Source organism: Triticum urartu, chromosome 3A, assembly GCF_056163025.1.
Source record: "Triticum urartu cultivar PI428250 chromosome 3A, HENAU_Tu73, whole genome shotgun sequence".
Taxonomy (NCBI): domain Eukaryota; kingdom Viridiplantae; phylum Streptophyta; class Magnoliopsida; order Poales; family Poaceae; genus Triticum; species Triticum urartu.
In genome coordinates this window covers 69,207,152-69,279,240 of record NC_141875.1, presented here as the reverse complement: position 1 = coordinate 69,279,240, position 72,089 = coordinate 69,207,152, and the positions used below count along the sequence as shown (strand labels likewise).

General features: G+C 46.3%; 1 protein-coding gene and 1 pseudogene across 2 annotated transcripts; both read left to right on the top strand.

The window, feature by feature from the left end:
* Positions 1 to 17,316: 17,316 nt before the first annotated feature.
* LOC147978615 (uncharacterized) lies at positions 17,317 to 18,455 on the top strand (annotated as a pseudogene). Its single transcript, XR_015599603.1, has 2 exons — positions 17,317 to 17,339; positions 17,777 to 18,455. The product of XR_015599603.1 is annotated as an uncharacterized LOC147978615 (transcript).
* A 594-nt stretch (positions 18,456 to 19,049) lies between these two features.
* LOC147978614 (uncharacterized) lies at positions 19,050 to 40,339 on the top strand. The gene is made up of 4 exons (XM_087514821.1): positions 19,050 to 19,268; positions 19,345 to 19,555; positions 30,710 to 30,724; positions 40,254 to 40,339. The coding sequence occupies exons 1-4, from the start codon at positions 19,050 to 19,052 to the stop codon at positions 40,337 to 40,339; spliced, it is 531 nt and encodes a 176-aa protein (XP_087370947.1).
* The last annotated feature ends 31,750 nt before the right edge of the window (positions 40,340 to 72,089 follow it).

Genomic DNA, 72,089 nt, shown 5'->3' with positions numbered 1-72,089 from the left:
CTGTTTAAAGAATCCTTCATCTATTTCCCTTCTTTCATTCATAGACATGTCATTTTCATGGTATAGAAAATATTGTTCTAAAGGATGACTAGGAGGCACGGCAATAGAAGCAAGACCAATAATTTCATATTTACTAGGCAATTCCTATTCACGGTGTTGTCTACGAAATTTAGAGAAATTAAATTCATGAGACGTATCACGTAAACCAATAGTAACAACATCCTTTTCGCAATCTATCCTAGCATTAATTGTGTTCAAGAAGGGTCTACCAAATATAATGGGAAAAAAGCTATGTTGTGGGGAACCAAGAACAAGAAAATCAGCAGGATATTTAGTTTTCCCACACAAGACTTCAACATCTCTAACAATTCCAGTTGGTGAAATAGTATCTTTATTGGCAAGTTTAATTGTGACATCAATATCTTCTATCTCAACAGGTGCAATATCATGCATAATTTCTTTGTATAAGTCACGAGGTATAGCACTAGCACTGGCAGCCATATCACATAAGCCATGATAACAATGATCTCCTATTTTAACAAAAATAACAGGCATGCCTACCATGGGTCTACGTTTATCTTTAGCACAAGGTTTAGCAATTCTAGCAGTCTCATCACAGAAATGAATAACATGCCCATCAATATTATCAGACAAGAGATCTTTAACAATAGCAATATTAGGTTCCACTTTAACTTTCTCAGGAGGTGTATAAGTTCTAATATTGCTTTTATGAACCACAGTTGAAGCTTTAGCATGATCTTTTATCCTAACAGGAAAAGGTGGTTTGTCAACATAAGCAGTAGGAACAATAGGATCATTATAAGTGACAGTCTTTTCTTCGACTTTAATAGGTGCAACTACTTTTAATTCTATGGGAGGATGATATTTAAACCACTTCTCCCTAGGGAGATCAACAGGAGTAGTAAAAGATTCACAGAAAGAAGCTACTATTTCAGAGTCAAGTCCATATTTAGTGCTAAATTTACGGAAAACATCGGTATCCATAAAAGATTTAACACAATCAAACTTAGGTGTCATACCTGACTTCTTACCCTCGTCGAGGTCCCAACCTTCAGAGTTGCGTTTAATTCTTTCCAATAAATCCCACTTGAATTCAATAGTCTTCATCATAAAAGAGCCAACACAAGAAGTATCGAGCATGGTGCGATTGTTATCAGAAAGCCGAGCATATAAATTTTGAATAATTATTTCTCTTGGAAGCTCATGATTGGGGCATGAATATAACATTGATTTAAGCCTCCCCCAAGCTTGAGCGATGCTTTCTCCTTCGCGAGGCCAAAAATTATATATATAATTGCGATCACGATGAACAAGATGCATAGGATAAAACTTCTGATGAAATTCCAATTTCAATCGTTTGTAGTTCCATGATCCCATATCATCACATAGCCTATACCATGTCAATGCATCTCCCTTAAAAGATAAAGGGAAGACCTTCTTCTTAATAACATCATCGGGCACACCTGCAAGCTTAAATAATCCACAAACTTCCTCCACATATATTAGGTGCTCATCAGGATGCATTATTCCGTCTCCTGTAAAAGGATTAGCTAGCAGTTTTTCTATCATACCCGATGGAATCTCAAAGTAGACATTTTCATTTTTAGTAGGTTCAATAGGTTGAGGAGCAACTCTTTGCTCTACTGGTCGAGGTGAAGATACCCCAAACAAGCCCCTCAGAGGATTACTTTCCATAGTAACAAGTGACAGTAAATTTTCAGCACACTATATAAATTTTTCCTTACCAAATTCCACCTACCAAAGGCGCTTCAGTCCCCGGCAACGGCGCCAGAAAAGAGTCTTGATGACCCACAAGTATAGGGGATCTATCGTAGTCCTTTCGATAAGTAAGAGTGTCGAACCCAATGAGGAGCAGAAGGAAATGATAAGCGGTTTTCAGCAAGGTATTCTCTGCAAGCACTGAAATTATAGGTAAGAGATAGTTTTCTGATAAGATAATTTGTAACGAGTAACAAGTAACACAAGTAAATAAAGTGCAGCAAGGTGGCCCATTCCTTTTTGTAGCAATGGACAATCCTGGACAAATTCTTATATAGAGAAAAGCGCTCCCGAGGACACATGGGAATTATCGTCAAGCTAGTTTTCATCACGTTCATATGATTCGCGTTCGGTACTTTGATAATTTGGTATGTGGTGGACCGGTGCTTGGGTACTGTCCTTACTTGGACAAGCATCTCACTTATGAGTAACCTCTATTGCAAGCATCCGCAACTACAACAAAAGTATTAAGGTAAACCTAACCATAGCATGAAACATAGGGATCCAAATCAGCCCCTTATGAAGCAATGCACAAACTAGGGTTTAAGCTTCTGTCACTCTAGCAACCCATCATCTACTTATTACTTCCCAATGCCTTCCTCTAGGCCCAAATAATGGTGAAGTGTCATGTAGTCGACGTTCACATAACACTACTAGAGGAGAGACAACATACATCTCATCAAAATATCGAAGGAATACCAAATTCACATGACTACTAATAGCAAGACTGCTCCCATGTCCTCAGAAACAAACGTAACTACTCACAAAGCATATTCATGTTCATAATGAGAGGGGTATTAATATGCAGATAGGATCTGAACATATGATCTTCCACCAAATAAACCAACTAGCATCAACTACAAGGAGTAATTAACACTACTAGCAAACCACAGGTACCTATCCCAGACTTAGAGACAAGAATTGGATACAAGAGATGAACTAGGGTTTGAGAGGAGATGGTGTTGGCGAAGATGTTGATGGAGATTGACCCCCTCCCGATGAGAGGATCATTGGTGATGACAATGGCGATGATTTCCCCCTCCCATAGGGAAGTTTCCCCGGCATAACAGCTCCGCCAGAGCCCTAGATTGGTTCCGCCAAGGTTCCGCCTCGTGGCGGTGGAGTCTCATCCCGAAATCTTGCTTATGATTTTTTTCTCATCGAAAGACTCCATATAGCAGAAGATGGGCATCGGAGGGCCACCAAGTGGCCCATGAGGCAGGGGGCGCGCCCAGGGGGGTAGGGCTGCCCCCACCCTCGTGGGCAGGGTGTGGCCCCCCTCCGGAACTTCTTGCGCTCAGTATTTTTTATATATTCTGAAAATGACTTTCATGAAGTTTCAGGACTTTTGAAGCTCTGCAGAATAGGTCTCTAATATTTGCTCCTTTTCCAGCCCAGAATCCCAGCTGCCGGCATTCTCCCTCTTTATGTAAACCTTGTAAAATAAGAGAGAATTGGCATAAGTATTGTGACATAATGTGTAATAACAGCCCATAATGCAACAAATATCGATATAAAAGCATGATGCAAAATGGACGTATCATGCAACTACTTTTACTTCAATGGGAGGATTATATTTAAACCACTTCTCCTTAGGGACATAAACATGAGTAGCAAAGGATTCACAGAAAGAAGCTACTATCTCAGAGTCAAGTCCATATTTAGTGCTAAATTCACTGTAAGCATCGGTATCCATAAAAGATATAACACAATCAAACTTAGGTGTTATACCTGACTCCTTACCTTCGTTGAGGTCCCAATCTTCAGAGTTGCGCTTAATTCTTTCCAATAAATCCCATTTGAATTCAATAGTCTTCATCATAAAAGATCCAGTACAAGAAGTATCGAGCATGGAGCGATTACTGAGAGAAAGTCAAGCATAAAATTTTTGAATCATCATTTCTTTTGAGAGCTCATGATTGGGGCATGAATATAACATTGACTTAAGCTTCCCCCAAGCTTGAGCGATGCTTTCTCCTTCGCGAGGCCAAAAAAAAAAATATAATTACGATCACGATGAATAAGACGCATAGGATAAAACTTCTGATGAAATTCCAATTTCAATCGTTGGTACTTCCATGATCCAATATCATCACATAGCCTCAACCATGTCAATGCATCTCCCTTCAAAGATAAAGGGAAGACCTTCTTCTTGATAACATCCTCGGGCATACCTTCAAGCATAAATAATCCACAAACTTCATCCACATAGATTAGGTGCAAATAGGGATGTAATGTTCCATCACCTGCGAAAGGATAAGCTAGCAGTTTCTCTATCATACCCGAAGGAATTTAAAAGTAAACATTTTTAGTAGGTTCAGTAGGTTGAGGAGCAACTCTTTTCTCTACTGGTCGGGGTGAAGATACCCCGAACAAGCCCCTCAAAGGATTATGTTCCATAGTAACAAGTGACAGTAAATTTCAGCACACTATATAAATTTTTCCTTACCAAATTCCACCTACCAAAGGCGCTTCACTCCCCGGCAACGGCGCCAGAAAAGAGTCTTGATGACCCACAAGTGTAGGGGACCTTTCGTAGCCTTTTCAATACGTAAGAGTGTCGAACCCAACAAGGAGCAGAAGGAAATGATAAGTAGTTTTCAGTAAGGTATTCTCTGTAAGCACTGAAATTATCGGTAACAGATAGTTTTGTGATAAGGTAATTCGTAACGAGTAACAAGTAATGCAAGTAAATAAGGTGCAGCAAGATGGCCCAATCCTTTTTGTAGCAAAGGACAAGCCTGGACAAACTCTTATATAAAGGAAAACGCTCCCACGGACACATGGGAATTATCGTCAAGCTAGTTTTCATCACGTTCACATGATTCGCGTTCGGTACTTTGATAATTTGATATCTGGGTGGACCGGTGCTTGGGTACTGCCATTATTTGGACAAGCATCCCACTTATGATTAAACCCTATTGCAAGCATCCGCAACTACAACAGAAGTATTAAGGTAAACCTAACCATAGCATGAAACATATGTATCCAAATTAGCACCTTCCGAAGCAACACACAAACTAGGGTTTAAGCTTCTGTCACTCTAGCAGCCCATCATCTACTTATTACTTCCCAATGCCTCCCTCTAGTCCCAAATAATGGTGAAGTGTCATGTAGTCGACGTTCACATGACACCACTAGAGGGATGACAACATACATCTCATCAAAATATCGAACGAATACCAAATTCACATGACTACTTATAGCAAGACTTCTCACATGTCCCCAGGAACAAATGTAACTACGCACAAAGCATATTTATGTTCATAATCAGAGGGGTATTAATATGCATAATGGATCTGAACATATGATATTCCACTAAGTAAACCAACTAGCATCAACTACAAGGAGTAATCAATAGTACTAGCAACCCACTGATACCAATATGAGGTTTGGATACAAAGATTGGATACAAGAGATGAACTAGGGTTTGAGATGAGATGGTGCTGGTGAAGGTGTTGATGGAGATTGACCTCCTCCCGATGAGAGGATCGTTGGTGATGATGATGGTGATGATTTCCCCCTCCCGGAGGGAAGTTTCCCCGACAGAACAGCTCCGCCGGAGCCCTAGATTGGTTCCGCCAAGGTTCCGCCTCGTGGCGGCGGAGTTTTGTCTCGTAAGCTTGCTTATGTTTTTTTCCTCGATGAAAGACTCCATATAGCCAAAGATGGGCATCGGAGGGCCACCAGGGGGCCCACGAGGCAGGGGGCGCACCCAGGGGGTAGGGCGCGCCCCCACCCTCGTGGACGGTGGGTGGCCCCCCTCTGGTACTTCTTTCGCCCAATATTTTTTATATATTTTGAAAATAATTCCCGTGGAGTTTCAGGACTTTTGGAGATGTGCAGAATAGGTCTCTAATATTTGCTCCTTTTCCAGCCCAGAATTCCAGCTGCCGCATTCCCCATCTTCATGTAAACCATGTAAAATAAGAGATAATACACATAGTATTGTGTCATGATGTGTAATAACAGCCCATAATGCAATAAATATCGATATAAAAGCATGATGCAGAATGGACGTATCAGGTTCATCTTGGTGTACTTTCTCGTTCTCTTCATCTTGGTGTGTCCCACTTGTGGATGCTTCCATGTCAACTCTTGGTTCACCTTGTCGTGAGGTAGAAGTTTCCACTTGGACGGACGAGGTACTCTCCTTCACCTCCGTTGGACGAATCTTGCCAATCGACAAGTCTTGGATTGCTTTCGAAGGGTCTTTGTCTCCTACATCAATTGGCAATTGCTCTACTTGCGAGCCGTTTGATTCATCAAACTTCACATATACCGTCTCTTCAACCTTTCAGGTGAAATTGTTGTAGACACGGTAAGTGTGAGAGTTTGAGCCATAACCAAGTAGGAAACCCTCATGAGATTTAGGAGAAAATTTAGAATGATGATGCTTATCAAGAATATAGCACTTTGAGCCGAATACTCGAAAGTATCCAACTTGGGGTTTGTTACCGGTGAGAAGCTCGTATGCCGTCTTGCCGAGTAGCTTGTGAAGATACAAGCGATTTGTTGCATGACAAGCTGTCTCAACCGCTTTCGCCCAAAATTGTTTTGGCATCTTGTACTCATCGAGCATCATTCTCGCCATCTCGATAAGAGTCTAGTTCTTCCTCTCAACAACTCCATTTTATTGAGGCGTGTACGTAGCCGACAACTCATGTGAAATCCCTTCTTCATCAAGAAAGGTATCTACATTTGCGTTCTTGAACTCCATTTCGTTGTCGCTGCGATCCTTCTTGATCTTCACTTAAAATTGATTTTGGGCCTTCCTAGCGAAGTTCTTGAGGATCTTTTGGACCTACGATTTATCATCAAGAAAGAACACCCATGTAAATCTTGAAAAATCATCGACTATGACTAGACCAAATGAGTTTCCACCGAGACTTTTGTAGGCATTGGGGCCAAAGAGATCCATATGAAGCAGCTCGAGCGGTCTTTTTGTGGTCCTGATGTTCTTCACGGGGTGACTTCCTCCAACTTGTTTTCCTGCTTGACAAGCACTGCACAATCTATCCTTGTCAAATATAACATCTTTCACTCCAAGGATATGATCACCTTTAATAAGCTTATCAAGATTTCGCATGCCCACATGACCTAACCTTCTATGCCACAACCAACATTTAGAAGATTTAGCAATTAAGCAAGTTCTAGGTTGAGCCTTTTTAGTGAAATCAACAATGTATAGATCACCACTACGTATACCGGTAAAGACCATTTTATGATTATCTCTACAAAACACTTGGCAATCTACTTTAGTAAATAGGACATTGAAACCAAAGTCAGCAAGTCTAGATGCGGAAAGTAAATTATAGCCAACAGATTCAACGAGCATAACATTTTGTATAGAGCTATCATGTGAGATGGCCACCTTACCAAGGCCAATCACCTTACCCTTTGAGTTGTCACCAAAAGTAACATACTTTCGAGGGTTGTTGTTTTCAGCAAGCTCATGAAACATGTCCTTGTCTCCGGTGATGTGATCGGTACATCCACTATCAAGAACCCATTCCTTTCCTCCAGCCATGTAGCCGCGAATATTATCCATAAGACCAAAGTGTCTCATAGACTCATTGATATCAAAGTCACTATCATCATCCTCATCATAGTATCCATGTTCAACATCGTCTTGTGATTGATCAATTCCTAGAGAGAGTGATTCATTAGATAAGTGATCATCACAATTTTCATCTTTATGAATTCTAATGGCTTCAGAGATGATATTGCTAATGATTCCAACATATCCTTTGGCACGCATGAGGTTGGTAAGCTCAAATAAACAATCACCAAACTTAGGATCATTGGAATTCATCTTACTCAAAGCAATAGACTTGTGAAGAATCTCATCTAAGTTTTGCAAGGAATAATTTGGAAATCGTTCCTCAAGAAATCTCCAGATGGTGTAAGCACAATCAAGAGTAGGCAAGCTAGCAATCAAGTTTCTAGGTAATCCTCTAGTGATTAAATTGACAGTTCTAAGATTACGGATCATGTCAATAGACTCATCAAGGGTAGGATGCAAGGGGTCAACAAGGCACGCACAAGGAGTACTAATGTACTTGTTCAAGTGATATTCATTGAAAATCTCAAGCATCTCAATTTTTCCACTCACGAAAGAACTCTCCATCAAGTATAGGTACTCTACGTCTAAGACTCCCCAATGTAGACTCATCCATCTTTTTCGAATGGTGATTAAACCAAAGAAATGGAGACCAATGCTCTGATACCAATTGTGGGATCGAGAAGAGGTGTCTAGAGGGGGGTGATTAGACCCTCAACAAGGAAAAGTAGAAGTTTTAAATTTCTTTAAGTTAAGGTGGAGTTTTAGCACAAGCTTAGACATTCAAAATACATTTCAAGCAAGCATGGCAAGAGTATATGAGCAGTGGAAAGTAAAGCATGCAAGTTGCAAGAGAGTAAAGGTATGGGATTGGAGTGTGCAAACGCAATTGGAGACACGGAGATTTTTGGCGTGGTTCCGATAGGTGGTGTTATCATACATCCACGTTGATGGAGACTTCAACCCACGAAGGGTAATGGTTGCGCGAGTCCACGGAGGGCTCCACCCACGAAGGGTCCACGAAGAAGAAACCTTGTCAATCCCACCATGGTCGACGCCCATGAAGGACTTGCCTCACCTGGGTAGATCTTCACGAAATAGGCGATCTCCTTGCCCTTACAAACTCCTTGGTTCAACTCCACAATCTTGACGGAGGCTCCCAAGTGACACCTAACCAATCTAGGAGACACCACTCTCCAAAAGGTAATAGATGGTGTGTTGATGATGAACTCCTTGCTCTTGTGCTTCAAATGATAGTCTCCCCAACACTCAACTCTCTCTCACGGGATTTGGATTTGGTGGAAAGAATATTTGAGTGGAAAGCTCGTATTGACCACGTATCTGACCGACCGGGCCCACTCAAATCATCTTTCCACCAAATCCAAATCTGTGAGAGAGAGAGTTGAGTATTGGGGAGACTATCACTTTGAGCAAGCAAGCCATTAAGCAACACCTCATCCTCTTTTAATAGTATTGGCTTTTCCTATGGACTCAATGTGATCTTGGATCACTAAAATGAAAATGTAGTCTTGAACTTGAGCCAATCTTTGTCCTTAGCATCTTGAAGGGGTTCCACATCCTCTTGTCCAAGCCACTCCACTGTTGAACTCATCTGAAATATACTAGATGAAAATATTAGTCCAACAAGAGATATGTTGACATTAATTACCAAAATTACCGAGGGAGCACTTGTGCTTTCACATGGGCTCTATTAACTCATTTATTTTCAGAAATTCCCCATCATGTAGCTCTTGATCCACAAGCTGATTTTCTTCACGCATAGCCCAATGGCCCCAACCAGGGAGGTCTCCATCCTTCACGTCATTGTCTGCTTCCAGCATTGCATTGTCATCGAGAGCCAACTGAAGGTTCATGTTGTTCTGAGGGTGTTGATCTAGGTTCTCTTGTTCATGATGTTGAAGAGGACCTAAAAAGTGATTCTGCTGATTCTGATGGAAATTAGCTTGAGCGGGTATCGAGTGTGGATTACCAAACAAAAGGATTGGATCTTCATCTAGTGCTTCCCTGCCAAGCATTGTATCTTGCAGTATCACTATAGGAACCGTTAAAGTGACAGTTTTATCTCCCTCCCCAATGACGATACTGGTAGGAATGTCCCTTAGCTCTTCAACCTTAACCTTAACCATCAAGTTAGCACGAGTACTCTTATTCCTGTCCCACATGACAACTTTCCCATACTTACTCACAGCATAATTAATCTCATGAATGCTTCTCCTGTCAAATAGAAAGCCACAAACAAGGATCCATACTTCTCTACTAGCTCTAGTCTTCTCCAATTCATACCTTGGTTATGTTTTTCAAATATCACATGAACATCTGTGAACTTATGAGGGCTATTCCTTACTAGTTCATCTCTGTCAAATACACTGTTGAGCTTGACAAAATCTTGACCGAACGGATAGGGCGAGATCTCAAAGAAACCCAACTGCTTGACATCAGTGAGAAAATAAGATAGTAGCTCTCAGATTGTATTGAATTGGACATGAAGATTGGGCATGGGCATAATCGTTGCGATTGCCCATTCCTCATGCGATGTAGGTACTGCTCCTGCCAAGATGCAGACCCTAGCAAGCCTGACCACCACATCGATATGCTGGTGACCATGCGGGATGAAAGGCGTGGGGTCGAATGGGAAGGATGCCATTGTCGATTCTCTTGAAGGAGGTGGAATCTGTATGGAGAAGCGGGTGGAGAGGGATTGTGCGCTGGATTGAGGGACATAGGCAACAAGTCTCTGTGCTATGGAAGTGGAGGGGGCGGCGTAATGGCGTATACCAACTACAGGGGGTGAAATTGAGGAGTTCCCTCTGTTTCCATGAGTGGCAGTAGGAATGACCGACTAATTAGTCGTAATCGCAGCAATAGTGGGATTTTGTCTAGAGCTTGTTGGGTTTTGGGCTTGAGTAGTGGCAGGCCGGTTGGGAACATCAGCGACACCCCGACCCAGATGAATAGCAGTCACGAGCAATGTGCCCCCATCTCTTGCAGTTACGACATTTGATGCGATGCATGGAACTAGGCCTGAGGTGGCCTGTGAGGAGGCAGCGTACGCAGAACAACCCATTAACTGAATTCTGAACCGGCGGGGATCCCGTGCCATTCGCAGTAACTGCGTATGAACCAGATGGTGATCACGGCCTGCTTATTGGGCTCGCGAGTTATTAGCATGATCCTTCTAAGTGTTGCCTGAAGGCTGATCATGATTTCGGAACGTGGTAGGATATCTAAGAGCTTGAAGGTAAGATTTTCTGGGATGATTACGGAAAACATGCGTCCATTCATCTTCCTTTTATTGGAGGTACTGATCTAATTCCCCGCATGAATTTGGACCTCCCGAACCCCAAAGAAGGAAATTGATGTTGAGCTCAGGAAGTGAAATGCTACCTCCTTTTATGATCGAGAAACCCACTTCTTTGGAGGAGACAGAGAACCCGAAGGACCAGTTTTGGAGCAGCTAAACTTTGGACAAGGAAGCACGACCCCCAAAGCATGCTAGGAGAATTGTGGCCATCGATTCCATAGTGAGCCGAATCCTAGAACGAGTGAAATCCGCCACCAGGATGAATTCCTGGAGATATATGCCGTCCTCAAAATTGATGGGCACTCCCCACTTTCTCCATACCTCTGACGCAAAGTATTGACCTTTGTCGGAATTTATATCTGCAAGAGCCATCTTGATCTGGTGGAGGGTGTCCGCCATGCCCGGGTTGGAACACGACGCCGATTAGTGGTGGGAAGCCACAACCAAGAGGTCGGCGGCAGGGCCGGTGGCGGAGGGGCTTACATGCGGGATGTGCATGAGTTGAAGCCAACAAGAGGGCGGGTCTTCTTGGTGTACAATCTTTAGTATGTAGCGTTGTAGTCTTTGAGCTAAATTTTTGTTATGACTTTCATAAAGCAGTTCAGCAGAGATATTGGGTGAAAGTCATTAACCAGCTCTAGAGTGAGCTTCTTCGGGAGGAATGTAGTTAGGGAGGAGTTCAAGCATTTCAAATCAAATTTCCTTGCCCAAAAATCATCACATAATCTATAGAAATCTTCCTTAATGATGTGGAGTTCAAGCATTTCAAATCAATTTTCCTTGCCCAAAAATCATCACATAATCTAACACACTTTTAGGAATTGTCCATTAAATCCCCACCGTACAGGGTTAAGTACCATCTACTAAATAACTATAGCACACGCATACTCAATTTTCCACGATTGTGGAGTGGTAGGCCAAAAGGCTAGTGCCAGGTGCAGCGCCCAAAATGGCTTGTGAGCGGTGTAAGGTGTCTCATTGACGATAGTGTTACAAGTGCACCCTCAATGTATACTCGTAGTTAGTGTTTAAGGGCATCTTCAATGGCAACCTGTAAATTTTCTCCCGCATCCGTCCGCGAACAGGGGAATCAAGTCCGCAGACTCGGACGCGGGAGGACGCCATCCAACGCTAGCCGCATACATTTCAAACTGTTTTCCAACAAATTAAATAGATGAAATTCATGCAAAATGGATGAAATTCATACAAATATGACAAATTTCATACAAACACGACAGATTTCATTACATTTCGAACATCTAGAACAAAAAAGGACCCGGCCATAGATTTATCCTACAGGGCGGCGTCCGATGTCCAAGCCCGTGTTGTCCTCCATTCGCCATCTCCATGGGACACCGGGCCCTGCCGCCTTCCGTGGCCTACTCATCCTCGGAGGAGTCCACGACCTGTCGGTCACCATTGAACGTGAGGTCCATGATGGAAATGGTGGCGTCGGCGTTGTCCCCGTCCTATCGGGCCGGTTGATGGTTCGTCGGTGGCGCAAGTGGCGTTATTCTCCTCCGTGATTGCCTGCAACTGCGCCTTCGCGGCAGTCGCTTATTTGCGAGCAACGGCTTGAGCGCGAACAACATTGTAGATGGCACGCTGCTCCAGGACGAAGTTGGAGTTCACCGTGGCCATGGCCACCACAGCCTCCTCGCTCGCCCGCTCGCTATAGATCTGGCCCTCTGCCAACCGGTGCTGCTCCAGGAGGAACATGTTGTACCGTTGTTCCTCCTGCACCTGCCGAAACAACGATAAAGGTGTCGGTGCAAGATGCACCTCTGCCATGGCGGCGTTGTAGTGCGCCTGCGCTGGTTCCATCATGAAGTCGGCGTGTACAGGAGGCGCGGGAGCTGGGACGGTGTCATCGGAGCCTGTCTCCATCGTGGTCTTGTCCTCGCCTTCGGAGCCCTAGGGCGAGCTGGCCGGCATGCCAGCCTCGATCCACTAGGCATAGCGGCTCTGCCAGACGACGGCAAGGGTGACCACGACATGCTTCATCTCCGTGGAAAGGCTCTCCCACAGAGTTTCGCCGCCTGCGGTCATGGCGAATGCAGTGCAAGGGAGGAGGATGGGGATGGCCTTGTGTTGTGGTGCGGAGTTAGCCGGGTGTAGCCGCCTGTTTATAGTGGATTCCGCTATGGCGAGGCGTCCGGGTGCGTCAATGCGTGGGCCGGAGTGGGTTTATCAGCTGTCGAGCATGGTTAATATTGGCATACGAAAGACAGCGGCATTGACGGGTGTGGTAGATATCCGTTCCGTCTCCTCCAGTCATGCGTCTCTGACATTGAACAGACGCGGACACCGGAGATGTGTGGCGGGCGGCTCCCTCGGCTGGCGCGCCACTTCAAAAGCAGAATCAGTGAGAGGACACGTCCGCCCAGAGCCGTCTTCAATGTTGAGCGGCGCGATGTACAACGGCATGAATGCGAGCAGCTGGTGCTGGGCAGGAACGCGCGTGGGAGAGGGAGGAGGGATTCTGGTGGGCTAGGGCGGTCAGAAGCGGGCGTGGGATCGGCCCGGACTCCTGCAAAGCCCCCACGTTTGTCTTCGGTTTGTGGGAGAAATCGCTTCCGAACTGTCTCGCGGACCGATACATGACCACGTTGAAAGACTTCCACGGTTCGGACAGCGCGATCTGGACAGTTACGGGAAGTTTGCGAGTCCGCCTTAAAGATGCCCTAACTACCATGTTTTTGAGGGTTATATAAATCTATTAGCACCTTAGTAACCCTCAAATTGCAGATACACTTTAATTTTTCTCGGGCCTAAGTGGGTGCATCCAACTTTCACATGCTTTTATTCACGAGGCAAACCAAGAGGGCTGACATGGCTTCACACGGCCCGGCAACATGCCCCATTCCTACCCATCGAGAAAATATCTGGCGCACTGAAGCTTGTGGTGCTACCGATGCATCAAACTTATGTTGTGCTTTTAAAATGTTTAAATATTTTTTTAAAAATTAAGCACACTTAAGCAACATCATTGTAGGTTATCACAAAATTTCAAGTCAATATTCGTAACATAACTAAAGAAAAATAAAAATGACAAATTCAACAGCTAGGTAGGTTTGGGTCCTAGATTTGGCTCATTATCATATTGATATCAAATTTGTCATTTTTGTATCTAAAAAAATATTTTAATTTTTTATACGAAATTTTATGACACCATACATGGATGTTGTGTTAACATGTTAGAATTTTTTCAGATTTAAAAAATATTCTATGGTATCCGGTGCACCGGTAGCATACAAGTGCGGGTGCACCGGATACATCCCCTCCTTCCCACCCCACCCCCAAGGTCCATCTTGTGGTGCAGCCCCTTTTTCCTAAGACCAAAAACACTGAAAACATCAAAACTGAAGCTTTTATTCAGTACAAAGGTGGTCTCAGCCTACTAATTTGCAGCACTGATCGCCACAAAAACTGTGAGTTTTCTTGAATGACACAAATATTTCTCATCCAGCAACTACAATCGCAGCTAATCAAACAATCTGCGGATATGATGTCTCTTCATATGAGTAAGCTATAAAACAATTCTGTATAAGCTGAAAGGAGAATAATAATTTTCCCATGCAAGCAACTGGGAGACTGTGGTGGCTCGATCAGATTGCTTATCGACATACAGTGCTAGGTCCATCTATCCAAAAGTCTATGTCACTCTGGATGCCCAAATTCGAGGTCCTCCAACCTCATATTGAGATTGATGTTGCAATAGAGTCTTGCAAAAAGAATCCCCATGGCAGGCACGCCGACACCAAGCATGCTCCACAGATCGGAAACGAACAACTGTACCAGGGCGACGAAGATTCCGCATATCAGGATATCGATGAGGACGTCGAAGCATCTGAGCATGCGCCTGCTACACTCGTCGGGCTCCGCCACCCCGAGGTCGTCGTCAAGCAGCAGCTGGTTGGGGTCAGGTGGGTTCTCCAAGTCGGCCATCTCGGTCGGTTCTAGCTAGCTATGTGGTGTTGGAGAAGAGATCGATAGCCAGCCGGGAATTTTTGCGGCGGCCGAGGGAAGGTAGTGTGACCGTAGCTATAGCTATGCGGGTATATAGTCAATCTGCTTGCACAATTGCAGGATCAATCGTTAGCTTTTTTTTTTTTTGAGAATTAGGATCAATCGTTAGCTACAGTTTGTTGCAAGTACTACCTAATTTGTAGGAGTGGTTGTTGACGCCGGCCCGGCCTGGTTGTCACGTTACAGGGATCACTTTTTTTTCCGAGTACAGGGATCAAAATGTAATGAAGATTTTTTTTTTTTTAACATCAGTACAGACGCAAGCGCTCATACATATGCGCACATAATCACCCGTATGAACGCGCACACACCCTATCCCTATGAGCACCTTCAAGAGACCGAGCCGACATATAATTTTAAGATTTACGAAGTCACCGTAGGCGTCTCGTCGATCAGTATCACAATGAAGATGATTTGCTAGGTAAGCTAGCATAACTACTCGAGCAATGGTTGTTTACGCTTTGCCCATCCGTTCGATTTAGCAGTATTTCATCGCTTAAAGGTTTGTTTTTTTGAGCAATAATCCAACTTTATTGATAAACAGGGATGTTCATAGGGATTACAAAAGGTTCATAGGGTGACCCCAGCCACATGTGACGACCCGTATCTAATGAAGATGAAAATTTAGCTAAACTATGAGCTTCAACATTGTTGGCTCTTCCTTCAAACACGAACTTGCAACTAGCTAGTGAATTCTCTAGCTCTAGCATTGATCTCCTTAATGATCATGCCATACGTCCCATCAGACCCCTTATCTATGTCATCAACCACTGGTTTTACAATCGCATGTGATAACTACTTGATCCAAAGATAGATCAAGATCTAGTGATAGAGCCTCCGGGCAAGAAAGGGCTTCTAGCGTAGCGGGGGTCCGTGATGCCAACAAATACCATAGCCGACGATCCAAGGTAAATACCAGTGTGTTCCCGGCAGATCAAAGCCGCCGTACCCTATCTTCCATTCCTGGATAGCCCGCCATCAACATGGAATTTTGCCACCACTACATCGCTTAAAGGTGAGACCTCCTAATCGGTACCTATAGCTGAAGAACCGGCCGGTCCACTAATCTTTCCCGATCGCTCCCTTCATTAGGCTCCCTCGCCTGCTCGTTCACTCGCCCGTGCACTCACTCGCTGATATTTTTTGCTCGTATTTACTATGGTTGGTCTGATGTAGAAAACCACCCGGTTTAAACTTCGTTTGCAAAATATTTGAAATTTTTTCAAACATTTTTATGAGAATTTTAAAAATATTCCCTAATTTGGAAGAAAAAAGTTCATGAAATAATAAATTCTTTCAAAAGTCAAATGGATATCGCGTACTAAAAAAAATTGTTCCTACATACAAATATGGTTCGGAATATTAAAAAGTATGTGTATTCGTAAAATTGTTCATGAATTCCAATGCAAAAAATATTTGTGCATTCAGAACATTATTAGTGTATTAAAAAATTCTTAGCAGATACAAAGTATTGTTCATCAATTAAAAAATTGTTGCTAATACAGGATATGTTGGCAAATTTTATTAATTGTTCATGAATTTTAAAATGTTCACAAATAATAGTTTGCAGTTTAAAGTATGTACAGGAAATTAATACAATTTCTTGAATTTAAAAAAATGTTCACAGGCTTGAAAAAGTTCGCTAATTTAAAAAATCACACAAAATTGAAAACAGTTCTCACATGAAACATATCTTGGATTTGAAAAAAAATCGTGAAATTGGGGCCGAAGGGAGCTGTGGTGGGCCGACCCGTCAAACAGCATTGACTCCTCGCTACGAAGCATGCTATAACGGACGGGTTAACCATCAAATAGGTATATGCCATAAAAAATAGGAAAAGTATAAAAATAAACTGACTGATTTATCACGTGCTTAAGCCGCGCGCTGCGCTTGACACGTGCCCCTGGGCCCATCCACCGCTTTCCCCTCCAACGACCTTATCTCTTCGCGTTCTTCTGAGTTAATTGCAAGGCACTACCACACTTCAGCACGTTGTGACGAATCAATACCACTAGTCATTTTTTTGCCATGTAGTGCCAACTCTAAGCCTAAGTGTTGCAAAATGATCTGACGGTCGTATAAGCTCGTATTGACCACGTATCTGACCGACCGGGCCCACTTGTCAGGTGCCACGGTGGCCTACCCGCGCGCACCCGCTCGGTAACTCTCGCACCCCTCTCGGTCACTCCATGTAGCCGGGTCCGGTCGAACCCAACCGGAGCCAGCCGCACTCTGTCCCTCTTCTCGCCCTCGTCTCTCCAGCCGCCGCCGCCGCTCGCCGCGCAGACCGCCGCGTCCGCCACTGCCGCCGCGCCATGGTCTTCGAGGATGAGAGCAGCGACGACATGTCCGGCCTGCAGATCTCCTCCTCCTCCTCCGATGGGATGCATTATCAGGTCAGTGGTAGAGCTAGGGTTAGGGTTAGGTGATTTGGGGATTTGCTCTGGTTTTCTGATTTGAGGATTTGCTCTCTGTAGATTCCTGCTAGCACTGAAGACCAAGACTACAATGGCTTGGAGAATGCACCAGAGGGGCTTTGCGTGGAGCATCGGCTGCCAACTGAGCGTCGTGTAGCTTTTGAATCATTTGAGACGGGCAAGAGGTTTCTAGTTTGTGCTCAGCCTGTAAGATTCATGCTTTCTTTATGTTCATTGTAATATAGTTACTAGTACTGATGATGAAGCACCTAGTTACCACTTAGTAGTTTTGATGCTTCTAGTACTGATGCTCACTGCAATAGCTTAGTTGGCTATGTTCACTGTAATATATTTATGGTTTAGTTATTTATTAGTAGTTTTGATGATTATGGTTTTGATGCTTATGTTCACTGTAATATGTATAGTTTGACGCAATGTAGTTATGAAGCAAATTGTTAGTTGATTGAGGCAGTGTAGTTGCTAAATTTTAATTGAGGCAGTATAGGTTGCAGTTGAAGTAGCTTTGTTTAGTTGGCCACATGTATAGTTTGTAGTTCTGCAGTTGTTAGTTCATTTTTTAAAAGTGCCCTTTCATAATGGTAATTCTTCAGAGATTAACAATATAAGTGTTTGCTATATTGCAGGAAGCTGTCAATTGTGGTTTCCTTGCTTGGGTTGACCCAGAGTGGCCTCCCACAATGCAAAATGCATTGTTGAAGCTTTGGGAAATGTTTGAAGACAGCAGGACTGCTAGGAGGAAGGATAACCTGGAAAGTTCACTTACTATCCACCACCTTAAAGAAGAGAAAAGGAATCTGGATGCCAACTATGACAAACTAGTTGAAGATGTCCATCAACTTCTCTGTGCCCAGGAGGACAGGGCATTGGATTTCAGCTCTCTGCAAGCTAAGGAGAAGAGAGATGAGAGAGCCAGTGCATCAGTTGTGGCTGCCATGAAGAATGAGATGGAGAAGAAAGAGGCAGAGAACTTCAAGATGAAAGAGAAGTACAAAGTGCTGATGAACCTAGTAGAAGCTCAAGGCACTGTCATTAGGAACATGAAGATGAATCATTTGAAAGAGAAGGAAAAGCTAGCTGAAGGCAACAACAATTTAAAGATCCAGGTTGATGAGCTCACCAAGTCTTTGGAAAAAGTCAAAGAAGAGAATGTGCAGTTGAACTTTCACATATCTGATCTCAAGAGGGGACATGAGAATCTGATAACGCAGGGATGAGGTAAAGCTCCAGCTTGCTGTTCAGTTGAAGTCACTGGAGAAGAGCAAAGAGAAGTTGAAGTTGATCCATGACATCTTGAAGGAATGAGGTAGATGAAGATGATCTGGGTAGATGGAGCAGAGGATACCTATCATGATATAAGTTGCTTTGATAGAAGGCTTTGCTAATATTTTGTGAAGGGTGGTTTAGTTAAGTGTAATGTATGGATGTAGTAGTTGTGAACAATGTTGAACTCCACTATGCTATGGTCTTTAGCTAATGTTGTAAGAATCTAGTAATTATGGCTGTAAGAATCTATGGTTATTTAGCTAATGTTGTAAGAATCAATGTTGAACTCCAGTATGTATGCTATATTATTTAGCTAATGCTACTCCTCAAATTATATCTCCTCTTGAACCTCTGGCCAAATGCTCAAGTTAGATGGCTCAAGTTAGATGGCCAAATGCTCAAAAAAAGCGCACATTATAGCAACACAAATGCTGACGTGGCCACTGTCAACAGGGATTGCACTGAGTGGTGGCCCTGGTTATTAAAGCAATGCACGGGGCGAACAGGAAACAGTTGAGTGAAACAATTTGTGCATTTAGGGGGAAAACTAGGGTTACGCGAGGGCAGAGGCGATTCCTGAGCGGGCCCGTGGCGGAGGTGATCTCGCAGGCGGCGGCAGCGGAGTCAATGTCGATGTCGTGGTCTTCGGGTCGTTCTCAGGCTCCCAACTTCCGTCGAGCCTCTGGAAGGAGAGGGGACGAATCGAGGTCGTCGGTGCCCTACCGTGAGTGCCCGATGGCGTATGAGCCAGAGAAGCTCTGCTGGTGCAGGCCGCTTAGGAAGGCGCCCAGATGGAGCTCATGGAGCCGCCAGAACCCAGGAAGGCGGTACTACGCCTGCGTGGATGCCATGGTAAGTTTCATTTTAGTTATACTTTTCTGTTCATTACATCTTCTCCCCTCTCAAACCCTGATTTCTGTTGGTACAACTTGGTGGTTGTGGCTTCGTTGAATGGCATGATGATCCTCTGCCTAAGTTTTTGAGTGATTTGATTGGAAATTTGCGAGATGACGTGCGTAGGCTGAGAGGTGAATCAAGTGTTGGTGTGTTTGAAGATGACAGTGCAGTTGTGGCTCTGCCTGAAGCTCAAAGAGGAAGAGAGGTGGTGGCTTTGGAAGATCAGCTCAAGGAGAAAAATTGTAACGCCCTCGATGCGGCTATATCTCCCACATGTCGAAGCACGACTTAGAGGCATAACCACATTGAAAGCAATGTCGCAAGTGAGGTAATCTTCGCAAACAACCCATGTAATACAATAAGGGAAAAGATACATAGTTGGCTTATAATCGCCACTTCACACAAATACATGAATAAATCATTTCATCAACCAGATACAATCAAGGCCCGACTACGGAGCCAAAATAAAAGAAGACTACCCCAAATGCTACACAGATCCCCGATTGACCCCAACTGGGCTCCACTACTGATCAACTAGAACGAAACAACACAAAGGGCAAGATCTTCATCGAGCTCCTCCTTGAGCTTGGTTGCCTCATCTGCACGGTTCAACGGCACCTGCAAGCTGGTTTTGGAAGTATCTGTAAGTCACGGGGACTCAGCAATCTCACACCCTCGCGATCAAGACTATTTAAGCTTATAGGAAGGGTAAAAGGTATAAGGTGGAGCTGCAGCAAGCGACTAGCATTTATGGTGGCTAACATACGCAAATGAGAGCGAGAAAAGAAGGCAAAAGCACGGCCGAACAACTATGATCAAGAAGTGATCCTAGAACAACCTACGCCAAGCATAACTCCAACACCGTGTTCACTTCCCGGACTCCGCCGGAAAGAGACCATCACGGTTACACACGCGGTTGATGTATTTTAATTAAGGTAAACTTCAGGTTTTCTACAACCGAACATTAACAAATTCCCATCTGCCCATAACCGCGGGCACGGCTTTCGAAAGTTCAAATCCCTGCAGGGGTGTCCCAACTTAGCCCATCACAAGCTCTCACGGTCAACGAAGGATATTCCTTCTAGCGGGAAGACCCGATCAGGCTCGAAATCCCGGTTACAAGACATTTCGACAGGTAAAACAAGAGCAGCAAGACCGCCCGATGCGCCGACATCCTGATAGGAGCTGCACATATCTCGTTCTCAGGGCAACACCGGATGAGCTCTCTGTACAACTTAAACCAGCCCTCAAGTTTCCCCGAGGTGGCGCTGCAAAGGACTCTAGTTCGGACCAACACTTAGACAAGCACTGGCCCGGGGGGGTTAAAATAAAGATGACCCTCGGGATGTGCGACTCCCAAGGGAAAAAGTCTAGGTAGCGAATGGTAAAACCAAGGTTGGGCTTTGCTGGAGAAGTTTTATTCAAGGCGAACTGTCAAGGGGTTCCCATTATAACCCAACCGCGTAAGGAACGCAAAATCTGGGAACATAACATCGATATGACGGAAACTAGGGGGCAAGAGTGGAACAAAACACCAGGCATAAGGCCGAGCCTTCCACCCTTTACCAAGTATATAGGTGCATTAATTAAATAAGAGATATTGTGATATCCCAACAAAATATCCATGTTCCAAACATGAAACAAGCTCCAATCTTCACCTGCAACTAAGAACGCTATAAGAGGGGCTGGGCAAAGCGGTAACATAGCCAAACAACGGTTTGCTAGGACAAGGTGGGTTAGAGGCTTGGCTTAACAATATGGGAGGCATGATAAGCAAGTGGTAGGTATCGTAGCATAGGCATAGCAAAAGAGCGAGGAACTAGCAAGCAAAGATAGAAGTGATTTCGCGGGTATGGTCATCTTGCCTGAAATCCCGCAAGGAAGAAAAACGAGTCCATGAAGAAGACAAGCGGACGTAGACGAACGGGTCCTCACAAATGCGACGTAATCGGAACCAACCCGAAGAAGCAACACCGGAAAGAATCACACAACATAGTAAACAATCATCACATGGACATAGCATGACGCACAACCAAGTATGATGCATGTCCGGTTTAATGATACATGGCATGGCAAGATGCACAAACAATCCTACAAATTAAATGGAGCTCAATATGCAACTCCGTTGCATATCAACGAAACACTACATTCAAGTTATTTAGTTCGATCTCGTTTATGTATCCAACAATATTAAATGTTGTTAAACATGGCAAGAGGGTGAAGCAAATGAAAACTACCTATCTAGGCAAGTTTAAATGAGGCCGGAAACAACAAACAACAATTCCGGAAAATCCTCATGTGCATTTATTAGGTTTGGTACTGTTCTGCCCTAAACACAATTTTAGAGTTTTTAAACTTGCAAAGAGATGCCACCATGATAAACTAGGCATTTTTCTACCCCATTTACATATAAAGATTATTTAATTCCGAGTTACGGTTAAATAGTTATGAATTAAAACATTTTAGCAAGTTATTTAAGCAAAGTTAAACAAACAGCATTTTAAACATTTTAAACATGGATGAAAAAGACATATTATGAAACTAGATGAAAAACTAAGCAAGTTTCATATACAAAGTTCTTACATGTGATGCTTAGTTTGTGAGATATTAAATGCATGAAGGCTAGGGGTTTTTCTGAAAATCTGCAATATCACGAATAAATGATAAAATCGCAAAAACGGAAAAAAAAGGCGCAGGCTTAATCTGGTGGGCACTGGGGGCTCACCATGGGCCTAGCCCAGTTCGGAAGCAGAGGAGGCTGGCTTAGGCAGCGGTTGGGCCAGCCTGCGTGCTCCCACACGGGCGCTGGATCTGGGTCAGCGGCGCAGGATCTGGTGGCCCAGCGAGGAGGCGAGCGGGGCTGAGCGGACGACCACCTGATCCCGCGCACAACGCAGAGGTCATGGTGGCAACTGCTTGGGGCGAGGCAGGGGAGGTTCGGCAGGGCGCAGGGCTCCAGGGCGGCGGGCCTGGCCGAAAGGAAGCTGGTCAGAGGGGGGTGAGGCCCATGGGCGACGAAGACGATGAGAGGATGCGGCACTGCTGTTCTCGTTCCTGAAGAACTGAAACCGCAGCAGGTTCCTGGAGATGTCGAAGACGATGCAGAGGGGTTTCGGCGGCGGGGTCGACGGGAACCAGCCGGAACGGGTGGAACGGAGCGAGGGGAGGTGCCTGGGTTCAGATCTGGCAAGGGAGGCGCGGATCCACCTGTTCGAACAAAGAGAGAGGGAACTCGAGGTGAGGAAGAGAGAGATGAGATTAGAACAGAGGAGGAAGAGAGATGAAGCAGGAGGGTAGAAGAAAGGAGCAGGGGCGCGCAGTAGATGCTCATCTTGCTGGCTGGTTCGGTCCCTGGCGGCGGCGGCGGACGACGAGGCGAGGAGAAGGAGCACGGGGAGGATCTGGATCGATGAAGCGTAGTGGCTGGGCGCGGAAGGAGAGGCGCAGGTGGATCGGGAGGAGATCCCGAGGTTGGGGAATGAGTGCGGCAGCGACGGCTCGGAGGATCCCTAGAATTTAGGGATTCGGTCTAAAATTAGATTAGGGGTGGACTATAAATATACATCACGGATTAGGTTAGGGGCTATCTCGACCTTACGATCGCAATCGGACGGTCAGGAACAATAGGCTAGGGAGCCCAAATAAGAAAACGGAGATGTTTTGTAGACGTTTGGGGATGATCCGGACCCAATGGTGAAGACTGCCCGGGTCGGGTCCGGGACAGATTTTGGACGCGCGCGGGAGGTGGTCCGCGGGCTGACGAGAGAGGTTAGGTAGGGCCTGGTGGTGAGAGGTAGTGCAGAAAGCAAAAGGGCTGAGAAGATAGAAGAGGAGAGGCCTGGCAACTGTTTCCGGAGACCGAAAACGTCCGACGTTAGACCGGCTATACTGCCGCTATAGTTACCCGTTGGGGCATCAAACGATCTCCGAATGCGATGAAACTTGACAAGCGGTCTATCTACACTATAATAAGACCACACGTCAACTCTCATTCCATTCCGAGAACATTTTCTGGCCACTTATAAAATACTATTTCGGACATGCCGCGGGCGCGTGCGAGTGTGGTTGGACTCAGAACGGACAACTGAGAGAACTCGGAGAACCCGGACGAATGCAAGTTTTCAAAACATGATGATCGATGCACATGATGACATGATGAAATGCAACACGCAAGCAAATGACAAGGCAACAACAGCGAATAACCGGAAGACACCTGGCGCATCGGTCTCGGGGCGTGACAACACTCCACCACTACGAGAGGATCTCGTCCCGAGATCTAGAATGGCACCGGAGGGAAAAACGGAAGAGAAAGAGAATAGGTAAAACTAAGTTGCTTCTTTGGAAACGCGTGAGACCAAAGAACCTTGCAAAGGTTAAGCCATATAAAGAAAGAATGCAACGAAGAAGAACAAAGTTGAAAGCACTCCGGTAGGGAAGAGGAACAAGGAATTACAAATTCGGACAGCACTTCGGTTGAAAAGAGATGAAAGACTTGATAAAATGAAAGTGCTTGAGCAAAGGGGCACAACACTCCGATTAAATGGATAAACCAAGAAAAGAACAGGATCCTGACAAGAACAAGAAGAAGGTTTGAAGAGAGCCGCAACACAATGCCTCCGGAACAAAAGTAAGAATTTAATGAACGAAGGGAAAAAACGAGAGCACGCTTACAACAATGCTAGAACGGAGTTGTTGGAAAACCAACAACGAAAAGAATAGGATTGATATGGTCTTATGGAATACATCTCAACTTATGAGGTGAAATTCTGCCACTGACGAAAAATAATAGATTGGATTGATATCAACAAGGAGAAGAGAAACTAATTTCACCGGGAAGGATAGATGAAGAACTTGGATCATATATTATCACCATTAATAGCATTAATCCTTAGGAAAAAAACTTTAGGTGAAATATAACTCCAGATAACTCCAACGAATAGGTTGATGGATTTAAAATATCTCATTCTTAACAATATGTGAATCATGAAACATGAGCTCAAATTATCAAGAATGACATAATACCACCTCTAGTGATATGGAAGAAAGAATTGCACTCCGGATTGCAAAATGAAGAATGCTTGAGCTCCTCTGAAAAGAGTCTCGATGAATCCTTCGAGAAGGAATTAAGTCTTTGATGAACCATCATGTAGAGCCTTCATGAAGAACTCCGGTAACAAAAGAATGACGAAAAGAAAGAGAAGTTAAAAACACAAGGTGAAACCTTGTAATTATTAGATGGATCTTCGTGATGATATAATTGCGAGAGCTCGGAACTCCGGAAAAGAAAAGATAAAGCCTCTCGAACCAAGAATGAGATATGATGAACCACTCCGGACAACAGAAATTGATTTTACTTGATGAAACAAGAATAAGAATTACATTATGCTTATCCTTCACCGACAAAATTGATGACAAACAATGGATTTGGCACACTACTTATTCTTGTAGAAAGGGGTAAGATTGATATAGCGCAAACTTGAGAAGGTCTTCTGCGAACCGACGGTAGGATTGGAAAGAACGAATGAATTGATATGATAACCAAGGAAGAGAGATCTAGAAGGACCCACCATAAGGATTGAAAATGAACGAAGTAAAGGGATGAATCATTGGTAAGAATTAGCAAATGAACGAAGATACATGAGAGAGTTTAGATACAAAAGAACGAAGAGATCATGAACTGATTAGAGGATATTTGATCGATGCACCGGTAAGATTGGAGGATGATAACTGAAAGCTGAGAATGAAAAAAACCCCTGAATTGATGGACTCTGGATAACAAACTGAGAAGACTCTTGAATTGCTCTGGATAGGTGAAAAGAATTCCCACAATCGAAAATAATTATGAGAGGATGGAAACCAAACTAGAATCACGAATCTTGAAGAGAATGGAGCAAGATTGAGAGAAAAAATATTCTTCGGTCTTCAAAATCTGAGAATTACGGCGAGAAACACCACCAATAATTGTAGAGGCACTCCGGAAGAATCAAAAGCGAAGAGATTGAGCCAACGATGAAAAGGATTTAAACCGATCTTGGAGAAGACATTTGACCGATGATAATTCATTCTTACATCAAACTTTGAGATGAATATGAGAATAACTCCGGAAATTAGAAGAGTTGGGTAAGATCCTGGGGAAAAGACCTGTGGGTTAGGGCCCAATCAAAAGATACATCATAGAACAATTTAAAAGAGAGAATGCACCGGTTGAATTAAATGGCTAGAATGAGATAACAACCTAGAAATAGGTTTGAACGGATCTTGAAGGAAAAGACGAGGCTTCCAAGATATCTTCAGCACTCCAGAATAATTGAATAGCGAGAAATGAATGAATATGATGAGCACCGGTATGATAAAACTTCTGAAACGAGGAAAGGATATGATCAACACCAAAAGCTTGAATTGAATCCACCGGAGAAGAAAAGAATGAAGAATGGTGACCGTGCAGAGCATCTTCACGAGAACCACCGGGTAAGAACATTGACGAAAAAGACTGGAGAGACTTCGCATCAATAAGATGGATACTTGATAAAGAAATCCGAGTCCTTGAAGAAACAAGGGTTGGGTGGGAGGGACAACAAAGACAACTTGGGATGGATGAAACGAACACCGTTGAGAAAGCTGAGATTGAAACTTGCGGATGTTGAAAATGAACGAATCCGTTTGAAGAGAAAAACACACCGGTTGAAAAGGATTGACATGACAATCTCGATTATCAAGAAGGATTGGTCTTCACATCGGAGTATGAGAACACCGCTTAGAAAAAGGTATGTGTCGGTGTCAAAACCGGCGGATCTCGGGCAGGGGTCCCGAACTGTGCATCTAGGCCGGATGGTAATAGGAGACAAGGGACACAATATTTTACCCAGGTTCGGGCCCTCTTGATGGAGGTAAAACCCTACGTCCTGCTTGATTAATATTGATGATATGGGTAGTACAAGAGTAGATCTACCATGATATCAAGGAGGCTAAACCCTAGAAGCTAGCCTATGGTATGATTGTTGTATGATGAAGTTGTCCTACGGACTAAAACCCTCCGGTTTATATAGACACCGGAGAGGGTTAGGGTTACACAAAGTCGGTTACAATGGTAGGTGATCTTGAATATCCGCATCACCAAGCTTGCCTTCCACGCCAAGGAAAGTCCCATCCGGACACGGGACGGAGTCTTCAATCTTGTATCTTCATAGTCCTGGAGTTCGGCTGAAGGTATAGTCCGGCTACCCGAACACCCCCTAATCCAGGACTCCCTCAGTAGCCCCTGAACCAGGCTTCAATGACGATGAGTCCGGCGCGTAGATTGTCTTCGGCATTGCAAGGCGGGTTCCTCCTCCAAATTCTTCATAAAAGTTTTGTAAACACCAAGAGTAGTGTTCGGATCTGCAAAATAAGCTTCCACGTATTGCCATAGAAAGAATAATATTAACACCAATCTAATCTGCTGACGTATTCCGCAGCGTGACATCACACTACGGCCAAGCCTTTATTCGAATCGTTTTCACTTCTCCACCTCAGCGTGTTTTGCGAGGCGGTTTCCTTGGCACATCTTGTCAAAGCAGAGATCGTGTCCCCTTTGTTTACGGGATTCTCGTTAATACGGACGTGGGTAACCCAACTGCGCCACTTATCACGGCGCTTGGGAGGCAAGTGAGTTTTACTAGGCTGGTGGGGACGCATAGTCGCATCCGCCCATATAAGGGGATAAGGATCCACCTTTTTACCTACGCCTTCTTCCTCCTTTGCCTATCCATCTTCTGCGCACCCGAGCTCCAGCGCCCAAGCCCGCACTTCCTACCTCGACCCTCTCCAACAATGTCCGGAGCGGGAGGCAATTGGATGGTCTCCTCCGTCACGGAGGGCCATGTTAAAAGGTTAAGGAAGGCCGGATACTTGTCCAAAGACATCGCGCACCGGCTTCTTGAGGAGGGGCAGCTTCTCCCCACCCCAAGGCCCCATGAGAGGGTAGTATTTCTTCCCCACTTCCTCCATGGACTGGGTTTTCCTCTCCACCCATTTGTCCGCGGGCTCATGTTCTACTATGGCCTAGATTTCCACGATCTGGCCCCGAACTTCATCCTCAATATCTCGGCGTTTATCGTCGTGTGCGAGGCTTTCCTCTACATTCGCCCCCATTTCGGCCTCTGGCTCAAGACCTTCAACGTCAAGCCAAAGGTGGTGCGCGGCAACCAGGCGGAGTGCGGAGGTGCCATGGCGGGCAAAATTGCCAACGTCCTATGGCTCGATGGCTCCTTTGTGGAGACCTTGAAGGGGTGGCAGTCAGGGTGGTTTTACATCACCGAGCCACGCGATCCGAGGTGGATCGCAGCCCCTGAATTTCGATCCAGACCCCCTACGCGGCTCACGTCCTGGAAGGAGACGAGCTTGTCATGGGGCGACGAAGAAGAGTTGACCGAACTACAAAAATGCATCCAGTCCCTGGTGAACAAGCAGCTCAAGCTTGTCAACGTAATCCAGGTCATGCTCGTCCGCCGGATCCTTCCGTGTCAAGAACAGGACTTCAATTTGTGGGAGTTCAACCCGGCGCAGCACCGCACTCTGAGCAGGCTCTTCGACACGACGTATGAAGATGTCTGGAGGGGGCTAACCAAAGGCGCCGAGGCTCCCACATCCACCTCCGAAGACCGCGGATTCAGCTCGCAGCGTCCTGCTGGTGAGGTAAGATATTTCCATCCTTTACAGGATGTTAAGTTTTTTCATAGTTTGACTCTATGCGAGATCTGAACTCCCTCACCTTTGACAGGATTGGCGGGAGAAGTCCGGACAGATTAACTGTCCGCCGCCCTTGCCCAAAGACCCAGCCCCTGCTCTCCTAGAGAAGCTGCTGGTTCCGGCACCTTATGTGGTGCCGGAGAAGAAGGCCAAGAAGAAGAAGGCCACGGGGACTCGACAGAGTTCCCGGCATATGGTGGTGTCGGACTCGTCGTCCGACGAGTCCGAGATGCACTCCTCCCGTGAAAACGAGGATGAGGAAGAAGAAACCTCTCCCCCTCCAGCGGGGGGAGGAGAGAAGAGGAAGGCCGCCCCAGTAGGGGAAGCCGAGGGGTCCAAGAAGAGGAAAACCCCTTCGTCGGACTACGTCCCCGACGCCGACGAGGACGAAGAGGAGTGGCCGGATAGGGCCAAGCGTCCGGCGAGATCGTAAGTGTTCGGATACTAGAGTAACTCGTGGTATTCCTTTTGTTGCACTGCTTTCCCTAACGTCGGATATAATCATGCAGTCCGCCCAAGGACGGGCTCGACGAGTCGTCGAGCGGCTCCCTGGATTCATCGTACATGAATTCAGTTTTGCCCGCTGCTTCCCCCTGTGCTGCGGATGACACCGAAGTGGCGTCGCGACAAGCTTCGGGGCGAGAGGAGGTGGTCTAGGAGGAGCCGCGAGGCGACCTCCCGGACTCCAGGAGTGAAGGGGACAAGACCCCCTTGGGCTCCAAGTCCGGCTTTAAGCCGGACACTGCGCCGGAATCATCAACGGTTCCGGACCGCGGTAGGCGAACTCCTGCCAAGAGGAGCAAGCCTACTGAGCCGGCGTCCTCCGTCCAACCGGAAGCGCCGGACAATCTGCTGGAGGAGCTTAAGGGCGCCTCCATCGACGAGGAGCACCGTGCCATCATGAGTACGGTGGTCCAGAAGGTTCGGTCCGCCAAAAGCGGACTGAATGAAGCTTGTGCTAGCCTTCTAACAGGCTTTGAGGTAAGTAAAAATATGTAAAAATATTACCGTATAGACAGTAGCCCCTGATGCTCTGTTTGGCGTTCGGAAAGAAAAGCCGAATAGAGGATCTATTAAATATCGCAGGAGTCTAACTAAAAATGAGTCAATATACGTATGCAGGCTTCGCTGCTGGCCACCGTCGCACTGACTGCGGAGGTGGGTGCCCTGAAGCAGTGCCTCGAGCGGACCGAGCAAGAGCTCGGCCTTGCCAAACGGCAGCTCGAGGAGAAAGAAGGTAAGAGATACCTTATAGAAAAAATGCCTATAGGAAGGCGCAATTGCAAAAAATGACAGGAGTATACCGCTTATTGTAGGGGCCACAACTGAGGTGGCGACCCTCAAGCAGGCGCTGTCCGAGGCCGAGAAGAAAGCGGCCACGGAGCGCGCCGAGCGGGAGAAATTTGAGGCGCAGGTCGGCGAGGTGCGGCAAGAGCTTCATGTTCTCATGCAAAAACATGAGAGTTTGGAGCTCGACTCGAAGACGCGAGCGTCCGAGCTTGCTGCGGCCCTTAAAACTACCAAATCTGCCAAGGCCGAAGCCCAGAAGGCCCTCCAGGAATTGGATGCGGTGAAAAAGATAGTGGCGGGTAAGGCATTCTATATGCAAAGCAGACATATAAAAGTAAATTACTTGTTACTTACCCGAATCCGGAGCTCTCCAGGGGCATTCGCAGATCTTCCCCGTAGCGTATCCGATGCCGCCGCATTCTACCGAGCCGAGGAAGGCAGCTCGACGGAGAAGGTGTTCTGGTCTCAGTACGCTGAGGCCGGACACCCTGTGCCCTTGAGCGACCAGCTGAAGCAGCTGGTCGAGCTCCACAAGGCGGCCGAACAGGCCCTGAAGGGCTTCATAGTTCGGCTGTGGCCTGGAGAGGCCCTGCCTGGGAGCTACTTCGGACTGGTGCGGCGGCTGGTGGAGGCTTATCCAAGGCTCGAGGTCATCAAGCGCTCCGTCTGCATCAAAGGTGCCCGTAGGGCCCTTGCCCGTGCAAAGGTGCACTGGGGCAAGCTGGACGGTGAGAAGCTTGTGAAGGACGGGCCGCCGCTGGGGAAGGAGCATCGCAAGCCCGAGAACTATTACAAGGATGTTCTTGCTGGTGCCCGCCTTGTGGCGGATGAATGTACCAAGGATGTAATTTTTGAATGAACTCGCTCGTGTTATCCTGTGCGCTGAAAACTTGTTCATATGCGCTAAGCAATGCTTGAATTTAAAATATTACTTTCTGTGCGGCCGTTTATCAAAAAATTAAGAGATGGCCAGTCGTCGGCTTCTGCCCCCATGCCACTAGTGCTGGGGTGTTTGGGATAAACCTGAGCGCTCTTTTTCCCATGATTGGGTCCGTCGAGGGAGGCGGTCAGCACAACGAACAAGGCAATCGGACTATAATGCTTGAACACTCTCACTTAGCCATAGAACTCTATAATTTTAAATTTCGGTGAAGCCCCTAGTATTCGGAAGACCGAGTTCGGGGAGCTATCCACGCCTTGGCCGAACAAAGCCGGTTCCTCGCTTGAAGCGGCATAAGCCTTTAAGGACTCGAAAAACCTCTCGAACAACGACCGGTCTCTCGCCTCATCATGACAGTCAGTTTTAGCTTTCTCCACTGAGGTGCTCGGCCCAGCTCAACTTGGGCACAATCGCAGTGGTTCTCCTAGTGCTACCTTAGCCGATATAGCGGAACGTAAGGCACCAAAACATAGGAGCCGGGCAAACCCAACTATTGACCCAAATCATGATTCGGAGCCGATGCATATAGTGCTATAAGTTCGGGGTGCCGCACTTGTGAAAGTGGACGGACTTCTCATGCCATATTGATGGGTACTGAAGCCCCTGGCGTATTTTGCCGTACCACAGTGTACGGATGTAGCATGTTATTAATAAACATATATATAAAAAGAGGGTAATGCAAAAAATAGACAAAAAGCTATGCATTGTTTATAGAAAGGCTGCTATGAAAGCGGACGATACAAATAGTGCAATAAGCAAAATAAATTGGACTATTTAACATGTCCTGGCCAGGGCAGGCCGCGGAATTGTATTAAAAAATAGGTATACTGCTCGCAATAGAGACCACCTGGGAGTTCCATAATGCGGCGTGGCTCGTCTGCTTCCCTGGATCTTGCATCGTTTGTGCGGCAGTTGAATTGCCGAATGGGTCGTCCGAAGTATGGAGTCCTGAGAGTAACAGAGAAAAAAAGAAGGAATACGGCAGCCCCTGGTGCGGTTTAAGCCGTTTTTCGGGCGTGCCGTGATAGTGCCCCTTCCCCTGTGCCCATGGTATTTCAAGAGCGTAGTTATGTACGCGAAGCGCTGGTTTCGCTATATCGCGAGGGCTAGGGTTGGGGCCGCATTGCTACGCTAGCTCGGAACGTGCCAGGCGGTCTTGTTGTAGGGTACTCCGAGCGCGCTTGACAGTGTCCGGCCTTCTGAAGGCCGAACTGGAGAACTGCCTAGAGAGGCTGCTTTGTACTTCTGCTGCGAGCGCTGCCGTGTGCTCCTCCGTTCGGAGGGAGCGTTCAGTGTTCCCATTGACCGTGATTATTCCTCTAGGGCCTGGCATCTTGAGCTTGAGGTATGCATAGTGCGGTACCGCGTTGAATTTTGCGAATGTGGTTCACCCGAGCAGTGCGTGATAGCCACTACGGAACGGGACTATGTCGAAGATTAACTCCTCGCTTCGGAAGTTATCCGGAGATCCGAAGACCACTTCGAGTGTAACTGAGCCTGTACAGTTGGCTTCTACACCTGGTATGACGCCTTTACAGGTCGTTTTGGTGGGCTTGATCCTCGAGGGATCTATGCCCATCTTTCGCACTGTATCCTGGTAAAGCAGGTCCAGGCTACTACCGCCGTCCATGAGGACTCTTGTGAGATGAAATCCGTCAATGATTGGGTCTAAAACCAATGCGGCGAAGCCGCCGTGACGGATGCTAGTGGGGTGGTCCCTTCGATCAAAGGTGATCGGGCAGGAGGACCATGGGTTGAACTTTGGGGCGACCGACTCCATCGCATATACGTCCCATAACGCACGCTTCCGCTCCCTCTTGGGGATGTGGGTTGCGTATATCATGTTCACTGTCCGCACTTGCGGGGGAAATCCCTTCTGTCCACTGTTGTTCGGCGGCCTGGGCTCCTCCTCGTCGTCGCTATGCAGCCCCTTGTCTTTGTTTTCGGCTCTTAACTTGCCTGCCTGCTTGAACACCCAACAATCCCTATTGGTGTGATTGGCCGGCTTTTCGGGGTTTCCATGTATCTGGCACAAGCGGTCGAGTATTCGGTCCAAACTGGACGGGCCCTGAGTTTTTCTTTTGAATGGCTATTTCCGTTGACCAGATTTGTAGCCTCGGAATCTGGCATTAACTGCTGTATCCTCGTTGCTATCGCTGTTAACGCGGCACTTTTGTTTGTTCTGACGCGACCTGTCACTTTTGTCCTTGGTATTCGAATTACCAGTGTTCTTGGTTAAGTTGTTACTGCGAGCTAGCCAGCTGTCTTCTCCCGCGCAAAAGCGGGTCATGAGTGTCGTGAGGGTTGCCATAGATTTCGGCTTTTCCTGTCCCAGGTGCCGGGCCAGCCACTCGTCACGGATATTATGCTTGAAGGCCGCTAAGGCCTCTGCGTCCGGACAGTCGACTATCTGGTTTTTCTTTGTTAGGAACCGTGTCCAGAATTGCCTGGCCGATTCTTTTGGCTGCTGAATTATGTGGCTTAGGTCATCGGCGTCCGGTGGTCGCACATAAGTGCCCTGGAAGTTGTCAAGGAATGCGGCTTCCAGGTCCTCCCAAGAACCGATTGAGTTTGCTGGCAAGCTGTTAAGCCAATGCCGGGCCGGTCCCTTAAGTTTGAGTGGGAGGTATTTGATGGCGTGTAGATCATCGCCGCGGGCCATGTGGATATGAAGGAGATAATCCTCGATCCATACCGCAGGATCTGTTGTGCCATCGTACGATTCGATGTTTACGGGTTTGAAGCCCTCAGGGATTTTATGATCCATTACTTCATCTGTGAAGCATAGTGGGTGTGCGGCGCCTCTGTATTGGGCTATATCACGACGCAGCTCGAAGGAGCTTTGTCTGTTGAGTTCGGCCCGGCCGGATTCATTGTGTCCGGAGTGACGATCACCGTCACGTGCCGTGGGGCGCCTGCGTGATCCGTAGATCGATCTTGTTTGCCTTGCCTTGTCCTCCAGGATGTCGCGCAGGTCGGGTGCATTTTCCCGTGCCTTAGTATGCTTGACGCGGTGCCGGGGCATGGCTTGAGTGGAGGGCCAAGAGGCCTCTCTGTCGCGGCCACGAGGTGGCCGGTCGGCCATGTCATGCGCTGGTGATGTAGGTGCTTCCTCCTCTAGTCGGGGTAGCAGCCTGCGCTTTGGGTAACTCTTGGAGGGGCGTTCGAGTTCATACTCTTCGGCCGCAAGGACTTCAGTCCATCTGTCAGCTAGCAAATCCTGATCAGCTCTAAGCTATTGCCGCTTTTTCTTGAGGCTGCTTGCCGTGGCCATGAGCCTGCGTTTAAAACGCTCTTGTTCGGCAAGATCCTCTGGCATGACGAACTCGTCATCGTCGAGGCTTGCCTCGTCTTCGGAGGGAGGCGTATAATTATCGTCCTCAACCTCTTGGTCCGCCGCCCTGTCGTGAGGGCTGGCTTCTTTGTCCTCCTGTGCCGAATTTTGCTGGAGGGGGTGTTCTTCGACGCTATCCGGAGTAGTATTATCTCCCATGCCGGAATCACCGTTTTTGCTTTGGCGGGATTTAAAGCGGCGCCGCTGACGCCGGCGCTTGGGCTGTTTCTTAGAGGTATCGTCCACCGCTGTTCCATCGCCATCTCCATCCTTTGGAGTGTCCACCATATATATGTCATATGACGAGGTGGCCTTCCAACGCCCTACAGGTGCTGGTTCTTGTTCATCTCCTGCATCGTCGTCCATGCCGTCGATGTCTTCGGAGTCGAAGTCAAGCATGTCGGTTAAGTCATCGATAGTGGCTACGAAGTGGGTGGTGGGTGGGTTTTGAATTTCTTCATTGTCCGTATCCCAACCTTGCTGACCGTAGTCCGGCCAGGGCTCTCCTAATAAAGAGAGAGACTTTAGAGAATTCAGGATGTCGCCGAAGGGAGAGTGCTGACAGATGTCTGCGGCGATGAACTCCATTATTGGCGCCCAATCGGATTCGATCGGCGGGGGCGCGGGGGGCTCGGAGTTCGGAGAGGAATCCGGCTCCTCGGAGTCATAGACCATGCGGAGTGCGGGGCTGGAGTTCGGCTCGATCGCCTCTGAGATCGCAGCCCCTGAGGCAGCGTCCAACCGCCGATCCTCGATTGGCGCAGTGGGCTCCGAATCAATGGTCAGAACCGATGCGTGTGCGGCCTCCAAGGCGCTGTTCGGCGGCAGAGCTATGTCATGCCCATCGAGACAGTGCGGCACGCTTGGCGGTGGCTCGAATCCGTCGAAGATCAAGCCCCCGCGGATGTCAGCCGTGTAGTTTAGGCTTCCAAACCTGACCTGATGGCCAGGGGCGTAACTTTCGATCTGCTCAAGGTGACCAAGCGAGTTGGCCCGCAGTGCGAAGCCGCCGAAGACGAAGATCTGTCCGGGGAGAAAAGTCTCACCCTGGACTGCATCGTGGTTGATGATCGAAGAAGCCATCGGGCCTGAAAGCGATGACACAGAGGAACTCTCAATGAAAGCACCAATGTCGGTGTCAAAACCGGCGGATCTCGGGTAGGGGGTCCCGAACTGTGCGTCTAGGCCGGATGGTAATAGGAGACAAGGGACACAATGTTTTACCCAGGTTTGGGCCCTCTTGATGGAGGTAAAACCCTACGTCCTACTTGATTAATATTGATGATATGGGTAGTACAAGAGTAGATCTACCACGAAATCAAGGAGGCTAAACCCTAGAAGCTAGCCTATGGTATGATTGTTGTATGATGAAGTTGTCCTACGGACTAAAACCCTCCAGTTTATATAGACACCGGAGAGGGTTAGGGTTACACAAAGTCGGTTACAATGGTAGGAGATCTTGAATATCCGCATCGCCAAGCTTGCCTTCCACGCCAAGGAAAGTCCCATCTGGACACAGGACGGAGTCTTCAATCTTGTATCTTCATAGTCCTGGAGTTCGGCTGAAGGTATAGTCCGGCTACCCGAACACCCCCTGATCCAGGACTCCCTCAGTATGGAATCAACATTTGACTTCGAAGCAACTCGAATACCACAACTCAAAACAAAACAAAGGATTGGCTTACAGAATAAGCCGGAACAAACATATGATAGAGATTTCGTCCGAAGTTTTCGTGGTGGGGCCTACACGGGCTCGATCGTACAGCACCATCATGTACAAGGCAGTGCACATGATATATGAAGCATCCCCGAGTCGGCATAGCCAAGGACTCTTTAAGACACAACGAGACCACTGTAAAACCAACCGTGAATAGGCGGACCACTAGAAGTCGAACCCCAATTTCATATCGTACATCTGCCGGAAAGATATCCTAAGAGCTACTTGAATTCCCACTTACAAACTCCCGAAATTTTCCGGTTATGCAACCAGGTGTTGGAGATATAGGGGAAACATAATATCTCACCCAAAACTAGCAAATCCTACATCCAGCTGTATCCATCCTTCAACACATAACCAAGAAACCTTTGGAAATCGTCTACCTCAACCTTCGAAAAGCATCCGTTATACGAGTTATGGCAATACTCCCGAACTCCCGCCCCAGTACTGGGTGGCGTCGAGGTTATCTCACCAACAACTGCATAAAAGAGATTTTCGATGTCGGCGAAACTAAACTCAGGTATTCCAGAACTGCAACGATAAAATTGTGACGACAACACCTCGGAGCTCAACTCCCCGGGACACTGCCACAACCCCTAAATGACAGGAGGCACCAAGAACAATGTTCTCATCACAAAACCATCGGAACGATTCCAAGATACCCGCGTGATACTAAAAAAATTGTGAAAATTTGAGAAGAGAAGAGTCAAAACTCTACGTCAGGATGCCTTACCAAAGCGATGAAGGGACTGGGGAGTAAAAAGAATTCCTAAACTCTCCGATATATATAATCCTAAATGACTCAAAACATTTTACTAGACTCAACAACGCCAGCTATTCGATCAAGCAGGGGGCTCCTAAGGTCGGGGAAGGCTCTGATACCAACTTGTAACGCCCTCGATGCGGCTATATCTCCCACATGTCGAAGCACAACTTAGAGGCATAACCGCATTGAAAGCAATGTCGCAAGTGAGGTAATCTTCGCAAACAACCCATGTAATACAATAAGGGAAAAGATACATAGTTGGCTTACAATCGCCACTTCACACAAATACATGAATAAATCATTTCATCAACCAGATACAATCAAGGCCCGACTACGGAGCCAAAATAAAAGAAGACTACCCCAAATGCTACACAGATCCCCGATCGACCCCAACCGGGCTCCACTACTGATCAACTGGAACGAAACAACACAAAGGGCAAGATCTTCATCGAGCTCCTCCTTGAGCTTGGTTGCGTCATCTTCACGGTTCAACGGCACCTGCAAGCTGGTTTTGGAAGTATCTATGAGTCACGGGGACTCAGCAATCTCACACCCTCACGATCAAGACTATTTAAGCTTATAGCAAGGGTAAAAGGTATAAGGTGGAGCTGCAGCAAGCGACTAGCATTTATGGTGGCTAACATACGCAAATGAGAGCGAGAAGAGAAGGCAAAAGCACGGTCGAACAACTATGATCAAGAAGTGATCCTAGAACAACCTACGCCAAGCATAACTCCAACACCGTGTTCACTTCCCGGACTCCGCCGGAAAGAGACCATCACGGTTACACACGCGGTTGATGTATTTTAATTAAGGTCAACTTCAGGTTTTCTACAACCGGACATTAACAAATTCCCATCTGCCCATAACCGCGAGCACGGCTTTCGAAAGTTCAAATCCCTACAGGGGTGTCCCAACTTAGCCCATCACAAGCTCCCACGGTCAACGAAGGATATTCCTTCTAGCGGGAAGACCCGATCAGGCTCGGAATCCCGGTTACAAGACATTTCGACAGGTAAAACAAGACCAGCAAGACCGCCCGATGTGCCGACATCCTGATAGGAGCTGCACATATCTCGTTCTCAGGGCAACACCGGATGAGCTCTCTGTACAACTAAAACCAGCCCTCAAGTTTCCCCGAGGTGGCGCTGCAAAGGACTCTAGTTCAGACCAACACTTAGACAAGCACCGGCCCGGGGGGTTAAAATAAAGATGACCCTCGGGATGCGCGACTCCTAAGGGAAAAAGGCTAGGTGGCGAATGGTAAAACCAAGGTTGGGCCTTGCTGGAGAAGTTTTATTCAAGGCGAACTGTCAAGGGGTTCCCATTATAACCCAACCGCGTAAGGAACGCAAAATCCAGGAACATAACACCGATATGACGGAAACTAGGGGGCAAGAGTGGAACAAAACACCAGGCATAAGGCCGAGCCTTCCACCCTTTACCAAGTATATAGATGCATTAATTAAATAAGAGATATTGTGATATCCCAACAAAATATCCATGTTCCAAACATGGAACAAGCTCCAATCTTCACCTGCAACTAACAACGCTATAAGAGGGGCTGAGCAAAGCGGTAACATAGCCAAACAACGGTTTGCTAGGACAAGGTGGGTTAGAGGCTTGGCTTAACAATATGGGAGGTATGATAAGCAAGTGGTAGGTATCGCAGCATAGGCATAGCAAAAGAGCGAGCAACTAGCAAGCAAAGATAGAAGTGATTTCGCGGGTATGGTCATCTTGCCTGAAATCCCGCAAGGAAGAAAAACGAGTCCATGAGGAAGACAAGCGGACGTAGACGAACGGGTCCTCACAAACGTGACGTAATCGGAACCAACCCAAAGAAGCAACACCGGAAAGAAGCACACAACATAGTAAACAATCATCACATGGACATGGCATGATGCACAACCAAGTATGATGCATGTCCGGTTTAATGATACATGGCATGGCAAGATGCACAAACAATCCTACAAGTTAAATGGAGCTCAATATGCAACTCTGTTGCATATCGACGAAACACCACATTCAAGTTATTTAGTTCAATCTCGTTTATGTACCCAACAATATTAAATGTTGTTAAACATGGCAAGAGGGTGAAGCAAATGAAAACTACCTATCTAGGCAAGTTTAAATGAGGCCGGAAACAACAAACAACAATTCCGGAAAATCCTCATGTGCATTTATTAGGTTTGGTACTGTTCTTATCTAAACACAATTTTAGAGTTGTTAAACATGCAAAGAGATGCCACCATGATAAACTAGGCATTTTTCTACCCCATTTACATATAAAGATTATTTAATTCCGAGTTACGGTTAAATAGTTATGAATTAAAACATTTTAGCAAGTTATTTAAGCAAAGTTAAACAAACAGCATTTTAAACATTTTAAACATGGATGAAAATGACATATTATGAAACTAGATGAAAAACTAAGCAAGTTTCATATACAAAGTTTTTACATGTGATGCTTAGTTTGTGAGATATTAAATGCATGAAGGCTAGGGGTTCTTCTGAAAATCTGCAATCTCAGGAATAAATGATAAAATCGCCAAAACGGAAAAAAGGCGCAGGCTAAATCTGGTGGGCACTGGGAGCTCACCATGGGCCTAGCCCAGTTCAGAAGCAGAGGAGGCCGGCTTAGGCACCGGTTGGGCCGGCCTGCGTGCTCCCACACGGCCGCTGGATCTGGGTCAGCGGCGCAGGATCTGGTGGCCCAGCGAGGAGGCGAGCGGGGCTGAGCGGACGTCCACCTAATCCCGCGCACAACGCAGAGGTCATGGCGGCGACTTCTTGGGGTTCGGCAGGGGAGGTTCGGCAGGGCGCAGGGCTCCAGGGCGGCGGGCCTGGCCGAAAGGAAGCAGGTCAGAGGGGGTGAGGCCCATGGGCGACGAAGACGATGAGAGGATGAGGCACTGCTGTTCTCGTTCCTGAAGAACTGAAACCGCAGTAGGTTCCTGGAGATGTCGAAGATGATGCAGAGGGGTTTCGGCGGCGGGGTCGACGGGAACCAGCCGGAACGGGTGGAACGGAGCGAGAGGAGGTGCCTGGGTTCAGATCTGGTAAGGGGAGGCGCGGATCGGACCTCGGAGCAGAGGCGTGGATCCACCTGTTCGAACAAAGGGAGAGGGAACTCGGGGTGAGGAAGAGAGATATGAGATTAGAACAGAGGAGGAAGAGAGATGAAGTAGGAGGGTAGAAGAAAGGAGCAGGGGCGCGCGGCAGATGCTCATCTTGCTGGCTGGTTCGGTCCCTGGCGGCGGCGCCGGACGAGGAGGCGAGGAGGAGGAGCACGGGGAGGATCTGGATCGAAGAAGCGTAGTGGCTAGGCGCGGAAGGAGAGGCGCAGGTGGATCGGGAGGAGATCCCGAGGTTGGGGAATGAGTGCGGCGGCGACGGCTGGGAGGATCCCTAGAATTTAGGGATTTAGTCTGAAATTAGATTAGGGGTGGACTATAAATATACATCACGGATTAGGTTAGGGGCTATCTCGACCTTACGATCGCAATCGGACGGTCGGGAACAATAGGCTAGGGAGCCCAAATAAGAAAACGGGGATGTTTTGTAGACGTTTGGGGATGATCCGGACCCAATGGTCAAGACTTCCCGGGTCGGGTCCGGGACAGATTTTGGACGCACGCGGGAGGTGGTCCGCGGGCTGACGAGAGAGGTTAGGTAGGGCCTGGCGGTGAGAGGTAGTGCAGAAAGCAAAAGGGCTGAGAAGATAGAAGAGGAGAGGCCCGGCGACTGTTTCCGGAGACCGAAAACGTCCGACGTTAGACTGGCTATACTGCCGCTATAGTTATCCGTTGGGGCGCATCAAACGATCTCCGAATGCGATGAAACTTGACAGGCGGTCTATCTACACTATAATAAGACCACACGTCAACTCTCATCCCATTCCGAGAACATTTTCTGGCCACTTATAAAATACTATTTCGGACATGCCGCGGGCGCATGCGAGTGTGGTTGGACTCAGAACGGACAACGGAGAGAACTCGGAGAACCCGGACGAATGCAAGTTTTCAAAACAGGATGATGCGATGCACATGATGACATGATGAAATGCAACACGCAAGCAAATGACAAGGCAACAACAGTGAATAACCGGAAGACACCTAGCGCATCGGTCTTGGGGCGTGACAAAAATGCAGAGCTAGATGCAGTGAAGGCCAAATATCAGAATGTTGTCTTTCTTTTTATTGTCTTTGTGGTAGGTTTGGTGATAGCCAAGATGCTGCTTCAGAGCTAGATGCTGGTGCAGTAAGATGCTGCTGCAGTTAGTGTCAGTGGTTTAGGCTGAAGCTTGTTTTGGCACTGAAGATGCTAGTAGTGACCAGGTTTATCCTTGTAAGTTAGTGTCAGGTTGATCCTTGTTAAGGGGAGATGCAAGTTAGTGTCAGTTGTGGTCAGGTTGATCTTTGCAACTTAGTGTCAGGTGTTGCAAGTTAGTATCAGGTGTTATTAGTTAGTGTCTTTGTAAACAATATTTGGTATGTTCATCTTAGTAATGGAGTATGTGGCCATTGTGACAGTATCATCCAGTACATGCATGGTTTCTTGACACATGTGCATTGTGTTGTTTCAAAGAAATCACATGAGCATTATTTCTTGACATAATATTTACAGGAGCATTGAGTTGTTTCAGAAATGCCAAATGACCAAATATTGAGTTGTTTCAGAAATGCCAAGTGACAAATGACAAATGAGCATTGAGTTGTTTCAGAAATGCCAAATGAACAACACAAAAAGCATTGAGTTGTTCACAATTGCCAAATGACCAAATATTGCAGACTCAACTTAGTTCACATAAGACTCAACTTAGTTCACAACAGACTCAATTTAGTTCACAACAGACTCAACTTAGCAATCCATTAGAACATACATCAGTTTTGTAGCACCACTCAGACTAAAGTAGCAACATTCATTCACTCAGAAGTTACCACTGGCAGTAAAGAATGACATCAAACGAGTATAATTCCCTGTGGCACTTGAAGGAGCACCAGAAGTAGAAGGACCAGAAGATGAAGCTCCTTCAGCAAATCTTGGGGCAGTGAAAGGCCTTGCAAATCTTGCACTTGCACTGGTTGACCCTCTAGCAGTTCTTGAAGCAGATCTAGTAGTAGCAGATCTAGCACTAGCAGATCTTGCAGTAGCAGATCTTGCACTAGCAGATCTTGCAGAAGTAGTTCTTGCAGAAGCAGACCTTGCTGGTGGCTGCTATGATCCTGATGGAGTATCTTCATTCCTTGATCTTGTAGGTGCCTTGCAAACATACAAGGAAACATGATAGTTTAGGGTTTAGGTTTAGCACAAAAAACATAGAAGGAAAGAAGACCAAATAACAAGTACAATTCACAAGGGTTTACCACATGCTTGTTTTTCCTCAAAGCCAACTCTGGTCTCAACTGTTGCTTGCAGTTGGTGTACCTATGGCCTTGGATCCCACAGTTGCTGCATGTTATAGTGGCCATTCTTGAACTGTCCTTGGGTTTTGGAACCTCAAATTTGCCCTTTATTCTCTTCTCTTTCCTTCTTCCCTTCTTCACATGAAATTTGGGTGGCTCTATGTCTGGTCCACTTGTCCTTGTCCAATCATGTTCACCAGGAACTGGATATATCATTGGTTCATATGCAGCAAGGTAAAAAGGTTTTTTTGAAGAATTTGCAAACATAGTCCTCTGGAAATCTTTTTGCCTTGTTAATTGCTGATATTGCATGGTTGCATGGTATGCCTGACGGGTCCCACTTTCTGCAGCCACATGTATAGATTTCCAAGTTTACAGCATGTGTTTGCTGCCCACTAGTCACTTGCCAAAGATTTACACCAGCTTGAATAGATTTGCAGAATCTGGCCCTTTCTTTTTCCACCTCAAGCTTCTTAGCATAATGTGGTGTGATCTCCCACAAAGATGCCTTTCTCCTCTCTTTGTTATTATGCCACCTCACCATCTACTTGTCCTTGATACCATCAATCATAGTCCTAATAGGGTTTTTTCCTAAAATTTAGGATGTACTTGTTGAACATCTCAGACAGGTTGTTAACAACCAAGTCAGTCTTGCAGTTAGTGTCAAAAGCATGCCTAGCCCATGTGTGCTTAGGTATTCCACTTAGCCACTTCCAAACTTCCTCACTCTCATTTTTTAAGTCATTGATGGCAATGTTAAACTTGTGCTGGTTGTAAGCATAGCTGGCATTATCCATGCATTTCTTAAGATCTTCCCCCCTAAACCCAGCATTCTGGAAATTTGCATAGAGGTGTCTAAGGCAAAATCTTTGATGACAGTTTGGAAAAACTTGGTTTACTGCATTTAGTAACCCATGTTCACATAGCATGCTAGTCTTAGCTGAAGTACTGTTACATCTAGAACATAACATGCTAATGCAGAAGAATAGAAAAGCAATAACATAACAGAAAGATGCATGCATACCTTCTGTCTATCAGACATGATAGTATAAGGCCCAAATTTGCCAAATTCTCCTCCTAGACATATCTTCAGTTAGTGTAGAAACCAACACCAGTTAGCTATGTCCTCTTGTCTAACAACAACAAATGCAAGTGGGAAACTATTATTATTCCCATCTCTTCCAGTGGCAGCTAGGATTTGAGCACTAGTAGTGAGCTTAATAAAGCATCCATCAACACCTGTTGTTGCAACCAAAGAACAATTTAAACTTCTAGAAAGCATTACTAAAGTATATATTTAAGTATAAAGAACTATAAAGCACCACTACATCTATTGATAAAGAAGTATAAAGCATTACTAACCAATGAATGGTCTGCATCCATTGAGAAATCCCTCGCTCCATTTATGCAGAAGAACATAGCATGAAACCTTGGTCCTGGATGTGGTATTTTTGTAGTTGGTCTTGGAGTAACTGTTGCAACTATAACTCTACTACCAGGGTTTGTATCCATGATGGTCTGAGCATAATCCCTAAGTCTGGGATACTGAATCTTGTGCTCTCCTAGCACAACTTCTACAATAAGGTTTTTGGCCCTATAGGCCATGTGCCTTGGCACATCAACACCATACTTCTCATTGCAGTTGTCAATTAGAGTGTGTATGTTGGTGGTTGGATCAGACCTGAACAATGACTCATAGGTCTTTGCAAGCCACTTGGCACTGATCCTTGATGACTCAGTGCTGCTAGGGCAAGTGTGCTCCAACCTCATCTTCTTAATAGCAAAAGTCTTCTCCCCTTTGATAACTGCAGCAACTATGCAAAACTGGCAGTGTTCTTGCTTACAATAGGCAATGATCCTTTGGTCTGAATTCCTGTGATACCTGAAGTCTCTGGCTTGTGTGATGTGCAAGCTCAACAAAGCATCTCTGAATTGCTGCTGATTCTTGAAGCACATGTACAGACATAACTGCTGATGTGGTTGCTCAAGTTTGTCATTGTACCAGATCCTTGGTTTCCTTTTCTTGTCCCTACTCTTCCTCCCTTTAGGTAGAACAAAGGACATTGGCTCATGTCCATCATCATCATCCTCAAACAGCAACCCATCATCTTCTTCATCTGACGAAGGAATGAAATCAGGTTGCACCTCCTCCAACACACTTGAATGTGTCCTAGTAGTAGGGCCTCTCCTAACTGCCAGCTTCTTCTTCTTTTTTGGAGGTTTTTGCATTGGTGCTTCTTCTGTTGCAACAACATTGACCTCATCCTCTTTATCCTTCTCCTGCTCCTCCTCCTCCATCTCAAACAAGTCCTCAACCTCAGTGTCACCCTCATAATGTAATTGTTCCTCTTCTGAATCCTCATCATCTTCATCTGAATCTTCATCTTCAACTTATTGCTCTGCTAGTCTGTTCCCCTCAATTATCTATGTGTCTTAAATTATCCTGTACTTCTCCATGCAGAAAGGATTGTTATCACTATCATATGCAGCAGCCTCAGAGTCATCACTATTATTATGTTCCTCCTCTAGCACTGCCTCTTCCTCCATTACAGCTTTGAGCTTCTCCTTACTTAAACTTATGCTCTCCTGTGTGCACTGACTATGAAAAACATGTAATGCTTTATTCATGTAATTGTGTGAAGTGGCGATTGTAAGCCAACTATGTATCTTTTTCCCTTATGTATTACATGGGTTGTGTGAAGATTACCTCACTTGCGACATTTCTTTCAATGCGGTTATGCCTCTAAGTCGTGCTTCGACATGTGGGAGATATAGCCGCATCCAGGGCGTTACAAGTTGGTAATCAGAGCCTTCCCCGACCTTAGGAGCCCCCCTGCTTGATCAAATTAGCTGACGAGTTGAGTCTAGAAAAATGTTTTGAATCATTTAGGAATTATATATCGGAGAGTTTAGGAATTCTTTTTACTCCCCAGTCCCTTCATCGCTCTGGTAAGGCATCCTGACGTAGAGTTTTGACTCTTCTCTTATCAAATTTCACTAACTTTTTTAGGATCACGCGGGTATCTTGGAATCGTTCCGATGGTTTTGTGACGAGAACATTGTTCTTGGTGCCTCCTGTCATTTAGGGGTTGTGGCAGTGTCCCGGGGAGTTGAGCTCCGAGGTGTTGTCGTCACAATTTTATCGTTGCAGTTCTGGAATACCTGAGTCTAGTTTCGCCGGCATCAAAAATCTCTTTTATGCAGTTGTTGGTGAGATAACCTCGACGCCACCCAGTACTGGGGCGGGAGTTCGGGAGTATTGCCATAACTCATATAACGGATGTTTTTCGAAGGTTGAGGTAGATGATTTCTGAAGGTTTCTTGGTTATGTGTTGAAGGATGGATACAGCTGGATGTAGGATTTGTTAGTTTTGGGTGAGATATTATGCTTCCCCTGTATCCCCAACACCTGATTGCATAACCGGAAAATTTCGGGAGTTTATAAGTGGGAATTCAAGTAGCTTTTAGGATATCTTTCCGACAGATGTATGATATGAAATTGGGGTTCGACGTCTAGTGGTCCGCCTATCCACGGTTGGTTTTACAGTGGTCTCGTTGTGTCTTAAAGAGTCCTTGGCTATGCCGACTCGGGGACGCTTCGTATGTCATGTGCACTGCCTTGTACATGATGGTGCTGTACGATCGAGCCCGTGTAGGCCCCACCACGAAAACTTCGGACGAAATCTCTATCATATGTTTGTTCCGGCTTATTCTGCAAGTCAATCCTTTGTTTTGTTTCTGAGTTGTGGTATTCGAGTTGCTTCAAAGTCAAATGTTGATTCCATACCTTTTCCAAGCGGTGTTCTCATATTTCTATGTGAATACAAATCCTTCGTGATCATCGAGATTGTCATCTAAATTTCTTCTCTACCGGCAAGTGAATCCGATCACTTCAACATTCGCAAGATCAATTATCAGTTCTTCTCAACAGTGTTTGTTTCATCCATCTCCAAGTTGCCTTTGTTTTTTCCCACCCACCCACCCTTTTTCTTCAAGGACTCATATTTCTCAATCAAGTATCATTTTATTGATGGAAGTCTCTCCATTCTTTTCCTTCATGTTCTTACCCAGTGATTCTCATGAAGATTCTAACGGAGCTTCAAGTTCATCATTATTCATTCTTTTTCTTCTCCGGTGGAACCAAGTCTAGCTTTGTTGACCATATATTTTTCCTCGTTTGAAATGTTTCTCCATGCCAGTGCACCTCATAATAATTCACTTCTCGCTATTCATTTGTTCCGGAGTGCTCAAGATATCGCAAAAGGCTCGTCTTGTCATTCAAGATCCGTTCAACCTAGTTCGAGGATGTTATCTCATTCAAGCCATTTTATTCAACCGGTGCTATCTCTCTTCTTAAATCTTTTCAACGGTGTTTTTTTTCTTGAGTGGGCCCTAACCCACAGGTCTTTTCCCAGGATCTTACCTGACTCTTCTTATTTTCCCGGAGCTATCCTCAAATTTCTTTTCGAAGTTCGACGTAAGAATGAATTGTCATCAGTCAAATGTCTTTCTCCAAGATCGGTTAAATTCTTTTCATCGTTGGCTCAACCTTTCCATTCTTCATTCCGGAGTGTCTAAATAATTCATGGTGGTGTTTCTCGTCGTCATTCTCGGATTTTGAAGACCGAAGAAGAGTTTCTCTTTAATCTTGCTCCATTCTCTTCAAGATTCGTGATTCTAGCTTGTTGCCATCCTCTCGTAATTGTTTTGATCGTGAAAAATTCTTTTCACCTATCCAGAGCAATTCAAGAGTCTTCTCGGTTTGTTATCCGGAGTCCATCAATTCAGGTTTATTCATTCTCAGTTGTCAGTTATCATTCTCCTATCTTACTGGTGCTTCGTTCAAGTAATCTCTAATCAGTTCGTGATCCCTTCGTTCTCTTGTCTCTAAATTCTCTCAAGCATCTTCATTCATTTGCTAATTCTTCCCGGTGTTTCTTTATCTTCTCTTCGTTCATTTTCAATTCTTACGGTGGTTTGCTCAAGATTCCATTCCATGGTTATCATATTAACTCATTCGTTGTTTTCCAAATCCTACCGATGGTTCGTCGAAGAGCTTCCAAGTTTATGTTATATCTCTCTTAATCTTTTCTACGAGAATAAGTGATATGTCAAATCCATTGTTTGTCATCAATTTAATTGGTGAAGGATAAGCATAATGTAATTCTTATTCTTGTTTCATCCAAGTGATTAATTCCTTTTTCCGGAGTGGTTCATCATATCATATTCTCAGTTCGAGATGCTTTATCTTTTCTTTCCCGGAGTTCCAAGTTCTCTCAATTATTTCATAGCGAAGATCCATCTAAATCATTGCAAGGTTTCACCTTGTGTTTTCATCTTCTCTTTCTTTTCGTTATCCTTTTGTTACCGGAGTTCTTCATGAAGGTTCTACATGTTAGTTCATAAAGGATTTATTTCCTTTTTCAAAGTTTTCATCGAGATTCTTTTCAGAGGAACTCAAGCATTCTTCATCTTGTAATCCGGAGTGCAATTCTTTCAACCGTATCATTCGAGGTGGCATTATGTCATTCTTGATAATTTGAGTTCATGTTTCATGATTCACATGTTATTAAGAATGAGGTATTTTAAATCCATCAACCAACTAGTTGGAGCTATGTTGTGTCATGTTTCACCTAAAGCCTTCCCTAAGGATTGTTGCTATCTATGGTGCTCATAAGTGACCCAAGTTCTTCTTTTATCCTCCCGGTGAAATAGCTTCTCGTCTACTTGTTCTTATCAATCCAATTCTTTTTCCCGTGAGTGGCAGGTTGTCACCTCATAATTTGAGATGTATTCCATAAGACCATATCAAGCTTATTCTTTTCGTTGTTGGTTTTCCAACAACTCCGTTCTACCATTTGTTGTAAGCGTGCTCCCTCAAGATCTTGTTTCTCGTCATTCTTTCCATTCCATTCTCACTTCTGTTCCGGAGGCATTGTGATATTGCTCTATTCAAACCTTCTTTTGTTCTTGTCAGGTTCTTGTTCTTTTCATGCTTACCCATTTAACCGGAGTGTTGTACCCTTTTTCTCAAGTTCTTTTAATATTATCAAGTCTTGCTTAACTTCTTAACCGGAGTGGTTTCAATATATATCTTGCCCTCCAACCTCAAGGTTTTTCGCAATGTTCTTTGTTCCTCTTTTCTATTGGAGTGTTTTCGACCTTATTCACCTTCGTTGTGTTCTTTCTCAAATTTTTTCAACCTCGCAAGGTTCCTTGGTTTCACTCATTTGTCAAAGAAGCAATTAGTTTTACCTTTTCTCTTCCTCTTCCGTTTCCCTCCGGTGCCATCCTAGATCTCGGGACAAGATCCTCTCGTAGTGGTGGAGTGTTGTAACGCCCCAAGACCGGAGCTTCAGATGCCTTCCAGGGTTTTCGGGTTTCGTCGTGTGATTTGTTTGGTTGATTGCATTCATCATTGCATCATGTGCATTGCATCATGTCATCATGCCGTCATCTCATAAATCTTCTGCATCTCAACTAAATAAATTGCATGGATTTTCGGTCCATTTAAATCGAGGGAAGAGTGACTTCTCTTTATAACATATCCTCCCGATAGTAGGGAGCTATATTCAATATTTCTTTAAATTTAAATTCGCCATAACACACTTGCAAAAATCCTAATGCCTTTGTTTTCACAACCCTTGGCCTCGAACTTAGTCCGTAGATTCTTTCGTCATTTTCCGGAGCTCCACCAAAAATCCGGACATTTTTGGACACTCTATAACCAAGCCCTAGTTCAAACCCTTTTGAATTAAATTCAAACGAGTTTGAATTACATCTTTCAATCTTGCCTTTCCTATTTTTCGTGGACCGTGCACATTTTTATGAGTCCGGGAAAATTGTCCTCGTGCCCAGATTCCACCCCTACCTTCTCTTTCTTTTCTCCCTCTTTTTCTGTTTTGTTTTAATATGGAAAAGAGTAAGAGAGGAATGAGAGAGAGGAGTTCAGCTTAGTCTAGCCGGCCCAGTCCCTAGGCCCAACTCCTGCGGCCTGACCTAGCCGGCCCAAGAGGCCTGCCCGATCTCCTCATTCCCCCCTGCTCGCTAGCCTTTTCCTCGATCCCCTCCTCCCTGTCTCCCTTCTCGCGCCGCCAGAGAGAGAGGGACCGACAACGCCAGGGTGCCCGATCCCCCACCTCCCGATCCCATCGCTCCCTCACCCATCGCTCCTTTTCCCCGATCCAGCGCCGCGCCCTCGTCCCGTTCCCCTCTGCCTCCTCCTCGCCGCCGGCAGCCACCCCGGCCAGCCTCCGGCCACCTGCAGGCCGACCCCCGTGCCCTCAAGTGCCTCGCCGCCCGGACCCGTCGTCCTCAACGCCGCCTCTCCTGCTCGTCGACCGCGCTGCCAGAGCCCTGCATCGCGCCAAGCGTCGCCGGCACCCCCAAGTCTCTGTCGCCAAGTTCCTCGACCTCGCCGGAGCACAGGACCTCCTAGGCCACCGCTTCACCAGGGACGTCGAGCGCCACCAGCAGCAGTTTTGCACCAAGTCCCCATCGCCGTGACCCGTCAAGCCGCCGTTCTGTCAATCCGCGGGAGACCTCCGCTGCATCAAGTCCATCCAGCCGCCGATGCATGTGCCCTCGCCTCTACCGCACCTCCTTCTTCTAATGCTGCAGTGCAGGCCACCGCAGTACCGCCCCAACCCCCATGACCAGCGCCATGAACCGCAGCTCATTGTACCGGCTTCCGAACCGCAAGACCAAGTACATCCACCGACTTGAGCGTTCCCTGGACACGTCAAGGTCGACTCCATCGCAAAGAACGACTACGCGGATTGTACCAAGTACCCCTTCGTTTCGACGAGACCAGCAAGTCCGAAGAACTCCAAGTTCGACGACGCTCTCCGCCCGAACGACTACCACTGACGCGTACCTCTCCGTCATCGTGGGTTTCGTCAAGTTCAACGGTGAACCCCTAAGCCCTCGGATTCGTCAAGTCCGAAGATGCAAGTACCACTCCGAACCATGTACGATGAACGTCGTTGAACACCCGTGTAACGCAAACATCAAGTTCAACTACCGTCGCGAGAACTGCTACTTCCCACGACGACCCCGTGAATAACTACTTCCCCTTCGACACGTGTACCCCTACTGCCGAACTCGTTCCGTTTCGATAATGCACACTTCGAAGGTATAACCATCGAGACGACGCCCATGAATGAACGCATGTGTGTTGTATGTTATGCTCGTGTTTGCATCGTGTCCGAGTTGTCTCTTGCTCGGTCCTCCTCGTTTGCCGCTAACCCATGGGAACCTGGTAACCGGGAGCACCCCACCGTTTATCGCATGACCCGCATCCGCACACTTCTCCTTTGCATCGGTATCTCAATCGAGTTAACAGGAACCGGAACGTTGCCGTGGCACCGTTTCGTTATCGTCGCCGTGGCACCCCTTTCATTTCCGCCACGATGATAAATGATTCATAATATGCTTGCCAAATTTTAATAAAAATTGCATTAACTTGCACATGTCATCCGCATCATGATAACAACAATTAAAATGTTTAAATTGTTGTTTGCTTTAATTTGCTAAATGCATGTGGGGATTTACCAGAATTGTTGTTGTTGTTTCTGGCCTCATTTAAAATGCCTAACTGTGTATTTTACTCATGTTTCACCTCTTGCCATGTTTAACAACATTTAATATTGTTGGGTACATAACTGAGAGAGAACTAAATAAGTCATGTGGTGCTCCGTCAATATGCAACCCGTTGCATATTGAGCTCCACTTAACTTGTAGTGTTGTTTGTGCACTTTGCCATGCCATGCTTCATTAAACTGGACATGCATCATAATTGTTTGTGCATCATGCCATGCTTATGTGGTGGTTATTTACTATGTTGTTTGCTTCTTTCCGGTGTTGCTTCTTCGGCTTGGTTCCGATAACGTCGTGTGTGTGAGGATCCGTTCGACTACGTCCGTGTATCTTCTTCATGGACTCGTTCTTCTTCCTTGCAGGATTTCAGGCAAGATGACCATACCCTCGAAATCACTTCTATCTTTGCTTGCTAGTTGCTCGCTCTTTTGCTATGCATATGCTGCGATACCTACCACTTGCTTATCATGCCTCCCATATTGTTGAACCAAGCCTCTAACCCACCTTGTCCTAGCAAACCGTTGTTTTGGCTATGTTACCGTTTTGCTCAGCCCCTGTTATAGCGTTGTTAGTTACAGGTGAAGATTGAAGTTTGTTCCTTGTTGGAACATGGAGATGTTGTTCCTTGTTGGAACATGTTTACTTGTTGGGATATCACAATATATCCTATTTAATTAATGCATCTATATACTTGGTAAAGGGTGGAAGGCTCGGCCTTATGCCTGGTGTTTTGTTCCACTCTTGCCGCCCTAGTTTCCATCATATCGGTGTTATGTTCCCGGATTCTGTGTTCCTTACGCGGTTGGGTAATAATGGGAACCCCTTGACAGTTCGCCTTGAATAAAACTCCTCCAGCAATGCCCAACCTTGGTTTTACCATTTGCACTAACAACCTACCACCTTCCCTTGGGTTCTGCAGACTCAAGGGTCATCTTTATTTTAACCCCCCGGGCCAGTGCTCCTCTGAGTGTTGGTCCGAAACGGGCAGCCTGCGGGTCCACCTCGGGGCAACTCGAGGGTTGGTTTTACTCGTAGCTTGACCTATCCAGTGTGCCCTGAGAACGAGATATGTGCAGCTCCTATCGGGATTTGTCGGCGCATCGGGCGGCTTTGCTGGTCTTGTTTTACCATTGTCGAAATGTCTTGTAACCGGGATTCCGAGTCTGATCGGGTCTTCCCGCTAGAAGGAATATCCTTCGTTGGCCGTGAGAGCTTGTGATGGGCTAAGTTGGGACACCCCTGCAGGGATTTGAACTTTCGAAAGCCGTGCCCGCGGTTATGGGCAGATGGGAATTTGTTAATGTCCGGTTGTAGAAAACCTGAAGTTGACCTTAATTAAAATACATCAACCGCGTGTGTAACCGTGATGGTCTCTTTCCGGTGGAGTCCGGGAAGTGAACACGGTGTTGGAGTAATGTTTGACGTAGGTTGTTCTAGGATCACTTCTTGATCATAGTTGCTCGTTCGTGCTTTGCCTTCTCTTCTCGCTCTCATTTGCGTATGTTAGCCACCATATATGCTAGTCGCTTGCTGCAGCTCCACCTCATACCATTACCTTACCTATAAGCTTAAATAGTCTTGATCGCGAGGGTGTGAGATTGCTGAGTCCCCGTGACTCACAGATACTTCCAAAACCAGCTTGCAGGTGCCGATGATACCGTGCAGGTGACGCAACCAAGCTCAAGGAGGAGCTCGATGGAGATCTTGTCCTTTGTGTTGTTTCGTTCTAGTTGATCAGTAGTGGAGCCCAGTTGGGGTCGATCGGGGATCTGTGTAGCATTTGGGGTAGTCTTCTTTTATTTTGGTTCCGTAGTGGGACCTTGATTGTATTTGGATGATGTAATGCTTTATTCATGTAATTGTGTGAAGTGGCGATTGTACGCCAACTATGTATCTTTTTCCCTTATGTATTACATGGGTTGTGTGAAGATTACCTCACTTGCGACATTGCTTTCAATGCGGTTATGCCTCTAAGTCGTGCTTCGACACGTGGGAGATATAGCCGCATCAAGGGCGTTACAAAACAACACCTTGTTGATCAACAGCAAGAACTGCAGGCTCACTAAGATCATACACAACAGGTGGTCTATACAATATAGTTGCTAAATTTTCTTCTCTCCTCTAACAGACATTGTTGTAGTTTGATCTCACTAAATCTGCTTCCATCTGACATACAAAAGGTGATGTTGCCCTCACTAGCAAATTCAGAACTAAACTATGCTCATATTCCTTCTTAAGTTGCTGCAGTTTGATGTTTGTGTCAATTAACTCTAACCCATGCTCTCTTTCCTCTCCACTGCCTAAATTCTTCATGTGATACAGTTCATCAGAGAAAGAATAACCTTGTGTGTGCATCAGTGCATATAAGTTCTAAAATGTAACATCTGAACTGCATATCTTCCTATCCAGATTGTGTTGTGCATCAAAATGAAGACGAACATCCCAAACAACATCATCCAAACTACAATTGACAGCACAAATTTATACTGTCATCAGCAACACTAACCCTAGCCCCCTGTTTTGGAATATACAGAAAGAAGCAGAAGCAGAGAAGAGAACGACTTACAGCACGCCGCCAGCAGCTCCACTGGTCCACTGATGGCTACTGGTAGGGTAGGCCACCCATATCTCTGCCAGCTTCACCCTGTCCTCCATGGACAGCGCGGGCTCCTCCTCCAAATCCTCGTCGTCTGCGCTGAAGTAGTATGAACTGGAGTCGTCGACGTCATCCATACCTAAGTGGTCATCGGGGCCGAGTCCAGGAAGGTCCCCATACCCGCCCGCGCCGTGGACGCCGCCGGGAGTCGCTGCCGCCATCGCCTGAGAGGGGAGAGGAAGACGAGGGCGGGGAGGAGAGGAAACTAGGGTTCGTCGCGTATGGGTTCGACCGGACCGGACCAAGCTACTTGGTTCGACCGAGCAGGCTGGGACGAGTGACCACGCGGGTGCGGGTGCGGGTGCGCGCGGGTAGGCCACTGTGGCACCTGACAAGTGGGTCCGGTCGGTCAAATACGTGGTCAATACGAGCTTATACGGCTGTCAGACCGTTTTGCAACACTTAGGCTTAGAGTTGGCTCTGCATGGCAAAACAAATGACTAGTGGTACTGATTCGTCACAACGTGCTGAAGTGTGGTAGTGTCTTGCAATTAACTCCGTTCTTCTTCCTCCACATAAGATTTTCCTTGCCCATCTCTGTTCGTCCCCGCGCGAGAGCTCCTATGGCAACACCACCACCTCTGCGACGCTGCTGCAAACCAGAGAGGAGCGATGGTGCGCATCACTAGTTGGATCCTCACCGCAATCGAAGGCGGATGAAGCCCCGCACGCCACCGCCGTGGTGCTGCGACCCCGCGGAGGTGACGCTCGGCACACTTCTGCGACGCAGGCGGGAGGGCGACCACTCGTTTTTGGTGTTGCCGACGATGCGGTACAATGACGGGCCGCCGGTGATGCGTTGGAGCACTGCGCACCGATGTAGCGGCGCAGCCGTCGGTGCTGCGTTGGAGCACGACATGCCGGTGTCACGATTGCATTGAAGCATGGCCGGAGCTGCGACGCGGCCGCCGATGCTGCGTTGGAGCACCGTGTGCCGGTGTCGTGGCTGCATTGAAGCATGGCCGGAGCGGCGACTGGCTGCCGGGCCTGCGTTGGAGCACCACGTGCGGGTGTCGCGGCTAAATTGAAGCATGGTCAGAGTTGCGACGGGCCGCCGGGGCTACGTTGGAGCACAGCGCGCCAGTGTCGCGGCTGCAATGGAGCACCGCCAGAGCTGCGATGGGCTGTCGGGGCTGCGTTGGAGCACCGCCGGGCCGGTGTTGGCGTACAATGGAGCACCATCGCGCTGCTCATGGCTGCCGAACGCCCAGCTCGGTTGACAGGGGGTGGGACTCTGCTTGGGCGACGACTGGTGATGTTGCTTAGATGTGACACATCGTGTGTTGGTCGATCCAACGGATGCGAGGGAAAGATCCAACGGCCCGCTAGCCGACTGATTTGCTGGGAAATCAATCGGTTTATTTGTAGCCTAAAAAATAAGTGTGAAACAAGAGGATCCATTTGCGAGACTAGTCAGCACCGGTCAGCAAAGCCAGCACTCATGCGCGCGCCCGTGCTGGCCAGCCCAACTACACGACCAACTCGCTCGCTCGGTCAATCCCGCCCTTTTGTTTGCTCGTTTGACTGATAGAGTGGTTAACAACTGATAAGTTTACTTAAAACCGAATTTGAAAAATATCGCAAATTTCTAAAAAGTGCATAAATTAGAAAAAACAGTGTCAATGTGAATAAACTTCACAAATTTGGAAACAAATCATAAACTTAAAATTTCAAAAAAATAAAAATGTTCATGAATTTGAAAATGTACATAGTTATTCAAAAACAAAATTGTGTGTTTGAAAAGATTCATAAAACGTGTACGGGAAATTGGAAAATTTTGAGAACTTGAAAAAATAATGAATTTTATGAAAAAATTGTTGGTATACTTTTTTTTATGAAAATTGGAAATAGATTAATGAAAAACTGAAATAAAAATGGTCAAAAGCTACTAGAAGGTTTCCAAAACAACACAGAAGGTACACGAAAACCAAAAAGATTCATTGTTATAGGCCGGCCTAGTTGCCTCTAGTGTTCGATTTGGGTTATAGGGCACGTACGGGGATGCGTGTAATGCGAGTGCTATATCTCGCATCATCTGCGCAGAAAGGAAAAAAGAGGAGAAAAAGGAGGGAGAAGGGGATTCAGACTGGTCAGCAGGTTGAGGGAGAGAATGGCTAACCACTAGATTTGCTCCGCATTCATGATAGACAAGTAGCGCGGGTATAGTTAAGTTGAAATAAGCCGGGTTTTGCACAGTTCCTTCTCCGTTTATTCCTAAGTTTTTCTTTTTAGTTTTCACTGTTTTTCTCTGATTTCAATCGGTTTTTTCTTTACTTTTATTCATTTTTCTTTGCTTCCATTTATTTATATCATTTTTCGTTTTATTTTTCTATTTTTTATTATTCTCTGTTTTTTCATTTCCTTCCGAGTTATTCGGTTTCATTGATTTTTTCCTTTTTCCTTTTTTCTTTTTTCATTCTTTTTTCCATTTGTTTCTTCGGTTTTCACTGCTTTTTTGCTTTCTATCATTTCTTTTCTTTTTCTTAGTCAACATTTTTGCTATACACATTTTAAACATTTTTCAAATACAAGATTAAAAAATTTGAATGCGCATTTGATATTTTTTGAAATGCTTTAGCAATATTTTCCGAATGAAATATTTAATATTTTTAACACATGTTTGACTTTTTTTCCATAGACATTGAACATTTTCTAAACTTTTGAATAACATTTTTGAAATATTGGTTCAACATTTTCAAATCCTTAATATATTTTTTTATATTCATTATAAAAAATCAACATTTTTAATAAACGATCAGCATTTTTTTCTATCTGAGTTTAACATTTTTTGAATGCTTGATCAACATTTTTAAATACATGATAAAAAATTCATCATTTTTAATATGTGGTCAACATTTTTTCTATACACATTAAAAAAAATTCAAATAATTGATCAATATTTTTTCAAATCCTTGATTAACATTTTACATAGGTGATTAAAAAATCCATATTTTTTAATACAGGGTCAACATTTTTGGTCTGCACATGTCACAATTTTCAAGTCATTGTCAACATTTCTAAAATACTTGTTAAAAAAATTCAAATGCTTGATTAATATTGTTTAAGTACATTACCAATAAATTTATACACATTTATATACATTTTTCGTACATAAACATATTATGTATACACATTCAACATTTTCCAAATGCTTGGTCAACATTTTTTCAAATGTCTTAGAGTTATTTTATAATATATATTTATAATATTTTAAATTATAAAAAAATAAAAAATAAAGAAAAAAACGAAATGAAATGTAAGAAACCATAAAAAGGAGGCTGTGGCCTCCTGCACTCCTGGTCCTGCCCATGTCTCCCTTCAGCGAGGGTTCCTACCCTCTCGCTGAAGGCGAGACGTAGTCGCGCCCTGCTTGTATCTGGCACTTAACGCGCGGAATAAAAATTGGCCGCATTTGCGACATCACATTGCCCAACTGTTATTTTTGCTGCCAACGGCCACGGTCTGCCGTCCTGGGCCGAGCTCCAAATCACCTTTCTCGGTTTTTACAGTTTTGTTTTTGCTTTTTATCTCGTTTCCCTTTGTATATCTTAATTTTCCTTTTACGGTTTCTATTCTTTTTATGGTTCCTTTTATTTCTGACATATAAATGTTTTTCGTAAATACTAGAATGGTTCTTAAAAAGCATGCTCACTTCTAAAACTAGGTGATTTCCCCGTGCCTTGCGGTGGGAATTTAAAGATTAATTTCAGTTGAATTATGTATGAAGAAAATGATCTAAATCAAAAGTTACTTCTTTTGAAATGTAGAAATACTTGCACCGTGTGTGAACAAAGGGTATGCGTGTAGTTTGCATGCGGCCACAAAATGGAGTTAGTGGATGCTGGCGTTGCACACTTGGTGAGGTGCAAGGTCGCTCGTTGAGAGAATTTGAGTTAGTGAGAATCAACTATTTAAAAATAGTAGATTACATGAACATTTTTTGTATAAATATATACATTATTAAAAAATGCGAACATTTCTAGTATTCTAGGAACACTCTGTAAAATAAGTGAACACTTTTGGGATATGTGATCAATTTTGAGTTACGCGAACATTATTTTAAAATATGAGAACACTTATTTACCAGTACATGAACTTTTTTTGTAACAATATATAAGTACTTTTCAACTACGGGATTTAAAGAATGTGTGAATATTTATTAAATTACATGAACATTTTTTTAGTGTGCATTAATCTGTTTTATTTGTGCAAATATTTTAATAAGACACTTTCCGATCCATATTACTTGTTGAGCGACAAGCAATATGGATCGGAGGGAGTACATGATTTTAAAAACTGAAGTTCTCACATGTTATACCATTTTAAACAAAATTCTAAGAATCTGCAATGTGAATGGGGTGCACGATCATTGCCCATTAAGCCCAGCAAGCACAATTCAGCCGCTCGCCCTTGCTATAAACGATGCATTGTCACCCTATCACATTGTATCGCATGTTGATGGTGTACCATGCAGTTTCGTTCACCACTTCAAAATTCTCACCACCATTGTTGTGGCCTCAGTATGGGACAATGACCCTGCCTCTGAAGGTGGAATAGTGGGTTGCAGTGGGTATGATGGCACTCACCCGCATGGCGTGTGTGTGGCCTGCTACAGGTCGTCTTTGGTGCGCACTACTAACAACCATGTCTAACAAGACCCTCAATTGCACATGGTCAGTCCAGTGCCATCACTCAATTCCGCGCGACCGTGAAGTGGTCAGCCCAAAAGGCTAGTGTGCCAGGTGCGGCGCGTAGCATACGGTCGTCCAAAATGGCCTGTGAGCGGTGTAAGGTGTCACGTTGCCGATAGTGTTATCAAGTGCATCCTCAAAGTTTGTTTCATAGTTAGTATTTAACAACCCTGTTCTTCATGTTTATATTTATTCACTCCTTAGTAAACATAAAATTGCAGATAGACTTTAATTTTTCTATGGCCTAAGTGGGGATGCATCCAACCTTAGCATGCGTTATTCATGAGATAGGGGCTGACAAACCAATAGGAGATGGTGCCCATGGCTCCACAAGGCCTGGCAGCATGTCCCACCCCTACACTCACCCCAAGGTCCATCTTCTGGCGCATCCCCTTTTCTCATGTAAAAATGCCTGCAAGATTTTCTCGTATTTTTCAAACGTTTGGAAAATACATATATTCCTAAAACCAAAACACTGGAAAAAAATCAAAACCGGAGCAAAGGAGTTATTGGCCCTTTTGGGGACCTAGTAGAAGCCTGGATAATCATTGAGGGAATACCTCCCAAATGGTGTACATGGAAGGTTTTTGCTCAAATTGCTTCTCTCTTTGGAATTTTAGCTGATGTGGACTGGAATGGGATGTTCAAGAGTTTCTTTGCACATGTTATGATCAAGATTGCTTGTAGGGATCCAACTAAAATTCTTTTTGAAAGGCATATTCAAATGAAGAAGAAATTGTTCATTATTGGATAATGATGATGGTAACCAAGCAAAGGATATTTTAGATGATATCCAGGAGGAAAATCTCTCTGACAGTTATCATGCTATTGATCAACTGGACAAGGCTAATGTGGTGAAAATTCCCCCTAAAAATAGTGTTAGGAAAATCTCTATAGGTAAAAGAAACCATGCTACTACTGGATCTAATGAGACCCTTGAATCTTCCAATCTGGTATGTGGTAAGCAGAACCTTACATTCCATGGTGTTGTGGGGGTTGAGGAGCTTTCTCGAGATGGTAGTGATGGCCTGCAAATGCACGAGGTTTAATTGTAGCCTTTTCGAAGTAAGATTGTTGATCCCATAGGGAGCACATAAATTAAGTGTCGCCTCTTATAGTGAATTATGGATTTGTGCCTGCAAGTAATTGTAGACTCGAGACAAAGTGAGCGAGAAAATAAGAAGTTGTTTTAGTGTAGAGCGAACTGAAAGTAAATAACATAAAATTAATAAGACAACAACAACATGAGTAACAAGTGGAATTGGCAAGGAGTAAGGCTTTCTCAAGGAGTCTTGAATTTCCATTGGTATGTTCCTAACGCAAGATACGCAACCGCATAATATAGTCTAGATACTTGAGCCACTCATGACGATTATGTTGGGCGGGGCCGGGTACATAACATATTCTACTCTAGGTAGACTTCGGGCCACGCACGCCGCTACCATAGTCTCCCCCTGCAGGTTATAACTATGGTAAATAATGGTTACCATGTGGAAGCGGCCTCTCTAAGGCTTCTCCGTAAATCCCCTATCAATTGCAAAAGCTAGGAGCAAAGGCTTTTATTTTCACCTCGAATTACATTCACATCATAACCTTTACAACAATAGCGATACACTTCGTGGCCTTTTGACGGTGATGCTGAGTGGGGCCCCTTCACAACATTCACCAAGTTTATAAAACTAAGCATTCAAAAGAGTCTCTCATATCCAATATTACGTTTCAGATCGTATCATACCAAGGTTCATCCATATCCCCGAGAACTAGGGGGGTCTACTCACACATGGAGACAACAAGCATCATGAGGATGATAATGGTAAACATGAATGAATCACACACACGTAACACAAAGGACGATCCACTATGGTTCCTGATGTTACAACGAGATGAGGTGGATGTGGATGAAGATGATGATGGCAGTGGTTTTGATGTTGACGTCCCCTTGCACTTGGTGGTGGAGATGGAAATCTCCCCCTTGCCAATCCCACCTCCGGATCACTCCAGAGGCGAGGGTTCTGCCTTATGGATGTGTTTAGGGTGTGCGTTCTTGTCGTGGAATTGTCACGGCAGATGTCCTAGCAGAAGGACTTAGTCATTGAGCCATCGCAATAGGGTTAGCTTAAAGGGCTTAAACGGGATAAAGGACACAAGGAGTTTATACTGGTTCGGCCCCTTGTGGTGAAGGTAAAGGCCTAATCCAGTTTGAGGTGGTATTGCTTATGTCTCGATTACCAGGGAGCGAATACGCTTAACCTAGCTTTCGATCTGTTGTTTCTTACCCTAAGCCGCCACCGGGTCGTCCCTTTGTATACACAGGTTGATGCCCAGCGGCATACAGAGTCCCGGCCGGCTCATAAACAACGTGTCCGGTCCGGTGACTAATTACACTTGCCTTATAATACAAGCCATACATATATGGTGGTTTACACCTATGGGCCTTAAGTCGCCTTTGGGCTTTGGGCCCTTTATTAAGTTTGCTTCATGAACCGCCATCTTCAACATCTTCATGGCCTTTGTTTTGATGAACCGCCATTGGGATAACCCGGCCCCTCCTGGGCGGGTCATACCCAATAGTCATATCCCCAACATTAGGCCCGAGGTTGATTTGAACTTCTTCATGTCAATCTTCAACACTTAGGAATCCTTCTTCACTTGTTCTTGCAAGATATTGTAACCCGCCATGACGTCATCTCCTGGAATTACGGAAACCCACCATGACGTCATCTGCCATTAATTTCGCACAATACCCAGCATATCTTAATAGATCCTTATCTTTAATAACCATCCCGAAGATCGAGGTGCCCGAGCGGCTAGATAATCATTCTTTGGCCTTGTCGGTGTCAAAACCGACGGATCTCGGGTAGGGGGTCCCGAACTGTGCGTCTAGGCCGGATGGTAACAGGAGGCAGGGGACACGATGTTTTACCCAGGTTCGGGCCCTCTTGATGGAGGTAAAACCCTACGTCCTGTTTGATTAATATTGATGATATGGGTAGTACAAGAGTAAATCTACCACGAGATCAGAGAGGCTAAACCCTAGAAGCTAGCCTATGGTATGATTGTATGTTGTGATTGCTGTCCTACGGACTAAAACCCTTCGGTTTATATAGACACCGGAGAGGGTTAGGGTTACACAAGGTCGGTTACAAAGGAGGAGATATCCATATTCGTATTGCCTAGCTTGCCTTCCACGCCAAGCAGAGTCCCATCCGGACACGAGACGAAGTCTTCAATCTTGTATCTTCATAGTCTAACAATCCGGCCAATGGAGATAGTCTGGCTGTTCGGAGACCCCCTAATCCAGGACTCCTTCAGTAGCCCCTGAACCAGGCTTCAATGACGATGAGTCTGGCGCGCAGTATTGTCTTTGACATTGCAAGGCTGGTTCCTTCTCCGAATACATCACAGAAGAATTTGAATACGAGGATAGTGTCCGACCCTTCAAAATAAGTTCCACATACCGCCGTAGAGAGAATAATATTTTCGTAAATCCAATTTGCTGACTCGTTTTGGAAGCATGACGTTGTGTCATGGCCCGGCGATTGTTCGAACCGTTTTTCTTCAACCAGCTCCACACATAACGCGAGGCGGTTTCTTGACACGTCTTGTTGAAGCGGAGATCATGTTCCCCCAATTATGGGATTCTCATTAATGCGGTCGTGGGCAACCCAACCGTGTCTAGGACTCCTAAATTATAGGCAAGTCCTAAACGGCTACGGAGAGGACGCTTGATATTCACCCTCTTTATAAAGGGACAAGGTTTTCGCTTTTTCCCTCTCGTGCTCAATCGAACCCTTCCACCGCCTTGAGTTCTAACACCCAAAGCCCAGGTTAGGTGCTCCGGATCTTCAATCATGTCCGGATCCAGCCTTCAAGGCTGATGGATGCCCTCCTCCGTGATGGAAGAGGACATCAAGAAGTTGAGGGAGGCCAGATACCTGACCGCCGAGGTTTCGCATCGGCTTCCTGCTCGAGGGCAGGTCGTCCCTACTCCCGAACCTAACGAGAACGTCGTGTTCGTCTCCCACTTCCTTCGAGGCCTAGGCCTCACTCTGGATCCCTTCGTCAGGGGTTTGATGTTCTATTACGGGCTAGATTTCCATGATCTAGCTCTGGACTCCTCTCTCCACATCTCGACATTTATTGTTGTGTGTGAGGCCTTCCTCCGCATTACCCCTCACTTCGGCTTGTGGCTCAAGACCTTTGAAGTGAAGCCGAAGATGATCGAGGGGCAACATGCAGCGTGCGGTGGTGCATCAATAGGCAAGATGGCAGGAGCTCCATGGCCGAAGGGTTCCTTTCCAGAGGTGTCCGAATTATGGCAGCGGAGTGGTTTTACGTCACAGCTCCCAGAAGTGCCAAGTGGGCGGTTGCCCCCGCTTTCCGTTCGGGCCCCCCACCACAACTGATGTCATGGATTAGCAGAGGTCTGAGTTGGGGTCCAGCCAAGGACGTGCCTATACTGCAAAGCCGCATCCGAGATCTCTTCGAGGGAGATTTTAATTTGGTTGCGGTAATACAAGTTATGCTGGTTCGTCAAGTCTACCCTTGCAAATGCCGGTCCCTTCGCTTGTGGGAGTTCAACCCAGAGGGACCGCGTGCCATTCAAAGTTTCCTCGGCCTGACGCACGAGGAGATGTACAAGTCATTCTTCGGACCTCAAGTAGAGTGTCCGGATATTACCGAGGACGTGGGCCTGAGCAGTAACCGTGCCGCCGAACAAGTAAGAAATCCTCTGGCCGAACACACTGTCTTTTATTCGTCATGAAGTTATTTCTGAGAGTTCGCTTTTTGACCAAGACTGGCTAACAAAGGCGAAGATGATTCGGTGTTTGGCCCCCCTCCCTGAGGGTTTGGAAAATCCGGTATTGGAAAAGATGCTCGAGGTCGCACCTTGCCCGGAGCCCTCGAAGGAAGATACGGGGGGGGGGGGGGGGAGGGATAATATGGGCGGACGCGGGCCCCCATCGCTGCCCGTTCCAACCGAGGGAATGAGTGTCTCCATGAAGGAGGATAACCGGGGGAGGAAAAGGACTGCTTCTGAGGATTCGGAAGCCTCAGCCTCCAAATGGGAGAAGAAGTCTCCCACAGAGGGTCCTGCCTCGGGGGCTGCTTTTGCCGCACAAAGTCCGCGGGGGGATCAGCCCTCCAACGAGTCATAAGTGATCCAAAATACTTTAATAGTAAAGGTATGCTATCTTTTTTTCTGAGAAAATAACCACCGCATATATCTTGCAGTTCGGGCCTTAGCCCCTCTCAGCTGAGCTCGTCTTCGGGGGATCTTCTTCCAAAGATGATGGAGAGCAAAACGCCTCCCCCGGACTCCTCCACTCAAGAAGCGGGCGACCCCGAAGTGTCATCACGGAGGGCCTCTCCGGATCCGGTGAGGCCAGAAGATAATCCCATAGACCCCCGAAGTCCCCAGCGTCCGGCTCCCGAAGAGAGCAGACAAAAGAGTCCGACACCGTCTGGTATGCGGTCGGACGTTCTGAGGGAGCTGGTGGGGTGAGCGGCCATCTCAGAAGAACACCGTACGCTGATGGGTACGGTGATGGAGAGAATTTCGTCTGCCAAAAGCGGATTACATGAAGCCTTTATGAGTCTACTGACAGGCTTTGAGGTACGTGAGATAATATGTGATAGTACTACACATGTTAGGTGTGCCCTGTGTAGATAGTAGCCCCTGAGACTCTGGTTGTCGTCAAGAACGGCGGCGAACAGAGGATCATATTCTCAGGCAATAACCAGACTGCCCCTATGTGCAGGTGGTGGAAGCTCCGGTGGCTAGCCGGACTAGTGAGTTTGCCAAATTGAAACGGCAACTGGATGCGGCAGACACCGACATCGAGCTTGTTAACCAGAGGCTTAACGAGGCACAGGGTAAGTGTTATTATCTGGTGAACGTCACATAGTAAGAGCAGCATGATGCCATTATCTTTAATATGTTGTGACTGCAGATGGAGCTGCCACCGTGGAAACCTTGCGGGCAGAACTTGCCCGAGCCAAGGAACAAGCAAGGATTAGTAATGCGGCTGCTTGGAAGGCGGCCGAAGAGTTGAAAGCCAAGAAGGCCGCACATTGCGAGAGCCAAGAGAAGATGGCCAAGATGGGCGTAGAATTAGAAGACACTGCCGACCGTTGCTGGGTCCTTGAAAAAGAAAACCGAGCAAAGGCAACGGACCTTGAGAAGGCCACAACGGCGGACAAAGACACCCGTTCTGCTATGAGAGCGAAGAAGGAGGAGCTGCGGGAAGCCGGGGATATTACGGCTGGGAAACCCTTCATGTTACGGAGGAAGTTCGAAGATCCACGGTATGCCCCTCTGGATCGGCTGTGGAGTTCGGCAGATGCTTATATGGATTTGGCGGCGAGCGCTGCCGATGCGGCCAAGTACTTCCCGGGTCAGACAGATCATGAAGTGGACAAGCTGTTCTGGTCGCAATTCAACGTTCCAGAGCGTCCGCTTTCATTGACTGACCAGCTAGCCGAATGGGCCGAACTGAATAGGTTGTCCGGACTCGCCATGAGGTCTGTTGTGGATCAGCTATGGCCGGAAAAGCCAAAGCCGAACAACTATTTCAGCTTAGTGCAGCAGTTCCTTGGTGCAGTGCCGCGCATTAATGCGATGAAGAGGTCGGCGTGCATAGAAGGCTCGCGGATGGCCCTTGCCCGTGTTAAAGCATACTGGGCGGAGATGGACGCTACCACTGTTGCGGCGCAGGGTTCGGCCATAGGCCGAGTGGCTGCCGAGCACTATTTCGAGGAGGTTCTCGAGGGTGCTCATTTGATAGAGGCCCAATGCTCGAAGAATATTATGTTTGAGTGATATGTATTCTCATTGTAAACACAATGCTTTTATGAAGTTTTATAAGGCTATGTTTATACTTTTGCCTAAAAGTAGTATGATGCCTCCTGTGCGGCCGTTTATGTATACATGTGTATAACCTGAAAGATTGCAGTCGTCGGCTTCAACCCCCATGCATATAATGCAGAGGTGCTCACGAAAAACGCGTGTTCACACTTAACCCAATGTCTTGGTCCTATTAAGGAGGTGGTAGCGTGGCGAACGAGGCAACCGGACTATAATGCTTTAACACTTTCACTTAGCCATAGGAGTTTGACAGTGGGGCTATAGCCCCTGGTGGCTCCGCACTCTCCCGATCGCGGGGTACGTACATGACTAGCCAGAAAACGGCCCTTCGTTAAGGCGGAGGAATTCTAACATTCCGATAGGTCATCGAGTGGTTGACCAGTCTCATGCTATATCATGATAGTCAGTTTTCGGCTTTCTCTACTGAGGTGCTCGTCCGGATGAACCAGGGCACAATCACAGTAGTTCTCCTGGTGCTACCTTCTCCGATAAAGCGGAACGTAAGGCACCAAAGCACAGGAGCCGGGCAAACCCAAAATTTGACCAAAGACAATGATTCGGAGCTGATGCATATAAGGCCAAACTCGCGACGCCGAACACTCCCGAAGGTATTCGGTCTTTATGGTATAAACCGGGCCTAAATAGTGCCCTTTGTAAGAGCCCCTTGTGTCTAGGTATGTGCATTATTCTGATGTGGCCACATGCCAAGACGTCAGCATCCTTCTCAACTGTGCTGAGAATTCGGTGGATGTGTATGAACAAGAGACAGTAAAAAAGGTTTACGCAGGGTCTTAATCTAAAAAGAATCCTTGGAACGGGTCCCTGCTGCACGTCTGCGCCTGTGTCTCCGTTGTGCCGTATCCTGGACGGGTGTAGCACGATGATCATCTGTAAAAGAGAGGAACTTAGGTGAAAAGTTGTCGTGCAAAAAGATAGTTTTTAAAGAAACCATGTATAACTAAAAATGAGTAGAAATTTCCACTTGTCCGTGCGCGTTGAGCCCTTTGTATTTGTAATAGGGGTGTGGCCATCCATCCGGTACAAATTACATATAGCAGCGCCGGACTCGTCTAACCGCGTCCGTGGTCTTGACGACCTATCAAATGCTTTAGTTTGTGAGGCCGTTTTTAGTGTGCGGCTGCCAAGGCAGTCGCATTCTCTTCGGCACGCAAAGATCGCTTGATACTTCCGTTCACTGTAATGATGCCACGTGGACCGGGCATCTTGAGCGCCAGGAAAGCGTAATGTGGTATTGCATTAAAGCGAGCAAAAGCTTCGCATCCAAGTAGTGCTTGATAGCCGCTTTGGAACGGAGCAATGTGGAAGGTTAAATGTTCGCTACGGAAGTTATCGGGGAAGCCGAATATAACCTTTAGTAGCAGGGAGCCCGTGCAATGAGCCCCTGGGCCTGGCGTTACCCCTATAAAGGTAGTATTGCTATGGCAAATTTTCGTTGGGTCTATCCCCATTTCGCAGATTGTATCCTGGTATATCAGGTTGAGACTGCTGCCACCGTCCATCAGGACTCGTGTGAAGTGGTATCCGTCGATTATTGGGTCTAATACCAGGGCAGCCCATCCTGCACGCCGGATACTTGCTGAGTAATCACGATGGTCGAAAGTGATCGGTTGGGACGACCAGTGGCAGGGCTCCGCGGTGATAGGCCCTTGGGCATATTTTTCTGGGAGTGCCGTTTTGTTTCTCCCCTTGATCACGTATAACACGTTTACTGTTTTGACTTCTGGTGGAAATTTCTTTTGTTCCCCAGTGTCTTGCTTGAGAGGCTCATCCTCGTCTTCGCTTGGTGCATCCTCCCCCTTGTGTACGGCGTTGAGCTTGCCGGACTGCTTGAAGACCCAACATTCTCTATGAGTATGATTAGCGGGTTTACCAGGGGTGCTATGGATCTGACATATTTGGTCCAGAATTTTGTTTAGGCTGGATAGTTCGTCTCTGGCGCCTTTAGAAGGCGGCTTTTGCTGACCTGGCCGAGAGCTTTTGAATCCGGCGTTTAATGCCGTGCTCTTCGTGCTATCTACTTTATTCCGACATTTGTTATTGCTGTTGCGCCGTGATTTCCCGTTTCCATCTCTAACTTCAGATATGCTGGGGTCGCTGGTGCTGCATCTGGCTAGCCAGCTGTCCTCACCCGCGCAAAAGCGGGTCATGAGGCTTGTTAATGCTGCCATTGTTCTCGGCTTTTCTTGGCCGAGGTGTCTGGCAAGCCATTCGTCACAGACGCTATGCTTAAAAGCTGCCAAGGCTTCAGCGTCCGGATAGTCGACAATTTGGTTCTTTTTAGTAAGAACCCTGTTCCAAAGTTTTCGGGCTGACTCTCCAGGCTGGTGAGTTATATGACTCAAATCGTCTGCGTCCGGAGGTCGGACATAAGTCCCTTGAAAATTTGCCCGAAAAGCGTCTTCGAGCTCTTCCCAGCTTCCAATGGAGTTTTCGGGGAGGCTTTTAAGCCAGTGACGAGCTGGCCCTTTGAGTTTGAGGGGTAAGTACTTGATGGCGTGGAGATCATCTCCTCGAGCCATATGGATATGGAGGATATAGTCCTCAATCCAGACCCCAGGGTCTGTTGTTCCGTCGTATGTCTCTATGTTGACGGGTTTGAATCCCTCTGGAAATTCATGGTCCAGCACCTCATCGGTGAAACATAGGGGGTGTGCGGCACCCCTGTATCTGGGTGTACCGCGTTGTTCGGATGTTTGTTGTGTTACATCGTATGCTGGGGCGCGCTTCCGTGGTCCATAGATGGATCTGGTTGCGCCGTCCTTTTGGTGCGAGCCCTCGTGTGGATCGCGTATTGGCTTGTGGGTGGCGTTGTTTGCCGCTCTATGTTGGCCGTGAGGTCGTCTATCCGGCCAGGTGGTCGTTTTTATTTTTGGTTGTGGGAGGTCTGAGGCCTCCTCATCGAATTCAGGTAGCAACTTCCGCTTTGGGTAGCTCTTGGTGGGGTGATTGCCGCCGTACTTCACTGCTGTGTTGAGTACTTTGCTCCATCTGATTTGAGTGTGTCCTGCGCAGCCTTGAGCCTTTGCTTCTGCTTTTTCAGACTCCTCGCGGTGGCAACAAGCCTTTGACAGGCATTCTGCTGCTCCGGGTGCCTGTCCGTCGTTATGTCGTCCGGACTATTATCTTTGATAGAATTGGTTTGTCCGGTTTGATTCTCCGTATTGCCGTGGTCCGGCAGTGGTTCGCCCTGCTCCAACGTTGGGTCTGTATGATCGTTATTTCTGCCGAGGCGAGATTTGGGGCGGCACTTGCGCCGCCGCTTTGACTGCTTCTCGAGGGAACAAGCCTTCGGTGCGTCCTTCCGTTCCTCGTCGTCATCTTCTTTTGGTGTCTCCACCATGTATACGTCATATGATGAGGTGGTCATCCAGCGCTCTGTGGGTGGTGGTTCCTCTTCACCTCCCGCATCGTCGTCCATACCCTCGATGTCTTCGGAGTCGAAGTCGAGCATGTCGGTTGAGTCGTCGACAGTGGCTATTAAGTGGGTGGTGGGTGGGCGTCGAATTTCTTCGTCGTCCGCATCCCAATCCTGTTGGCCATAATCCGGCCAAGGCTCTCCTGACAAAGAGATAGACCTTAGTGAATTCAGAATGTCGCCGAAAGGCGAGTGCTGAAAGATATCCGCGGTGGTGAATTCCATGATCGGCGCCCAACCGGATTCGATTGGCAGGGGCGCGGGCGGTTTGGAGTCAGAAAAAGAGTCCGGCACCTTGGAGTCACGGGTTGTGCAGAGGATTATGCTGGTGTTTGGTTCAATCGCGGTTGAGACTGCAGCCCCTGAGGCGGTGTCTAACCACCCGTCCTCGATTGGCGCAGTTGGTTCTGAGCTAAGGGTCGGAGCTGATGCGGGCGCGGCCTCTGGGGTACTGTTCGGCGGTAGAGCTAGGTCATACCCATCGCGACAGTGCGGCGCGCCCGGCTGTGGCTCGAATCCGTCAAAGATCAAGTCTCCGCGGATGTCGGCCATGTAGTTCAAACTTCCGAATCTGACCTGACGGCCAGGGGCGTAGCTTTCAATCTGCTCCAGAAGGCCAAGCGAATTAGCCCGCAGTGCAAAGCCGCCGAATACGAAGATCTGTCCGGGGAGAAAAGTCTCACCCTGGACCGCATCGCTATCGATGATAGTAGGAGCCATCAAGCCTAACGGCGACGACACAGAGGAACTCTCAATGAAAGCACCAATGTCAGTGTCAAAACCGGCGGATCTTGGGTAGGGGGTCCCGAACTGTGCGTCTAGGCCGGATGGTAATAGGAGGCAAGGGACACGATGTTTTACCCAGGTTCGGGCCCTCTTGATGGAGGTAAAACCCTACGTCCTGCTTGATTAATATTGATGATATGGGTAGTACAAGAGTAGATCTACCACGAGATCAGAGAGGCTAAACCCTAGAAGCTAGCCTATGGTATGATTGTATGTTGTGATTGCTGTCCTACGGACTAAAACCCTTCGGTTTATATAGACACTGGAGAGGGTTAGGGTTACACAAGGTCGGTTACAAAGGAGGAGATATCCATATTCGTATTGCCTAGCTTGCCTTCCACGCCAAGTAGAGTCCCATCCGGACACGAGACGAAGTCTTCAATCTTGTATCTTCATAGTCTAACAGTCCGGCCAATGGAGATAGTCCGGCTGTCCGGAGACCCCCTAATCCAGGACTCCCTCAGGCCTCCTTGATTTTCGCGCCCGCCTGTTACTCCTTATAAATAGGGTCAGGCAGCCTTTTCATTTTCCCCTTTCCTTCTCGTCTTCAACCTCTCTCTTCGTAACGCATCTGCATGCCTGAGCACTGCCGCTGCCGAGCTCGTCAGCTTCCTCGACCCCGGCCGCTGCATCGACCTGAACGAGACCAGAGAAACTACGGCACCTCTCCATTGCTTAGTGGATCCAGTAAGTACCTCTCCTTTCTCTGTTGTAGGTATCCATTAGGGTTTTCTGAAGTTCTTCGGAGTTCATCATCGTTCTTCATCATACCTCGGTTTGATCCTTTCTTCAATCCAAAAATAACCTTTGAAATATGCGGGAACTATTTCTGTACCTTCTCTTAATCACTAAACACACTTCCTAGATGCAGAAATCTTTCCACTACGCTAGTTCCTCTGCTGCTGCGATTTTTAGGTTTTGATTTACTTTCTTTTTTCACACAGCGTTAGATCCAAATTAGCTGCTCTAGTCTGTAAAACCTCTTTGTCCAACACTTAGTAGATTTCACTCTTGATAGATCATAAATACCATTATGTCCATGGCGGCTACATCACCGGTCATAACTAGCCATGTGTCATTAGGCCCCTTTTAAGCCGCCAATCTGAATATATACTGCAGTGTTTACCTCCTGCTTAACCAATCAACTTAAACCGGCAAATTTTCTTTCTTTTAGGCTTCTTCCTTCACAATGCCGAAGACAATCACTTCATGTCATTGGGTTCCCTCTATAGTTACTAAAGACACGCTCAAAGATTTTGTCAAAATCGGCTATTCACCAGCAAAAAACATCATGCCTTGGCGTGCCCCCAAACCAGGTGAAGAAAGACCTCAGCCAAAGGATGGTGTGGTCATTGTTTTTACTGATCACATGAATCGGGGCTTCTCACTGTCCGTTTCCAAAAAAATCGAGACGTTCTGCACTTCTTTCAACTCCATCCTCAAGACATCGGACCCAATTCCGTGTCAAACATCTGTAATTTTCAAGTTTTCTGTGAAGTGTACCTTCAAGAAGAACCCAATGTTGAACTCTTCAGGGAATATTTTTATCTGAACCGGCAAAACGAGTTTACTAACGGACCCAACTTAGAACTTGGCGGGGTCTCAATTAAAGGAAGAAGAGATGCTATCTTCCCCTATGCTCGCCTGCCGAGTCACCCCAAAGATTGGAATCAAACATGGTTCTATTGCAAAGATACTTCTCCGGCTGATGAAAATCCACTGCTGGGTTATCGTGTCCAACGGCTCGGCCCAAAGCATCATCTTCTCGAAAAGCTCACCATTGCTGAACATGCAAAGCTTGCACCCACTATTGCAAAAGTCAAGGCCCTGCTGGGAAATGGGTTAACCAGCATTGATTTAGTTCGGTGCTGGGTTTCTTGGCGAATCATACCCTTGGGCCGCCGGTCCGGCTTAATGTGCACTTACACGGGTGGTGCAAAAGATCCACTGCGCCACAGCTCCGTGTGCCTAACTGATGATGCAATCAATGAAATGACAAAGACCCTTCTGAACGAGAGCCTGGGAAGCTACAACAAGGTGGGACTGAACCCTTTCTGCAAACTTAACCCGCCACCAAATGTGAGTCTCTAAATTACTTACTCCTTACTACTCAAATGTCCCATTAACTCAACTTTGACGATTTTCACAGGCTGAATCCGATTTTTGGAACAAGGAGTATGACCACGAAGCCGCCAAGAAAACTAGGGCCAAAACAAAAGCCGCCAAGAAGAATAAGAAGAAATTAACTACTTCTGAGATGCTTGGACTGGACGACAGTTCTGAGTCGGAGGTATCCCTTGATTCCCTTGGCTCATTTTTCAACCATCTTATTGACACTGATTATCATCAAGATGACACGGGGGCTAGTCAAGTAGTCGAAGAAGAGGTAACTATTATTTCCTCTGACTCAGAGCCTTTGCTAAGATAGAAAATTCGACGGGTAACCCGGAAAGTAAGCTTTTCACACCCCTTAGCTCATTTGGATCCTCACTTTCTATTGAAGCAACAGCAGCAGGAGAACCGGCGACAAACTCGGACTAACGGAGGTGAAGAGTTATCCTCCGGCTTACCATATACTCTGGCTCTACGGAAACGTCGAAATGAGGTCCTTCCAAATTTAAACTCTTTTTATCCACTGGAGGGTCTCATTCGCCAGTCACTTAATTCTTCCGATTCAAACTATCAGGAGGCTTCTCACTCTTCCTCCGGTGACTCATCACCGACCCAGCTACTGGCTTTCAAAACTGCCCCTGGGTAACAACAATTACTTTTTATTCTCTACCTCCTTATGCTCTTATACTTGTACTGACCTCTCATAACCCGGCAGTGGACAAGCAAAGCCTAGCAAGAAGGCAAAGGTGATCAAGCCGGCTGAAGACCCCAAAGTCAATGAACCAAAACAACAAATTCAAGCATCTGACACCTCCATGCCGCAACCTGAAGAGCCTGTCCATGATGATCCACCAGAAATTCCTGACCTCTCCAGTGACCATACAAACCTCAATCCTTTGAACACTGAATCATCAAGACCAATTAAACCGTCAGGAACACATGCCGACGATGTTGTGATCACTAGCACCGGCTTCAAAGAACCGGGACAACCTACTGTCTTGGCTAAGAACTCTGCCAAAGAGGAGTTCATTGAAAGGCGGAAAGTGAGATTTGACATTGCTGATTACTCTCAACTAAGCGTCAGTGAAGTAGTCTCTGGTTATCTCAACTAAGTTCATACCAGCCGTGATCTTGAGATTGACATGGTGAAACAGATGCACTAGAAATATGAGGTATGAATTCTGGCTTAATAAATTACACATATCCTGTCAGCCCACAAGTCTACTGTGTATAATAGAATAGAATATACTATAGACTTAGAATAGCGATGAGTATAAAAGCATCTTTGATAAAAAATCCTTCAAAAGGTCGTATTTCACCTTCAGAGTTAAACCGGATCTTAATGATCAACATTGCATCTGTAGCCCCCAAGGGCTAGTTTAATCAGCATGAATAAACCAGTACTTGTTCATCATTGTTCATAAATCAAAACTTACTTGTGTAGCCC

Coding starts and splice junctions, on each gene's coding strand:
- LOC147978614 (XM_087514821.1), top strand. CDS start 19,050: ATGTCGTGGTCTTCGGGTCGTTCTCAGGCTCCCAACTTCCGTCGAGCC. Junction 19,269..19,344: donor ACGCCTGCGTGGATGCCATG/GTAAGTTTCATT, acceptor CTGTTGGTACAA/CTTGGTGGTTGTGGCTTCGT.